This window comes from Anas acuta, chromosome 24 (assembly GCF_963932015.1).
Source record: "Anas acuta chromosome 24, bAnaAcu1.1, whole genome shotgun sequence".
Lineage (NCBI taxonomy): Eukaryota > Metazoa > Chordata > Aves > Anseriformes > Anatidae > Anas > Anas acuta.
This window is the reverse complement of record NC_089002.1, coordinates 1955178-2024122: the sequence shown is the minus strand read 5'-3', so window position 1 is coordinate 2024122 and position 68945 is coordinate 1955178. Positions and strand designations below refer to the sequence as shown.

Genomic DNA, 68945 nt, shown 5'->3' with positions numbered 1-68945 from the left:
CCTAGTTGTTTATCTTAGCCATGGACTTGACATCGCATGCGAAAGAAATGATGAATTGATAAATAGTTGCTCGGAGAGGTTAGTCATGAGGACAGGAGGATGTGAGTAGCTCCATGTCTTCATCTCCAAGACCACCTGCAAAATGAGTAGAAAAAAAAGTGACCTGTTTAAGCCCAGGTTCTCATAGTTTCTGTAGAGCAACTGAAACTTTTTGAATGTGCTTTTCTTTGCTCTGGTGCCCCTGCAGGTCCCACCTCCAGCACAAACAGACATTGAGTATTGGATTTCCCTGTTGAACTGCATCTCCCATCAATATGAGATTTCCATTAAAAAAAAAAAAGTCATCCTTCTTATGGCTGCACAAGGGAATAGCCCTGCTCTGGAAGTGCCTTATGGCTCCTTTTTTCCTGCTGGAAAAGGATGTTCCAAAAAATCACTTCTAAAAACATTTTTGGGCCAGAGCTGATGCCCACCCATCTCAGGCATCCCACCGAGCACGGGGCCCTGCCTCCCTTCGCAGTCCCAGAGATCAGCAAATATGGGACAGGTCTCAGCTTGGGCAGCAAAGTACCTGAGCAAGACCATGCAGTGGCCCCCAGCCCCTACTGGGGTGGCACCCCCTGAATTAAAGCAGGTTCCTTGACTCCAGTCCAGGATCTGGACCAGAAAATCTCCCTCATATATAGAGAAATTTCAATCCTAAAACCAATGGCGTTTGCCCAGTAGCTCTGTGTGGTGGCTGTTTGAGGATCTCGCTCCTCTTTTGGGTGGGAAGATATTTTCTGTAAAGAACAGAGCAAGGGGAGTTGCTTTGTGCTGAGCAGATGACTCTGGGGAAGGCAGTTTTTCATTCACCTGTCTGGAAGCTCTGATCTCGAGCGATGCAGGGTTATGCCAGCACGATGCATTTTTGAGCTGATCAGCCTTTGATCCTAGATGGCATTGCTGACGACAGGGGTGGGTTACACAAGGTGCTGCCTGGCCTGGTGGAAGCTGGCTTAATTCCTTTAATGCAGATGCTGCTTGTCCCACACCTGAATTGCAACTGCAACCCCTCAAAGCAAAAACCTCCAGGGACTGTTCTTGGTCCCTTGAGCTGTCTTCTCCCTTGGGATCCAGCCGATGTTTCCCAGTTGGATATCAGTCTCTGTGCGGACAGCTACTGTGGTTATTGCCCATCTCCTGAGCTCAAAAGGGACGCTGCCAGGTTGCATCTGTCACTATTGCAGCCTGTAGCGGGGCTGTTAAGTTGTAATGACATCCGAGGGGTGATTTTTTGGAGGCTGATAGTTTTTACCAGCTGCACCCCGGGAGAGAGGAACAGTGAGAAAGAAAGCAGAATCCAGGCAAGAGGCTGCTCTAGGAGCCGGTCTGGCCTGGGTGCTGGGGACCGAGCATGATGGGGTCACCACTCGGCGAAAGGCAAGCGGAGCAGAGTCCTCCCCTGCAGCATGGGGTCTGCCTGATGCCGAGCCCCCTGGTACTGCCCCAGGAGCCCAGAGATGCAGGAGGAGCTCCAGCCTGCTCTGCACTGCTGGTCCTGAGCATCCATGTGGCAAGTCCCGATCCAGAGCCTCGTTCTTCCAGTGGGGGACACCCAGAGGTGGTCCCAGTAGGTGCTGCAGGTCAGCATATGGGAGAAAAAGGGGCACATCCTCCTGTCCTCATGTTACTAAAAGTAGTGCCTGGGATAGTTAAAAGCAGGGATTTTTGGGTATGCTTATTTCCTCTTTTGTTCTTGCAGTTTGTTTACTCTGCCTCTCACTGAAACTGTGACTCAGTCAGTTTCGTTTTCTGCTTACTGCTCCATGCTTGGCTCCTAGTAAGGTTGGATTTGTTTACCGCCAAATAAACCTGCTCCAGCAAAACAAAAAACAGTCCCCTGAAAACACAGCCACCGGGGCTTGTCACTTCCCTTCCCCTTTATTTACACAGCCCAAACACCCTGTAACCCGAGTCTCCGCCCGACAGGTCCTCTGCTGTCCCTGCACCACCCTACCCAGGGCTGGGTCCATCTCCAAGGGGCTGCGCAGGGGCCGTGGAGATGTCACCATCCCGTAGCATTGCTGTGTTGGGAATGCAAGTGGCCAGAAAACCGTGCACACGGGCTGGTGGGTGGATGTGCTGGGATGCCGGGGCCGGGTTTTGGCTGGGTTTGCTGCAACGAGCTGCCCCGCTTGCTGGTGCAGGTTTGCCTGATGGTTGTGTGCTCCCAGTGCACCTTGAAAACCATCACCTAAAGCCGCAGGTCTGCGGGGTCCTGCTGTCCTGCTGCTGCTTTAACTGTGCACAGTGCTTTGTACCTCGTTTAATGTCTGTGAATCTGTGGTGTGCACATGGTATTTCTGTCCCTTACATTTTGTGGATGTGCTCGTGGTATTTCGGTCCCCTATAGGTTTTACAGATGTGCCATGGTATTTTGGTCCCCTACAGATTTTGTGGATGTGCCCGTGGTATTTCTGTCCCGTACATATTTTGTGACTTAGAAAAGAAATTGGGAAGAAGTGCATTAACTGGACTTCAGAGCTGATTCCCCCAAATCCTGGGCTGCTAAACTAGTGCTGTAAGCCTGAGTGTTCCTCCAGCCAGAATACATTCCCCGGGGTAGCTGAAACCAAGCTCTAATCAGAGACACCCTGTGACAGACCAGGTACTTTCCCCAGGAGCTATGCAGTGCGTGAGATAAGGTATCGGTCACCATGGTACCTTTGGACTGGGACGCCTACTGGGGGCTCCCTGCTCCAGGTCCCAGCTGCAATAAGACCCTTTCCCATCCCCGAGCAGCACAGGGTGCACAGAAGAGGTGCTGCCCTCTTCTCGAAGGATCTGTCCCCATGCCCCACGTGCAGTTCTTGAGCCCGAGCAGCATCCAGATGGCGCAGGTTTGCCGCTGCTACTTGCTCCTGACTCATTTCCTGCCTGAGCTCGGTTTTCGCGCGCACTGTCAGAGCCGGTGACGTGACTGCCTGGGTGCCTGCCCCCGCTGAACCCCAAATAGCTGGCGTGCCAAACCCTGCTTGTTTACGAGAGCAAGGGAAGGAAGCTGCGGCACCCAAACCCAGCACAAGCACCAGCTCACAGCCCAGAGCCTCTCCATGCCCAGGGCTCGTTTCCTCCACATGGGTTCGTTAACAAAGCGCAGGGCCTGGGGGTTCGCACATGGCTGTGTTCAGACCCCTCGCTGGGCTGTTTGTCTGCTTGCCAGTGCAAGATAAGGAGCCACCTTTTTGGTGTATGATTTCTGAGTTATTCGAAAAACTCATCTTTCTGTTCCTGCCGGCAGCCCGTGCACAAGGCACAAACCCTCCCCTGGCCTCGTCGCTGATGGGCGTAGGTGAGACTGGCAGTGAGCGATTGAATCAGCCAAATTATTATCAGTTATTCCAAAATGACCAGTTTAACCTTTGGTCACTGTGTCATTGCTGATGCCACGCAAGGGCACGATCATGGGTGGCATTTAAATAGAAACAACCCTGCATTGTTTGCTGAGAGGCTTTTCTGCACTGATTGAGCTTTGCCTCTTGGGGTCTGGGTCCAGGATTCCTGAATTTATCTCTGCTGAGCAGTTCCCTTACAGAGAGGTGCTGCCACGTGGGGAGAGCTTGAATGTCAGCAATGTGTGTGGTGATAGTCCTGTGTCTGGACAAAAAAAAGGATCCAAATGTGGCCCGTGCCCCTCCAAGAAACAAGTCTGGCATCGAAATGAGCTTTCTGAGAACTGATCCATGTTGGATTGCTTTTGCATTACTTTCTGCTGTTCACTTATAGCTGTGAACCCCAACCCTGCAACTGCAAGGGAAGAGGCAAACTTGGCTGCGTTTGTCATGTCCTGGGGACTCCTGAAATGCTGTGCAGACCCCTGGCAGAGGGCTTGGCTGGCTGCTGAGAGCAGCGACCGCCCGAAATGTGAGCACCATTTGGGTGTTCATCCAAGGGAGAGGGGCTGGGGATGAGACACAGGGCCACAGGGTGAGGGGAAGGATGCAGACTGCGATGGGAGGGCACCACCAAGGATGCACATGGAGAAAGGAGATGTTTGAGCAGGCCAGCACAAATTCAGGCTGGAAACGAAGGTGTGATCCCTTTCCAACTTGGGGAAAGCAAGCAGGTGAGCTGCCCCCTTGACTTTTCTTCCCCTTGTCTCTCTCAGAAGACCAGGTGGCTCAGGAAACCGAGGAGGTGTTTCGGAGCTATGCCTTCTACCGCTACCAACAGGAGAGAGAAGAGAGCGGGGAAGAAGTGCCCTTGGACCCGGAGATTGCGGAGATCCAGCAAGACCTGGGCAGGTAAAACTCAGGCACCAAGTGCACGCACATCCCTCTACCCTGCCCCAGGCCAGGCCCCATTACAGACCTGCTTCTGGTCTTATTGGGAAGCCTGGCCTGTCTGTTGTAATGCCATTTTTCCCCTGGGCAGTACCGGGAGCCTGGTGGGGAGGCGCCTGGCCATCATCGGCGATGACATTAACAAGCGGTACGACGCTGAGTTTCGCTACATGCTGAAATCCTTGCAGCTCACCAAGGAGAATGCCTACGATTACTTCATCAAGATTGCCTCCAGGTAAGGCGCCAGCGCCCTTGGTGCAGGCAGTAAACCTTCTCCTGGAGGAGGACAGGGATGGAAAGGTCCCGCTGGGTGCAGTGCAGCCCATTGAGACCTTGTCCCCAAGCCCAGAGCAGCCACCCCTGCTGCAGCACACAGACTCTGTTGGTTCAAACTCCATCCACATCCCTGCCTTGAGCTTTGTCCAAGCTCACCATGAAGGTTCCTGCGTTTTCTGCCTCTGCTCTTGCTCCTGCTGGCACAGTCTTCACACATTATCCCCTCGGCCATGCAGCGGTGGTCCTTGTTCAAGCTGTCTGGGGGCAGAAAGTCTGGGGAAAGTGGCTGGGAAGCGGGGCCAAGCAAACGTCCCAGCTCCCATTCAGGTGTACAACCAGCCCCAGACCAAGGCATAGCTGCTGCTGGTCCCAGCACTGCCTGGCTGGTGGCTGGAAGTCCTGGAGGGCCAAGCTTTTGAAGGACACAAAGAAAACACAGCCCTGGGGAAGGGCAGGCGCTTGCTGCCCATGGTGGTGTCCGGTTGGAGCAGGATGGGGCTGGCTCCAGATGTTGGGATGCCCCAAAAGCCTGCAGCTGTCTGGTGCAGGCAACGTGTGCCCAGCTTTCCCACTTCAAACACAGCAACGGGATGAGGACTGAGATGCAAACACCTGGATAACTTTTTGCCCTGAATGCACCAGATGCAAACTCATGTCTGTGTCCTGAGGCACCTTACTCTGCAGCATTACGCCGGCTCCACTGAGGTGGCTGCAGATGCTCCAACTGTGCCTTGAGGGGCTCAGTCCTCACCCCTCTCCCTGCATTTTGTCCATAGGAAAACCAAGACCCCGTGCACATTTAAGGGTTTGCCCAGGGTCCTGCAGAAGACCCCTGGCAGGGCTTTTCTGGGTTCTGGCCCCGGGCTCTGGCAGCTCCTGTGGTGCAGACCCGTCCCCGCGCACCCTCTGCTCGGTGTGTGTTGTCTAACTGCCTCTCTTCTGTCCTCTTCCTGCTCCCCTCTCCTTGGGAAGCCAAGCTGCGCTGTTTTCACCGCTTTGCCACCCTGAGGCGGTTAACGCACCGCAAACAGGTAAATTAACCTCTGTCCCTCTCTCTGTGCTACCTGTGTCCTCGTGGTTCCTTCCCTCGCCCTCTGCGACCGGCTCTGCAGAGAGGAGAGCTTCCTTCAGCTGTGCAGGGACAGCTGGGGCAGCACCAGGTTAAAACGCAGCACTTACTTTTCTTTTTCCCCTTCTTATTTTTTTATTTATTTTTGATTTTATTTTTCTTTTCCTACTTGCTTACCTTGCTGGAAAACAAGAAAAAAAAAAAGTCTAGGTAAATCAGTGCCAAACCTGCACATGGCAGATTTGTGCCCACAGCAGCTGAAACTGGGATCAGGAACATTAGGACACAACTTAGATGTATTTTGGAGCCCCCCAGCCCTTGGGAGCATCAGCTGAAGGCGAGATCAGCTGTAGGTCTGGGAGGGGTGTGTGCAGGAAAAGGGAAAATCCTGTTCCTTCTGCCTGGGATGCTGTGGTGTACTTGGGCTGCTGTTCCTGCTCCCAGCTGCATGTGCAGCAGCTTCGGAGCTTGCTGCAGCCTACAGCCAACTTAAAGTGGCACCTGCTCCAGCTTGCCGGGGTTAACACCCTGGCTTGTGAAAACCCAAGTAGCTCAGGAGCTTCTTCACAGGAGCCAGCATGCCCCTGTATTTGGGTGCAGACCTGAGGGAACGATGGAATGGGCAGGAGGGTGGCAGGACAGCCACAGCCATCCCAAGGTGGAATCAGTTCAGCAATTCAGAGCCTGTAGCTGTGTGTGCAAGGTTTGGAAGCTTCCTTTTTTTCCTACAACATCCCCAATCCACCTGGCTGGGATGTCTGTGTCAGCGTCTGTGGCCGAGGCTGTGGTTGCTCTGCTCTGAAAGCACATGAGGTTATTTATTGGTGGCCACGTGTTGCTTGGCCACAAAATCACGGCTTTGCCCAGGCGGCAGGGATGCGCCTCAAGGACTAGGGAGGCGAGCCAGCCTCAGCAGTTTTGGGGGGCGATTTAACCAAACCTACCGGCTTCGTTTCAGCCTGTTTGAAAGCGGCATTAACTGGGGCCGGGTGATCGCGCTGCTGGGCTTCGGCTACTGCATGGCCATCCACGTCTACCAGCACGGCATAACAGGCTTCCTCCGCCGCATCGCCCGCTACGTGACGGAGTTCATGCTGCGCAACCGCATCGCCCAGTGGATCGCCCAGCAGGGAGGATGGGTGAGCCAGGGGGGTCACGGCTTGTGCCCTGGGGGACCTGGGGGACAAGGGGAGGCTGATGGGCTCCGAGGTGCAGCTGAGGTTGGTGGGGCCGGCAGCGTGGGCAGAGCAGGAGGCTGGCCCAGGCAGGGTGCAGGCAGATCTAATGCCCCCTGCTAACTCTCTGTTTCCCGTCAGGTGGCTGCACTCGATCTGGACAATGTTTACATGAAGTACATGCTGGCGGTGGTGGCCCTGGTGATGGTGGGGCATTTAGTGGTACGACGCTTCTTCAGGCCCTGACCGACGTGGGGGCAGAGACTGGGGGGTCCGGCCAAGCTCTCTCTCAAACCTCTGTACTGCATTGACATCTCCCAGGAGAGGGGGGCGATTTGAGGAACTTCTGGGGGAGAGAGAGCGCAGCTTGGACCTGTGACCCTCCTGCTGCAAGATGCAGGGTCTCTGCCACCTGCAGCGATGCCACCAGGAGCTACAGAGAGAGGCAGTGGGGGGGGGGAAGGTTTGACTTTGTTGGCTGTTTTAAGCCTCACTGTGCTGAGGACAGAGCATCACCGTGACCCCAGTAGCCCGCAACAGGGAGGCAGGAAAACAGGCTCCTCTGGAGGAACAAAAGCATTGTTGCGATAATGCCAGCGTGGGCGTATCTGTGCATGTGTCTTATGTCTCTTCCACTCTGTGCTGTTCCTAAGACACTCCATGGGGTAGGCACAGAGCTCCCCCATTGCTGCTGGCTCTAGCCCAGACTTGCATTCAAAGAGGGATTCCAGCCTTGGTTGCTCCGAGCATTGGTTGTAAGTCCCTGGAGGGGTGAGCCAGAGTTAGAAAGCTATGTGGTGCTTGCTTTCACCTTCCCCATGCTCCTAACCCCAAATACTTGAGCTTTCCCTTTCCTTTTAGCAAGCAACCCCTTCCCATTTTTAAAGGAACATGGTGACAGGAGCACAACCTATTATCTGACAATCGATGGCAGCAGCCAGCAGTGCTGGCACAGGCAGACTTACCCTGCCCCAGCCCAGAGCCCAAACCTGCAGCATCCCATGGCCGATGCTGGTCTCAGGGCCGCAGTCATGCCTCGCTGCCTGCACCCCAGCTATTGCAGGAGTTCAGAGGCTGCATGCCAGCAGGCCTTGGGAAGCAGCAGGTTTCCAAACACTAAAAAGCTGTGGGGTGGTGACTTGGGGGTGTGCAGGCAGCCTGCCCTCCCTCCAGTCTGCTGGCTGCTTCCATCCAGCACACTGCACGCTGGCACGTGAGCAGCCCCAGTACAACCAGTTGGTTCCCTTGCTCTCACTGGGAGGCACTGGTTGCATCTCACCCCTGCACAGGCTCTTTGTTATGTCCTCTTTGAGCTAGGGCTGCCACGTTGGGGCTGTGGGGACAGCAGGGTACAGCACGCTGCCCTGGTAACCCATGGCTTTTTCAGCAAAGGATTTGACCTTGTTCTTGACTAATGCTTGAACATGAGTTTTGGGGGAGGCAAGGACCCACGCAGGTGCTGCTCAATCTCCAATCTTTCTGACTTTTGCAAATTAGGGAGAGCATCCCAGTGCAGATTGCATGGTTTAGTTCCATCTGTTCTTTTTACTCCAGGTGACTATAAGGCTTGAAACTGTGACTGGCCCTGTCTGAGCCATTCCAGCATCACTGAGCTCCTAGAGCAGCTCAGCCAGCTGGGGGAGGGAGCCAGGAGGACCTCGGAGGTAGGAAATGAGCCACGGACCCGTGCCTGAGCTCCTCTCCTGTCACAGAGGGACCCTGGGGCTGGAGCAGCACCACAGGCATAAGCAGCCTGAGCCCTCTACCCACTGGGGCTGCCCCATAATGGCAGGACCTTGCCTGGCTTTGCTACAGCAAAATGGGCTGGGGGACCACAACTGCCCTTGCTCTGGCTCATCCCCATGGCAGGGGGGTCACTGTGGCAGGGCTCACCCAGCTCACCCACAGCCCTGCCTAGGGTCACTGGGGTGGGCAAACTGGGGGCAGAGGGAGCAGCCCTTTTGCCCCACTGTACCAAAGGTGTTCCTGGCAGACACCTGGCTGTCATGTTTTTAAAACCTTCCTCTATCACCTCACCGTGTCATTACTTCCTACCTTTGTCTTCAGGTGGATTTTTTCCTCAATGTCTCTCCCTTGGGACTTTGTGTCCTGTCAAAGTACAGACAGAGGACACCTGGCAGCCTTCCTCCTTGCAGCTTAGCGCAGGACCAGCCATAATTTTGTATCACTTATGTCCCTCAAGTTCCTTTTCTTTTTTTTAACGAAAGAATAGCAAAGTCTTTGGCCTCTTTCCATATCAGTCTTTCTGTGCCCATCACTTTCTGCAGTATCCCAATCCCTGGTGGAGTGTCCTGGACTGTATTCCCTAAAAAGGCATTAAAATATTTACTATAATATTCTTCTGCTATATATCTGTTTGGGTTGCTTTCTTTGTAATACGTATGTGCTGAGCAGCACAAGCCTGCAGTGGTTTGTCTGTGCCCAGGTTTTGCAGCTATGCTCATGCTCTGTGAGCAGCTTGACCTCCCTGTAGTTTATCTGTCCCCTTGCAAGTGCACTTCTTCGCATTTATCCACACACAGCTTCATTTACCATCCTGCCACCTGTTCAATTGTCTTGAGCAGATCTCGAGATTTCCTGACTCTTCTCTGGCACGAACCACTCTGAACAACCTAGTGTTATCATCTGCAGTTTCCTCTCCCCCTAGCTTACCTTCTTTTTCTGGGTGAAAACACCACCAGATGGAGCTTTTTTGCCACAGCGAAAATGGACTGATAATTGTTATTTTCCTTTTCTCTTAATCAGTCATGTTATTGACCTGCCACGGTCCTCTAGTTGTCTGATTTGGTTATGTCTCCAGCAGGACTTTTTCCAGAGGGCCTTGGAAAGAAAACAGTACATCAACTTTTATTCACTACTTTACTGACACACTCCAAGAACTCTAACAGATTGGAGTACTTCTGCTAGTACAGAAAGTCATGCTGCTTGTAATTTATTCTCATCTTCCAGAGAAGGGGTTTCACCCTGCAAACCACATTCAGACGTAAGGCCATTTAAATAAAGGCAATTTTTCAGCTTTATGGTAGATGATCAATCCTTAGTAAAGTCTGTGATACCAGGACTGAGAAGGGAACTTCTGACGTAGGTGCTGTACAAAGGGAAGTTTCCGTTTTAGCTATTTCCTCAGGGGATTTGCAGGGAGGATTGCCTCAGGGTATCAGCACGTCATCTCACTCTGCTCTCACCTCTCCCAGCTTTCCTGGCACCATGGCTGAGCAGACAGGCTCAAAGTGGGAACGTGAATGGGTGGCTGCTCTGTAGTACTGCGTCCCGTCACTGGATGGCCACAGCACTGCAGCCACAGCCACCTGGGTGCTGAACTCCCACAGGGGGAAAATCCTGCTTCCAGGCCCCCTCTTTGGCCAGGTGACGGGTGGTTTGTGCCCCCAGAGCTGTGCCGTACACCAGGCCCTGGCACGCAGCAAGGGCAGACATGGCTGGGCCGGGGCCTGACCGCTGCTGGGAGCAGGATGGGCTGGGGCTGCTGGACCCAAGGCAGAATAAGGTGAGAAGGCTTTGTCCTCCCCAGCAGATGCTCTTTGCAGGGCCGGTGGGCCCTCTGAAGAGCTGCAGCAGGAATCTACCTCAAAGCCCCACAAGGCGGAGTTCAGGGAAGGGCCTGGCTGAGGCACCGCAGGGCACCTGGGCTACGTGCAGGCAGCTTTAGCTCAGGCTGGAAGCGTCAGGAGCCCTTTTTACCAAAATGTGCATCCCTACTACAGAAGTAAGAGCTCTAAGGAAGAAAAAAAAAATAATAATAAAAAAAATCTCAGAATAACCCCAAATGTTCCCTGAAAGGTTGAATCAATCAGTTCCTTCTGGAAGGATAAAGACCTGATCAATATTTTTAAGCAGTGTAAGCTGTGTTTAAACAGCAACCTGATACCCTGTATGAAAAGAAGCCCACGTAATGCACTGGTTGGCAGGCTCTCCCTGTTGTCACCTTCCTAGCCACTATGGTGCTATTGGGGTGTGGCTGCCCCCAAAGCTTTGGTTTCTTCCCCAGTGAGCAAGAGAAGCAGGGAGAGGAAACCCTCAGCTGGAAAAGAAAAGCAGGAGAGCAGAAGGCTCAGCTCTGGTTGCTCACAAGGAGGGGATTGTTCACTGGCTCAAACGGGTGAGAAGGAATGTTTCAGCCCCTGTCAAAGACAACTGAATCACTGCAGGGTTTGATGGTGACATAGCAGCTGGAGCAGATGTGGCATTTGTCTAGCAGTGACCCAAGCCAGGGCTGTGTTTCGGGAAGGTCTGGCTCTCTGTGATACCTGTACCGGCTGGCACCTGTGCCTGCCTGACTCTATACCGGGTAGGGAAAGGAACTGAAGGCTCCTGCTGCTTCCCTTCTCCACCCAGCCCTGTTACATGGGATGGTTTCAGCATCGTGGTGCCCGGTGAAGGCTTAGGTGCACCCTCGAAGCAGCAACGAGGGTTGCAGGCAGTGGTTCCAGCCCCCAGGGCTGGAGGTGTTGGAAATGGGTGCGAGCCAGGGCTGCTGATCGAGGTCAAGGCCACGTGCTCCATGATGCTGTTCCCAGTCCCTCTCTGCTGGGTCCCTGCACATGAAGGATTTCAGAGAGGAAATTGGGGCTTTTCTGGTGGGTATTTCTTTTGTGCCAGAGGCAGCCCAGAGGAGGTGCTAAGTGACACAGAGTTGCCCAGACAGAAAATTCTTCCTTCAATTTGAAGTGTGTGTTTGTGAGTGGGCAGGGAGATTTAATTCATATTGGTAATAATGGGTCTGTAAAAAGGGGGTGAGAAGCTGGAGGAAGAGCATCTCATTTAATGAGTTTAGTCTGAGGGCATGGTGTATTCCCCCTCCACCCCAGCTCTTTTCTCCTGAATGGAGGAAGCTGCCTGAGCTATCAGCTTGCTTGTCAGCACATCCTCTCACTTGTGGCTGTTCCTCATGCTGTGAGCCAACAGCCCAAACCCTCCCTGCCAAACGCAGGGAACAGCAGGGTTCAGGCTCCGAGGACCGCTGCCCCAGAGAGACCAGTGTCTTTGCAATCAGGACTGGTGGCAGCTTTCTGTGAAGCTCTGTGTGATAGGTTTATGCATATACTTGAAGCCACGCTGTCTCTATTCACTCTTCCTCACCTTTCTGGCAGCAGCATAGCGCACGATGCTCCACACAGCTCCCTCCCCAGCTCCTTTCTGTACCCCTCCAGGAAGCCCTGCTCAGGAAGAAGACGGGGTACATGATGGAGCAGAAAAGCATTCCTTGCACTGACTCTGGAGGGGTGGGAAGGGGCTGGTGAACACCTTTTCTTTCCAGTGGGAGGAGGAGGAGGAGGAGGAGGAGAGGGAGGAGGCAGGCCACCGGTTGTGCCAGGGGCAGCCAGAAGGAGCTGCCTGCAGACCAGACCAGCTTTAAAGGACAGACAAAGGGGCTGTGTGGAACATGGTGGCTTGCTTTTACCACAAATTTCTTCTGCATTTCTTTCACAAATATTCTGTTTTAAAGTGATGTAATATATATATATATATATTTGAAAATAAAAAAAAAGGTACATGCAGCGCTTTCCAGATGTGTTGATTTTTTTTTTCCTGGAAGATGTACTCCTTTCATTGTGCATTTTAGGTTCCTTTGCAAAAATTTGCAAGAGCTATTCAGTCACAGGCTCAGTTTCACCATTAGTTTAGGGAGATCAGGCCTTCTTGTATGTTTTCTAGCATAAAGAGCTAGGTGGGGACAGGAACGTGCTTCTGAACCTCACTTTGCCGTCCAAGACAGTGCCATCAGAGCAGGTGCTGCAGGGATGAAGGAGACAGCAGCAGTAATCGTCTGTCTGATCAGCCCCTTGGCCTGCCCAGAAGTTAAGGATCTTATCTCTGATGTGTCCACACCTCAACAAGCAATAAGGATAGGAAATTGCAAGAGAAAAATCCATTACAGAGGCGTACAGCAGGGTTCTCAGCTGCTGTAAAACACTCCGGGAAGTGAAAGGAAACTGATGTTCTTATCAGAAGTGTCCAACACCGCTGAGACTGGGAGGTGCTACCACCTTCACAGAGCAGTCACAGCGCTAAGCACACAGCAGAAGCTGGCACAAAGATGCCCCAAGGAAACTGGGGCATGAGCACTCCTGCAACAGCAACCATCCTGGGCAGCCCTTCTCAAACCCCATCCCAGATCCCCAGGCTCTGCCACATTCACCCGCTCTCTTTCCACACCCCAAGGCAGCACACAGGCTCATACTCAGCTGTCCTCAACCATTCTCTTCCCTACATTGCTCCCTTAGACCCTGAGATGGATCTTGCTAGCTTACCCACTTCCCACACCTCCCCGGGCCAGCCTGGATGCCAGCTTCCCGCAGTTATCCTTACTGGTACTGGGGGGCAATACCTTCATGGGGTAAAAGAAGCAGGCATTAGGAGATACACTGCTTTAACACCACCACCACCTGGGGTGGGACAGGTGGGACTGTGTGCAGTGTTAAAAAGCTCCAGCCTCATTAATGAGCACTAACACATCCCCCTAGTGCTTAATGCCACCTGGTTGCCACTTCTGCCCTTATCTTCCCACCCCCAGAGCAGGGCACACAGCATCATTATGGCCCTGGTGCTGGGGGCTCTGATTGTGATGGGACACACGGAGCCCAGGCAGGTGCTGGTGGCTGCAGAGGGGTAGGGGAGATGTCCCCGTCTCCATCAGTCCTTGCTGATGAACACAGAACATCCTTCCAGATCCCTGTCCCCAACCTTGACAAGCATCTGGTTTCTGGTTCAGAAAAGGCTGGAGGTAGGCGATAGCAGGATATATGGTCACTGTAGGACTCTGGGGTAGCAGAGGTGGCTTAAAACAGGAACAGTTCTGCTTTGTCAGCAGGCAGAACAGCACAGCTGTTGTCTTTCAGCCCACTTAGCAATGAATCTAAGTGACTCAACAGCTCCCATCCGCTTCTCTGCCCCATCCCACACCACTGCAAACAAGTCCGCCTATCCAACAGAGCAGTGACAGTTTCATGCCATTCCCCTTCATATGCCCTGGATTTGCAATTTCTGCTTCTGAATGCCAGCCAGTGAAAATGAGGCAAGATGCCTGCCAGGATGAGCTGGGACCAGAAGGTGCTGCAGGGTCTGAACCCAGGCCATACTCATTTTCTGCAGAATTAATCCTGGGGAATGGATATGTGAACACCAGGAGCAGGAGAGGAGATGAGGGCTCTGGTTATAAATCGCAGCAGGAAAAAAATAAAATAAAAAAAATAGGGGCTCAGGCTTTCCAGACAATCACTCGGTAGTAGATTATGCATCAGACTGTAAATAAATATTTACCCTCTAGTTCCTGGTCTCTATAAATAGCCATATCACACAAGTGCCAGTTGGTACTTTGAGATTGCTGGGGTGAGATTCGAGCACGATCAGAGGATCCCCAGTCACGCAGCCCTGCACATACCTGGCTGCCCCTGCACAGCCTGCATGCAACGCCCTGCCCAGGCTCTGTGCCTCGCTGCCTCTGCCTCTCCATGCAAGGAAAGGTTAAACTTTAACAACAGATACATGGCCCTAATTAAAGAGAGCTGCTCCTGCAATCCTCTTTGTCTCCTGCCCCAAAACCAGATCAAGCTCCTAATTAAATTACCAGGAAAAAAATAAGGCCACAATATTATTGAAGTATTTGCCTTTGGCCATTCATACAGATTTGACCCTAAACCAGAATCCAAAATATGGTGGCAATCTAAATCTAGATCTGGTATTTGAGACAAGTGCCATACCTCTAAAAATGGGTCAAACTCCGAACAACCCTGAGTTTTGTGGAAATAAAGGTCCTTCTGGATCATTTGCAGGGCACAAAATGAGAGTGGGCAGAAGCTGGGAAATCACACTTGTTTTTTATCATCTTATTTTTTTAAGTACAAATCCTTAGCTTCCAGGCAGTTTTCCTTCATTTGGGATGCGTTTGAAGATTCTTAGCCTCTGGCTACAATTCAGCATGCTGTCACTGCAATGTCAGGGACATAATTCCTCCCAAGGGCTCACTCACATCCATTCATGCCAGGCATCATTTCTATCACCGATACCTGGGATTCCACACAGGACTGGCCTGCACTGGCACAAATGAATTGAAGAAAACTGGCTTTCATCTCCCTGCTGAAGTGAGGACACACAGCTGTAAAATTCCACGATTGACAAGAACTGGCACAAGCACCTCCAACAGCAGTCGTGCTTCGTGACAGTGCTGCAAGAACTCACAGCAAACTGTTTACTTATTTATTTATTTATTTTATTTATGTTTATTTTTTCCCCATGCTGTGAATTGGCAGCCAGAGATCTGGATTCTTCTCCAGTTCTCTCCTTGTTCGAAAATCTTCCCAACTTTCCCTGAATAATGGTGATGCAGGCTGGCCAAAAGGAAGCCAGCCCTGGAGGCATGGCCATGGGCAGAGGCGCACCGGTTCCAGCAGCTGTGACAGTTGTGACGTGTGTGCAGCCAGGCTCTGCTCTGCTTCCCTGGCAGTCCCACGGCATCAAAGCTGGAGCTCTGGCAGAGTAGTTTCACATCTGCATGCAATATACCACTGAGATGTACCCTTATCGTCATATAGCTGTGGGGAATACTGCAGTTAATTCAGTGCCCTTGGATGGATATCTGTTGCAAAAGGGGGAACCTCTTCTACTAAATCAGAAGGCCTGATTCAGCACAAAGCAAGAAATGAATTCAGCTTTTTACTTACACCAGTCACTGAAGGAGAGCAAACCACAACACTACATTTACACAGGTCACTTTTCTAATTCAGAGCTCCCTCTTTCCTAAAATGCCCTCACATTTGCTTGAACCACGTCTCTGCCAGTCAATTTGTCCACTGGAATAGTCAAGGGAAGTACCCTGGCATTTACCATGTGCTGATTGTGCTCATCCGGGGGGATTTACGCCTGTGATTTCGGTGGGCTCGCTTACTTGCAGAACCTGGACCAAAGGTCAGAAAGCTGAAAGGGGATGAAGTTTGGGTGGCTCAGATGACGCCTTCTTTGAGCAATGCAGCTACAGACAAGTACCACAAGTTGTTCCTAAGCCCTTTTTCCTTGCAGGAGTATCTCTACAGCTAAACAATGACAACACAAGTAATGGCCTGTGCTTCCTGAAAAGACAAAGTGATCCCACCATCATGGCACCAGGCAGCATGGTTTTGCCAAGGCAGCTGTCTGAGAAGCAAGGAGCCATTTCCAGCATCCAGCACAAGAGGGAAAGGCAGACCCACAAAAACAGCAACATTCTGGCAGTCTGCATCTTGCTCAGACAGGCTTTGAGCCTTGCCGTTAAGCAGTCTGTAGAGTCTCATTTTGTTATCTGCAAGCAGCATCACTCCTGCAGCATCCCCACCTTTGCTGCTCCCTGATGCAGATATTTCTAGGGGAAATACGACTGAACACCAGTCCTGGCTGAAACATCATGCTCCATCCCATCTAGGCTTCACAGCTGGCACCTTTGCTGCTGGGTGGAGAAGCCCACACTCCTGCAGAGGCTGATGCTGCTGTTCTGATGTGAGGGACATCACCCCAGGGGAAAGGCACCCCAGGAAGAACCCCCCCCAGCTGCCCAGGAACCCACCAGGGAAGGGTCTCAGGAAGCCTGCCTGCATTTCTCCCATCATTTTCTGGTGAATTTGCTCCATGAGGCAATATTCACTTCACTCACACATCCCTGCATCTGGGGAAAAACAGGAAGAGACAGGATTGCAAGGACTCGCTAACAGAAACCAAATGGAAGTTCAATATGACAATAGTACCAAAATTAGGGCTGTTTAACTCAAGAAAATGATGACAAAGTGAAAAAATAAGTCTTACCTTTCAAATGTTATGGTTTCTCTTCCTTTAGTAAAAACCTTTGTTTTCTGCAGAATCTTTCCCCATATTTTCCTTTTACTGTGAATTCCCTCCAGCTCCTGCATCCTTTCACCTTTTCACTTTCTATTTTTGCAAAGGCTGAAGAAACTCAGCAGAAAAAAATAGTTTTTCTCCTAAGAAAAACTTCTCAAAGCACTGTTTTGATGTATTTTGACAGTTTCATAATTCTCAGCAAAAATATTTTGGCTGAAAAGAAGCAATCACTGGAGTTTTCCCTGCTGGTGCAAATGGCATTTTTATTAAAAGAAAAGAAAAACTAAAATACTTTGATGTAAATTTCTCAGTCAATTGAATCTTGGCCTTAACTTAAAAAAAAAAAAAAAAAAAAAGTCAATAAATGCAGATTTAGAGATAATGCTACTTCCCAGGTCTTGTGGAAGCCTTGAACTAATAAATTAGGGTAGAAAATGGCTTCTACGGAAAATCCAAGACAGCTGTTGCCCTTCCTCCTCATCCATAATCACCAGCAATAAAAAACTTGGAAGCTGACTTATGCCCTCCCTCCCTAATGCACCCAATAAGTATTGCATGCAGGTTTTGTGTTTATGGAGCCCTGGGCGAGCTGAGGGTTTGCCGAGTCCTCAGACCTGGCAGAGCCCTGGCAAGGGACCCTGAGCTCCTCTCGCAGCCAGCTCAGCAGCGCTGCGTTAGCAGGAGCCAGAGGAATGTCACAAACCACAGCCAGGAGGCTTCATTGGCCAGGCTGAGTGCAGGAAGGGATATTTTCTCCTGCCCTAGGAATAAATAAAGGCACGCAGTCTCCTGGAGTTCATCATTCGATGCCTGCTGGTGGTGCTTGTCTTACTTTCCCCGAAATATCTGAGAGCTTTCCTTTCTAGTTGCAGAAAACACATCTCAGGGGCTGAAGGTTATCGGCTGCTTTTCCAAGAGCCCAGGAAGGTAAGAGCTGCCCTTCTATATGGCTTTCCTCTGGAAGTACCAACAGGAAAATCCTCTCCCCATGTTTTTCATAAATGGTGAATATTGTGCCCTTACTACAAAGCCTTGGCCAGCTTCAAGTGTGCCCCAGTGTAATTCAGGGCAGGCACAGGAACGTGAACTTGATTTAAGTGAGAGCATCACTTGAAACTGCAATAGCTTTTCTCAATCAACTCTGCATTTAGGAAAGACCTTGAAACGCATTTTAAAGTGCTATATTAAGGCATTATTACAAAACCCTCTGCGAACACCATTATTTTGGCTCACTTTAAACTCGATACCCTTGATCTGACATTAATCCAAGGGCTGAGATCATGACTTCACGAGACAGCAGTATGCGGCTGAGTTGTGATAACTCCTAACGCCCTGCCGTACACCTCCCTGCCAGTGACTCTGTACCATTCCTGCTTTTTTTTTTTCTGAGTTAAGGGCTGAGGCCCGGGATACAAGCAGCCCACGGGTAGCACCTGCGCAGCACCAGGAGCATCCTACCTAGCACCAGGGCAGTACCAGGGGGTGATCGTGGGGTCAGGGGGACCAGAGCTGTGTCTTCTTGCTCATTTGACTCCTGCAGGTCAAAATTAGTGCCACCAAGCACCCTGGTAAAGCAGGTATTACCGGTCATGGTAGGTGAAGGCAAAATATTTTATGTCACAGTAATGCCGGGCTAGGTCTGAGCACGTGGTTAATTAAAGAGGCTCAGCTCTTGAAAGTGATAATTTGTGAAGTGTATAGCTTAATTGCTTGCAATCATCGGCCTGTCCCCACACTAAGCTACTCCTGAAGAGAAAGAAGGGGCTGAGCTGTGTCCGTTACAATTTATTTGGCTCCTGCAGGGTAACTTCTGCATGCAGATAAGGCTGCACCATTCCCCTTAGGGTTATCACATGTGAGCAGCTCCATACACCAGTCTTCACCAGCACTGTTACTGACAAATAAACAACACTATGAGAGGTCCCAGCATTCAAAACTTACCTGGAAGCTTGGTCTGGCCTTTTGGTTATGGCTGGCCCCAAACAGAGCCCCACGGGATGCAGAGTCCCGTGCACGATGATGTGTTGGGCGAGCACCAGAGCTGCAGCCATGGCTGTGCCTGCTCCTCCCTGCAGGCAGGGAGCAAGCACAGGCTGAGCTCTAGGAAATAAAGGAGGTTTTTCTGCTGTTCATCTCCAAACAGAGCTATTCCTGTGATTAGCCATAATCAGCCAGGACAGAGAAAGGACTTTGTGTTTTACAGAGGGGCCAATGCCACTGTGCATCCAGATACAGCCCAGGCTGCACGCAGCAATGTCCCGCAAGAGATACAGAAAACTGTACTTTATCCCTAAAATCAGTTTTAAAATTCCCTCTAGTGGAGAAAAAGTGGAAATTCAAAATGCATGGCTCTGCTAGCCAGGCAATCCACACCTAAGTTCCCAGTGGCTTGCAGGTCTTGTGCTGCACAGCCCAAGTAGAAAAGGAACAACTGACCGGCTGAAAACTCGTAAATCATTCCATATTATCTCGGTTTGTTAACTTAACAGAACAATATTTTTAAGGACAATTTTGTTTTCTATTAAAAAAACTATTGTTATTTTAATTTTTGGAACAAAACAACATGTGAACCTGAAAAATGAAGTATTTTATTTTGCAGTGCCAAGGCTGGCAGGTTTGAGTTTTTCAGTTGCGTGGTGACTGTCACAAGTGTTCCTCCGTGGCCACCGCCGTGTCCTCTGCGGCAGCTCTGCGAGCGCACTGGCTGATCAGTGGCAGACAAAACAGGCCGACTTTATTGCCGATGTAAATCAGAGAAGCTCCGCTGGCTTCGTGGAGCACTGCAGATTTATGCCAGGAGCTGACCTGGCATCTCTATTTTCAAAACTAGGGCAGATTGAAATATGCTGTTTTTCAATAATATATTCAGGTTAACAGGGCTTTTATATTTGGGCAATTAATCTTGCATAGACTGAAAACCTCTTGGGACAACGTGCGAAGGTTGCTAAGAAGAAGAAAACAAACACAGTTGTGTAACTCAGCTCTCCCAGGTCTCTTCTTTCATGAAAACATATTGCAGTGATACAACAGTGACCTAAAATCCCCTAATAATATTACTTTAATATACAGATGCACATCAAGATACAATATAGAACTGATTTTACTAAGAGGTAATATTACCTCATCTTGTCTTACTGTAAAATGAATCAAAGCAGAAATATTGAGACATAAATCTATGGTAACAAAGGGAAAACAGTATTGTGCTAGAGAAAGTCCTTCTGGTTTATTGCAAGACTCTTCTGTTCTGTAGCATGTGCACAGACGTGTCGGTGTGCCTGCACGTGTGCCCGTGCTGTATCTGAAAGAGGTCTGGGGCTCACCAAAGGCTCTCCCTGACCTGATCCTTGTCTTTCACCACTCCCTCTCGCTGTCTGTTCTGTGCATCCACCAGCAGCCCTACGACCATCTGCCAGCATCTTCAACTCATAAACACCGTAACAGATGCTATTCAGAAGTCCAGACGAGTGAGGTATGCCCTAACTTTGTGTTTCGGAAACAGACACCTGCCCAGGCAATGCCACCTCATCTGCTACGATCCAGCCCACTGTGATCCACTTTGGGCAGATCTGTTACATATCCCATTTTTCCACGTACCTCCATGTCTTTTCCTACCCCTTTCTTTACTACAAAGACCAAGTAAGACTGATACATGAATTACAGGTTATTTTTTCCCCCTTTTTGCATTTCCTCTTCTCCTGGAGTATCACTCCCAACTTCACAGGGTTACCAAAATCCTTGTGATTTAACCCCCAGTTCTTAATTCTTGCAGCCTTTAAAATAACTTGGGAATTCAACCATTACATTTTGAGCAGCTAAGTAATCAACTTCTGTGCCCAAGCCCAGGAAAGGAAATGCTACCAGCTAAAACCTGTCGAATTGCTGGCTCTGTGGCAAGGCTGCCGAGGCGTCCCGAAGGCAGCACCCACCAGCACCCTGCAGGATGGCTGCTTCAGCACCCAGGCAGTGGCAAAGTGGCCACATGCAGTGCAAAATGCTCTGTTGCAGAACGCAGCCGCCTCGGTGCATGTCAGGAGTTTCCAGTCACAAATAGCAACAGACTCTGAAGGGATGTGCAGGTGGCTACTGCTTGATTAATGTGCGTGGCATCTGTTATTTCAAAGGGGCAATTACAGTATATAAACACGCTACCTCCATAGCACTGTATTGATTTGTGCTGGCTGAAAACCTTTGCGGTTATTTTTTCCTTTCTCCTCCCACAAAAAATAATTTTCTTCTGAGCCCAATAAAAGAGAAGATCTCATTGGTTCTGTGTCATAACAGTACTACTGCATTCTGCTAGGAACCAGCCATCCCGCATCCGGCCATGAAATTCAGGTAATGACCCATAACCGAAGTAAATTAGTGTTTAATTCCCCATCCCTCGCAGACAGCTTACTAATGGAAATTGATTTCTAGCTTTTTTCTTTTTCATTTAGCATGCTCATGTAATGTCTTTATTTTAAATTCAAGTGGTTCCCAGCGATTTTTAGCCCAAAGGCTGGTGGACAGGCAACCATGGGAAGCATTTCGTTCATGAGCAGTCTGTTGAACATTCCCCGGGGATGGCAGAGGCCCTTGCAGGCACAGTGGGCTCCTTCTGCCCTGCACTCACACCCCTGGATGTCTGCACACTCTGGGCCAGATCCTCAGGTGGAGTAAATCAGTATAGCTCATACCCCTGCACAGAATTCATACTGTTATGCACTCGATCCCTTACCCAAAGCTGTTGTACAATTAGCACGCTCTTGCATGACATGCTTTGTATGTTTGCATGGGCAATGCACTCCCAGCCAGACCAAAGGGTGCTGTTCTGTCCCATAAAGTCACCCTCTGTCCTACAGGCATGATGCTCATCCTCAAACCAAGCCCAGTGCCTCACTGGTGGCATTGCTGTGGTGTTTGCAGCCAAAAGCTAGGCTTGCCCCCTCCCCCCCCAGCTGCTCACCCACTGCTGAGGATCTTTGTAACTCTTGCTGAATTTGGGCTCTGTGGTGTAATCTGACACAGCCACCAGTGCGCACGCATACACACCCTTTTTTCTGCTGTTTAGGTAAAACTCAGCTGATGTTCCCTTCATTGTATAGAAGCACCAGCACTACAGACAGAAGCTGGCCTTGGATGTCCAACCCTTTTTCTTTGCGAGGGAGAGAAAGGTGGTAAGAGACGGTAAGTTTTTTTATAGCTCAAACTCCATAATTACACCAACTATGAGGCAAAACAAGATATAAAAACACTATGTTATTTGCTACCTTCAGTTACTTCTGCAACCTCCCAGCTTCAAAAGAATTGGGAAGGGGTAAAAATCTGCTTTACCCAGTTTGCTATGGAAGTACCATGGAAGAACTGAAACTCAGCTGCTGCTGTTTTACACTTTAAAAGCAGGACTAACAGCTATTATTTCTCTCAGTGTCTGGTTGATTTTCTGGTCCCACAGACACTTTAATAGTGCTATAAATTGTCTGGTAAGGGAATTGTTAGTTAGAGATAGTGTCTGGCGTATTTGTTCCTTATTGATGTATAAACTGGCTTGTGTGTGTTTCTGAAGACGAACGCTTTGTAGCAGGATGATAATAATAACAATTAGCATAGGCTATAGCAAAGTGTTAATTGTGGATTAGAATCCCAAACAGAGAAGCGTATGCAGATCAGTCCTCTCCTTGTGCTCCCTGCTCCTCCGACTGGTGTTCAGAATGCGAGGGATGTTTCTCAGGATGAGGGAATTTTCTGTGCCTCCTTCTCTCTTTTTGCACTGCAAAAACCAAATCTTTCCTGAGTGTATTTGTTCAGGTGCTTTATGTGCTGATGCACTAAACTTCTATGCTCCTGGAGAATCCTGTGTGTTATTCCTGATGAATGCTAATTCGGCTTAAATTCCTTCATGGATCAAAAGGGAAGGCAAATACGGAGACAGATGGAGGAGGGACACAAGACTGTCAGGTTCACAGCCTTATTGAGGATAATGACAGGGGAATGAAATGCTAGACTTTACCAGAGCTGTTTTGTGCGGAAGCATAATGTAATTATTAAAATAAATTTCTGTTCCTTCTTTTTCTGCAATGTGGCTGTGGTTAGACTGTGAGCAAATTAAGAAACTTATCCTGTGCCTCAGTTTACCTGTTTACAGAGGCAAGAATCCACCTCTTCCTGCTGGAACTGTAGGGAGGATTAAACAAGGTTCACTGAGCACTTAAAATCTTCTGTAAGGACATTGTCTTGTTATAGACCTCATTTAAAATAAAAAGCCATGGTGACAAATTAGATGAAGACAGAATGGACTGGGTTTTCTGGGCATGATCCGTGTCTGGGTTTTCATATTCAGAAGAGCATGCAGAGGAGAGATAACAGCTCTACTGAGATGCGTAGCCTCCGTGAACGTACATTGAAGTTTGTATGCTGTCTGACTTAGGCATTCAGAGGAGGAATGATAAAAGTAACCGCAGTCTTGTCTTCCAAGAATATAACCACCTTAGGTGAACCGTGCCACATATAGATTGTAAGAACCCGGGAAATAAATAACAGTGGGGTGAGGGGTCTTTGGTTAGTAGATCAAGGAGAGAATGTAACCATGACAGAAATAATTATCCCTACTTCCCAAATTGGGCAGAGAGAAGTCAGTAGCAGAGCTGAATGCAATATTAAATACTTATCTTAGCCACTAAAGTGGAACATAGGCAATTAGAGAAAAAGCTTGGAAGATCAAAGTAGGAAAAAATATCCCTTCAAAGTGATAATCAATTATTGTTTTTAACCTACAATAGGCAAAAGACTACTTCAAGCTACCAAGGAAGGATGTGGGCTTATACTGTTGGTTTTACTGTCCTACCTCATGTTGGAGGTTTCCTTGGCTGGTTCTTTAATCGGAAGGAAATACCTGTTTGGTACGAGAAGCTGAAAAAGCCTTCGTGGTGTCCATCCCGCAAAGTATTTCCTCTTGCTTGGACAGTCCTGTACACTGGCATGGGGTAAGTTCTGCCTACCACCACTCCCCATCTCGTCCTACTGTCATCAGTCATTTCAAACTCTCATTTGCTTTTGTGAGACACATTTTCTCTCAGTCAGCAGGGCACATCAGGTATGCTTACTCCCAGATGATGAAGTACAGCCTGAGCCACCTTCTGAGTTGAGTTCCTCAGGTTTGGGCTGCAGGCTGTGCTTTTGGCCGGGGACACAGCCTGCACTTAGCACTGTGACAGGTTACTAAGAACAGCCACTGCCCCAGGGAAATCATACGAGCCACACCAGTATGGCACAGATGATGGGTCTGGGAGCAGGGAGGGCATGGCAGCATTTGTCATGCAAATATAACAAATCCCTACTGCAGGACAATCTTCCCTGAGAAGAGTTCGTCTACATTGTGGGCTCACTCACTTCAGGACAGCAAAAAATTAATGTTTCCCTTTTCACAGCTATGCCTCCTACCTGATATGGAATGACCTGGGCGGCTGCAGCAGCAAAGCTGTCATCCCGCTCGGCCTCTACGGGGCTCAGCTGGCCCTGAACTGGGCTTGGCCGCCCTTCTTCTTCGGTGCACGCAACCTGAAGATGGTAAAGTATCTGGCCATCCATTCTGCTGCTGGAGGCGTGTTTGCTGGTGTCTCTGCCACGGTTTTGGAGCTTGTTTAGAGGATTTCTACCTAGCACTACACAGCTGTAAAGAGAGTGATAAGAAGAGCTTTTACTCTGATATAATTCATGCTGCACCTGGTTGTAGACAATGGTATCAGTCCCTTCCACTCCTTGCCCTGTCTTGTCATTCAGATAGCCAGCCCTACCAGAGCAGGGCGGGAGATCCAAAAGTCAATAGCCCAGCTGCTGCATCTTCTAGATGAGGACTTGGGGTGAGAGATAAGGCCCCCTCACAGTCACACCCTGTCCCAGCAAGCAGCTAAGTTAGCATCTCTGTGGAGGCAGACTAGCTGTGAGCAGCTTACTGAGCAATTATTTTAATAATTGAGCTTACTGATACAATGCAAGGTGCATAGCAGAGCCTGTTGGGGGAATATGCATGAAGCTTAGACATAGCATGGCAGAGCTGGACATGTGCTATATCCAAGAAGCATTTATCTCAGGTGCCAAGGCCTGGAGATCACAGAGTGGGATGCGTGTTTCCATCTGATCTTTGCCATTCTCTGTGTTAAAGATACATTTAGAAAGTTTACGTGATAGTAACCACTGGTACTGACATAAGCATGTTTCTGATCTGCCTGCATAGGCATTATCAGCAGAAGGGGCCAGTGATCACCACAAACAGCATAGTATATTCGTCTGAGGAACTTGATAGCAAAAAATTAACATTGGTCTTTGCTCCTGGTGTGATACATTCAGGTCTCACTCACTTAAGTCCAGGCTTTAGGATCAGCATAGGTGACTTCTCAGTGTTAAATCTTCCTGATTCCTATTCCTTTTCACCGCCTTTAGTAGGAGTGTTTATAATCTTGCTGTATGTTCCCACGAGTGAGCATCACACTAATTTTCTTCTTTCTGCTCTCCAGGCACTGATTGACATCCTGTGCTTAGACAGCCTGGCGATAGGCACGATGTGCTCCTGGTACCGCATCAACAAGGTAGCGACACTGCTGATGGTGCCTTACCTGGGCTGGCTGGCCATGGCCACTTGTCTCACCATTCGCATCTGGAAGGACAACCCCGAGCAAAAACCAGGAAAGAGCGAATAAGAGCAGGACAGAAATGAAGGCATTTTGTGAAACCAAACTATGCTGTTGTGAACAAAGATCTAATAATTTGGGGCATCCATTCTGGGACAGGCAGAACATGCCTTCTCCTCCTCCCACCTTCACCATGGCTGTGTAAAATGAAGGTTGGCATCAAACACCTGTGTGCTCCTGTAAAATAACCACACTTCTTTGAGAACTTTTTTCCCACCACTGTTGAGGTTTTGGGGCTACAGCTGTATGATGACCATAATGCTATCAGGTCAAATTCCATTAGCCAAATTAGCATCTCATGATACCAGGGAAATTCAAAGTAGCAGTCCCGGACATCCTTCTGCACCGCTACCATTCCCCCAGAAAGCAGAACTTGTTCACACGTGCGGGTAAATCCTATCTCCTCTTCTGGACCAAACAAAAATGCCCTTCACTGATGCACACCAATTTTAAAGGACTTGAGTTTTTGCTATTCTTGCTGTTGCTTCGTTTTCATGTATCACCTGGTTTGTGCTCTATACCATTAGCTTTTTATCAGTCAGACACTGAGAAAGCAGTAATCTGTCTTGCTCTGCTAGTGAAAGGGGACTTGGTACTTTGACTTCTATTTGTGGAGTATTGCACTTGTTGAGTTTCATGCTCCAAGATAAAGCAGCAATGATTAGAATGTAAATGCTTGTCCCAGAGAAAACCTCCTCCACCTTTGTGCACTATTCCTTACCAGAAAAGAAAGACTAATACAAGTGCCTTTGGGGGGGGGGGGGGGGGGAACACATTAAAATGTTTGTTTTCTTAAGTACAGAAACACAAGAGCTATTTTAAAATTCAAGAACTTGCTCACCCTGTCCTGAGAGTTGTAATTATATGACTGGCAAAAAGTCTCATGCCCAGGCTGTAGGAGGCAGTACAGGTACCTCATCCCAGTCTTTCCACTCCTGAATATTATTCATTGGGAAAGGTTAAAATACAAACATTTCTAGAGAAATAGGACCAAGCCATGAAACAGAATCAAATATGAAATGTGAATGGACTAGCCCTTGTCTATCCTTTATTCTGGCCCTTGCATTTGAGAGATCTGAATGTTAGATGTTGCCATCTAAGAAAATATTTACTTTTTTTTTTTTTAATCAATAGAAGAAATTTATGTGAAGAAAAGTAGTAAGTGAATCCTCTCTGGCAGCTGACTAGATTAAGGTGTGTGGGTTTACTTGCAAAGGTTTGGGGGTACAGAGGCTTAGCTGAGGATGTAAAAAAAATGTATTTGCTTTCAATAAAACCAAGCCACTTTTGTTTGGGAAAATAAATAAATCCAAGTTACTCTTGTTTTACTGCTTTGGCACTAGTTTTGCAAAAGGGACTCAAGAAATTCAAGGGAATCTGCCTGGAGTCTGTGGGCTGTGCTCGTGAACCAAAGAGAATGGGATAAGCAGCAGGGTTCTGCAGGGCTCCAGCAGCCAGACTCACTCCTCAGTGTGTTTTAGGAGCAAATGGGGTCGGTTTGGAGCCTAAAAGTCCCAAAGGTGCCTTCAGCTGGGGTCCTGCACAGCAGAGACACTCCCACGCTGCAGGGATGCAGGAGCTGCATCCCTGTAATGGGCTCTTCCATTATATCTCACCCACACATTCAAGGTAAGGAACCTAATTCTCGCTGGCCCCTTTAAACGGCAGCAGCTCTGGGTTTGGGGTCCTTCCCAAGTCATGTCAAGCCTGATTTTTGGAGATGCTAAATGTTCCCGTGTCCAACTCCTGTAAATGGAATAGCTAGGTGCTCAGCACGACTGAAAGCTAAGCCCAAGAGAAACAAATACCAGCAGCTGAGTGCAGATGAAATTTGTGGTGCTTTTTAAAATTTGGCCATATATCTTGTTCTGTCATTTTGATCCCATCCATTATTTTTCCCTTCTAGCTAAAGGACACCTTTATTCAGGACTGCTGCTGCAAGCATATTACTGTAATCTCCTGAGTAAAAGCTGCATAAGAACAGGCCATTGAATAGATGTGACTGTAAGCAGTAGGACTATAAAGCAGTGAGCACTGCAAGCAGCACCAGGAAAATCATAAGCCACTTTTTTAAACTTTAAAAAAATAAATAAATCTTACATATTTCGGGACTTTATATAACCGTGTGTTACCACTCATCTTATTTACAGTGATGCCATGTCTGTGTCTTCCAGAAAGCCACATGCCAAAGGACATGAAGACATAAATTATTGCTTTCTAAAAAGAAACTAATATCTGGCCTGGAGATTTAATTCAGTGGAGTTAAGAATGATTTAGGGCAGCTGAACACCATCATGCCTATCCTTTCCTAGTTAGCACGGGAAAGCCGTGGAGAACAGAGATGAGCAGAGCCATCTAGTGAATCCAGGAGGAATAAGGCAGGTCTTTGCAATGTTCTCCGTGTTTCAAAAGCGGAAGAGTATTATTTAAATCACATCTAAGTCGTTAACTGACTTTCGACCTGGTTCAAACTTGCAATGTTTTTATAACAGTCCCAAATTAAATATATGGATGGATATTTGAACAGCTTTCAGAATTACTCCACTTTTCCCCTCTTCCTATTTTTTTTCCTGCAGGTAAAGTAAAATCTTGAATTAAAAATAATAGATCTTTATTAACTTTTCATGTTTGTCTTTCCCTTTTTCCCAGTTGGTGTGACTAGCTGACTTCTTGTCTTTATTTCAGTTCTTCTTCCTTCCAGTCCACCTGAAAGCACACTAATAGTTTCTCTTTCCTGCTTGCATTTTCTTGCAGGCAGCAAAAATAGCAAGTGTTCCTATGTGTAATATACATAACAGCTAGCCATCAATTGCAAAGTTAAATTCAGCAAAGCAGCCTCTTGTATTAATATTTAAAGCACCATTTAATGTATCTGCAATTTAAGCAGCTATACTGAAACCCTTTGCATAAAAATAGTTAATGATGTTCCAAAGTCAGCCATCTAGAAGATTTCTTATTTATATTGTGCAGTGCAGAGCAGACCCAGACCCTGCCCTTGTGGGTTTCGTGTCAGTGCAGCCTAATGGGGCTCATCCTAATTTTTCCCCAGGAAAGCCCAGAGAGAGCATGGAGAAGTTTTGCTTATGCCACCATAAAGCAGGCGGCTGGCAGGCTGGATCCGTATCACCTTAGCAGGCACACAAGGTGTTTGTCCAGCCCCCCTAAATTAGCTTTGGGAATGGATACCATATCCTGCCCCAGTGTCAGGGAACATTCATAACCCACGGCAGGACATGTCGTGGTCTACATGATTCAAGCGGTGACTCAGACAAAGGCCGTGCATTCATGACAGTTTTCACAGGGTCGTGGCATTTATAGAAGAGCCACCTCTCAGATCACCATGTCTAATGATGATCCCTCTCTTCAGGCCTCAGACAGTCTTTCCAGAAATCTGTATTTGATATTAAACTGACTGTACACTTGATCTTAGCCCAAAAGGCACATCCCCTGCTTGCTGGATACATGGTATTTGTGCATAAAACAAAATCTTTCTGCCTTTCAGCCCAGCCTCTTTCCCTAACCCTTGTCTCATTCAATAATTTACCAGCTGTTCCAGAAAATACTCAGGCTTCGGTAGTAAGGAACTTTAATTGACGTGCTGGTGTCTGCAGCTATGTTAAAATATAGTCAAGTGCTGGAGAGGATGTGCTGCTGTGTGTGTGTAAACTTTAAAGAGCTGACTCGTTAGCACTGAGTGGTGCTGAGCATCAACTCCTGGGGCTCTGAGCACCTTCAGCATGGCTGGGGCTGACCTTCCTCTTGAACCGCTCCCTGGAAAACTGCAGCAGACTCCCAGCAGGAAGGAGGATGTGCCGCTTGGAGCTGCCATTACCTTCCAGTTGGACTTTGAATTAATCGGACAGCCAGCAGTGCCTGCCAACAAAGCAGACTCCTTCCCAGCTCCACGGTTGTGTAGTAACGGGTGTGCAAGTGTTGGGATCAAAGGCCAAGGACACCCAGGTTTCAAGTGTGAAGATAAGGAAGGCAAGGAGGCAAGAGCATCGCTTATCTCTGCATGCATCATGGCTCGTTTCAGCCCTGGTGTAGTTCTTTTCACAGGGAACTCATGTCCTGTACAGGGGGACGTGGGCCCTGGCTGGGCTGGGCTGAACCCTGTGGGATTCTGCAGCAGCTGCCACCAGTGTTTCCCTACCCCTTCCCCTAAACCTTGGCAGCATTGTCCTGCAGTGCAGTGAAAGGGACAGGTGAGGGCCTCCAGGGGCTGAGGGAAGGAAAGCTGCCTCTGCACATCACTGTCAGAGTGTTTATTTATTTATCACGTAACGGTAGTTACAGCCGGAAAAAGCAGGAGGGGGATTGCTGCCAGACAATGTATCTAGGGAGATGTTTTGTTACTGCCACCAGCTGTCCCTTTGGAATAGAGAGCACTTCTGAGCCATGACTCATACAGCCAGTGTCTTATTTCACTCTCCCATTTAGCCAAAAATGTTCCTTCAGCCCAAGAATGCAATAAAAGCTTCCTTTTCCTGGCAAGGACTTTCACAGTCAGGTGATCAGCAAAGGAGAAGAAGCATTTTAACTTCAGGAAAGGAACTTCTGCTGTAATTAGAGGACCAGCAGATAACCTGCCTGAGAGGTCAAGGGAATACTCCTTTAAGACAAGAAAAAGTCATCAGATTATTTCAAGATACTGTAAAGTCAGTGGAAAAACTCGTCTGGCCTTGGACAGATGCACAATCAGATCTTAACATGCAAGACAGCAGCAAAGCCAGAATCAAATCTCCCAGAAGAGGCTGACACCTCAGCCTTCCCTTGCTAGCAGTCCCCTCTGCTGGCAGCTTTCCCACTGCAGACAGCTCTTCAAGTCTTACTGCGGATTTGGTGACTTTGAGGTCTACTCCTTTCCATACTCCATCTAGCTCTGCTCAGGCATTCTGGCCTCAATGCCCCAAAAGGGTAAACGCAGAACCTTTAAAATACAGGGGGGGCAGACTGCCAGATGCTGCGGGACAGATCTGCCACAGGATGGAGAATGGGCTTGGGCAGGAAAACACAGCTTGGGTTTGTGCCCCTGAGAGGGAAGCAGCTGAATGGCCGATCTTGTGTCTGCAGTGCAGGGCTGTCGGAGGTTTCCCCAGACATGAAGTGCAGCTGCTGAAGGGGATTTGTTTAAGTGGGAAGAGTCCTCACCTCCCAGCTGCATCCAGCTGCTAGGCTGCAGGGCAGTGCTGGAGACGAGCAGGATTTACTCCCTTGCTGCAGAGGAGTGAATGAGGAGAGGCAGTGGGCTGATTCTTGTGTGAGACCTGACACGTGCAGATCTCGTGTACCTCTTCTGTAATCGAACAGCGATTCCACTGTGCAGGGCTCTCAGAGAAACACAGAATTCATAGGCAACTAAATAAAACATGATATCAATGAGGAGAGGGGCAGTGTGGAAGGAAGCCTGGGTAAAAATTCTGGTTGGAAGCACCATGATTTTAGCTACCCTAAGTGCCATGGGGAGATCCTTGCATGAGGGTAACTGCGTCCTTGCCCCAGCTCCTTCTCTGAAATAGCTACTGGGAAAAACATTTCCATCACTGACTTGTGTCATTAGGCCGATGCACGCACACTCTCGTACACACGCACACTTCGGGGGAACTAGGGTCATTTAAAAACAACTGAACAGAACTGATCAAAGCTTTCATTCCTAAGGCTCTAATGCAAAATGTCAGATTGACAGCAACTCGGTGGTGTCGCCTTATATTTTTGGCACAGGCAGACGCTGTAGGGGGGGGGGATCATGCACTGCCCTAGATGGAGCTGCGAAGCAGCTGGGAAAGGGCTGGACAGAGGTAGAGTCTCCGTGCCACATTCCGGAGATTAGATAGGAGCTCAGGCCTGAACTCCACAGAAGGGCCAGGCCAGTGAAAGCTAAAGGCTGTAGGAAAAAATGGGACCCTAACAGTCGTGAGCTTCCAAAAATAAAGAAAAGTGGGTCAGAGGGACTGGAGAGGGGCTGGAGTGCGTTTTCAAAATACAGGGGGGAGAAGGAGACAAGCTGTCACTCATTAAGAGAGGATCCCCTTCCCCAAAAACACTGCCTGAAATGTCAAAGGTGAGAGTAATTGGACAAGGGAGTTGGAATTTGAACATAGTTACCAGGCAAGAGGAAAAACACTACACCTGCTCTCCAGGAAAGTATTTTAAGCTTAAAAATAAATAAAACCTTGCACCATGAAAATGAAAGATGCATGTTCTGCAGATAGGATGTCTTGGAACTTGTCAAATCCTTCATAGCGCCGTTGTCACAATACTCTCTGTGCCAGCTATGCCAGTCATCAAATAAACAACTTTCTCATCACTAGCAAACAGAGTGGGAGTAAAAGGGTGGGTGGTGTGCCCTGTCCCCAGAGTGCATTTCAACGATGCTACTAATGATGAACTACAAAGGGTATTGTGATTCTCACAGAAGTGCGGAAAGGCAGGCTGCTGTTAGCAAGGGGCTTGAAAAAGTAGTCAGAAGGCAAATTATCTGCCTAATGGCATAAATTCATTTCACTTTAGTGAGAGTGCAGAACCCTTAGGAGTTGCCTCCAATGGTATTGTAAAGACTGCATTTTGGCTGAAAGCAGGTACTCATGCTTGATTTCTGCAAAGAGCAATCCATCTTTAAATCAAACAGCAGGTTTCCCACTAAGTACAGACTGAACACTCAAATATAGCTTAATATTGCATATTTATCCAAGTCTTGATGGTGGGTTCTGAGCTAAATCCAGAACCCAGGATCCTGGAGGTTTGATTTCAAATAAGCTTTGGCTAAATCTTGAGTTCTGCACAACTACGCACTTTCTATTTACTTCCAGTCTCGTGTCATGGCAGGATTAGTCTCTGAGAAAAATCATACTGAGGTTTTCATCAGGCTTGGCTCATATGGGATTTATACAACCCTTAAGTGAATTAAATTGTGAGAAATTGGAAGAATTTCATATAATTCTGAATTTAAAAGAGACAATCCTCCCAAACCAAACATATAAAACCCTTTTCAGAGCTCATGTGAATCTTAGATTAACCCTAAGTATCCTTCTGAGCTACTGCAGCCTCTTCAAAAAAAAAATCTGCTTGATATAGTGCCAAGCAGACCAAACATCCCCAACTTTTGATAGTATATAGTCCTTATAGTCCTTCTCATTTCTTTGTATGAAAGACAGATTCCACCCCCACACTAGGTCAGACAAATCACCTTACCCGAATGTCTCCAGTACTCTGTTCTTAACACACCGTTCACACCAGGCCCAAATATTACTGCACGACCTCCAGGTCCTCACACAGACACAATTCACTTCTCATCACACCTCCGCAGCCTCCTGTCCTTCTGATTCTTTGGCTCCTGTGCAATCACTCATCAAACACCTGCAACCACTGCAGCAGCAAAGAAGAAAGAAACAAAAGAATACTGCAGGAATCACTAAGCCCATCAATTTTTCAAGTCCTTACTCTTAGCTATGTTATCACACCCAGCGCAGTGGGCATTTCTCAAACATTCAGGCAGGGATGAGAAAAAATAACAGAACAATGTGCAGATGTTCAGCTCCTGCAAAAGAAATACGGTCCCGCTGTGAATTATAAGCCTGACTTCAGGATATTTAGGATAAAGTCTGGTTAGCATTTATGCTGATGCGATCCGTAACACCAATTTCCACAAGCCCAAGGATTTCATCCTGTTCAGCTCCTGTTTTCTGTGTCCTTCCGTGGAAGAGAAGGGTGGAAGGAAAGAACTCCTGCTCCTCTAGGCACCCCTGCTGTGACTCTCCAGGTGGCTCATGAGGCTGAATCCACAACAATGGGGATTTTTCAGCAAATAAAATGTGGGCCACCCCTTTCCCCTCTTGCCTGAGCCAAAACAGTGGTTCTTCAAGGTTAGTAAAATAATAAGCTGGCAAATGAAGGCAGACGGAGACCCTGCCAGCTCTGCACCTTGCCAGCTATCTGTCATGCTAATGGATAAACAGACACTGATGCTTCCATGATTTTCCATCCATTGCTTAGCCCGCCCACAACGAAGTCGTCACTTAATTTTAAATTAAAAAGGAAGCACGAGGGATTGATAAAAAGGCCTAGTGAAAGCTAGGGAAGGAGACGACATCTGAGAGCCCTGGGTCACCCTACCCCATCCAGCCTCTGTCGTTGCTGCTTTGTTCCATATTTAGCCCCTGACAACTGTGTGTAGTGCAGGAACTCCCAGCTCTTTTTTTTTCCCTCCCCCCTCTGCTGTCCCTGCTCCCTGAGAGCTTTCAGAAATTGCTTTATTTTTCCCCGTGGCCTTAACTTACTGTCCCTATACCCAAGAAGATGGCAGAAAAGCAGGAGGAGCCCAGCAACGCTCAGAACGGTGAACCTGACGATGCAGAAGAGGGCGAGGGAAAAAAGAAGAAGAAGGTGAAGCGGGAAGACCTGCCACCCTTCGAAATTGTGACGGGGTAAGAGGTTTAGCTATAAAGAGGGTGCAAAAGACTGAAACTTTTTGGCAGGGATCTTCAAAGGTCCCTGCCTCAGCTGTGGTGCTGGGTAATTAAAGGTGGTACCTTAAGCCAGTGCACTTCTGAGTAGTCTTAAATGGTTTAAGTACGGCTTTCGTTGTGGGATTTTGTTAAAAGTTTCAGTGCATTTTACAGGGGATGAATTCACCCCAAGCAGGCAGGCAGCCAAATCCATTTGTTTTCATACAAGCAGGTCTGTTTCCACAGTACTCACCAATTCCCTCATAGTGCACGGCAATGGGGTGACTTGCCTGACAATGAAGGGATGGAAGGTATGGGTCCTTGATGAACGCTGAATATTGATTTCTTGGTGTGATCAGTGGCTCTTGTCTGAAAGTTTCTCTGTCTGTGGATTAGGAAAAATACTCCTGCTATGGCTGATTTACTTTATGGACCTAAGGGACAGTTTTTTCAAGAGAGTCAAAAGTCCACATTTTCAAGGGCTCCACACCCACAGCTGGAACCTGACTTTCAAAAAGCCGAACTCACAGAAGGGCACCAAAACAATAGGCAGTTTTCAAGACTGCAAAGCAGCAAGCAGCTCCTTTTGTTCCAGGGAGCCTGGCCTTTGAAAGAGGCAGATATACCGGAGATCTGCTAGGAAGCTGAACTCTGTCAGATGTAATTGACAGCTGCAAGTAGAAAAAACTGTGTAATCTGCTATCTCTAAGCATTTCAAAATGCTCGTTGTAGTAATATCAAGATGCCCTGTGTAGCTCTTCCCTCTAGACTCCCTCAGAAGTCACCAAGGCAGTGCTCCCAGCATATAACCCAAAACCATGATTTCTTCCAGCTGCTGGTATGCAAACTTCAGGCAAGACTCTAAAATCCCACTTGGAATCTTTCTGTTTGTGACAGGGCTACTGGTAAGAAAGGCTCCACAAATAAAATTTGGTTGGCATTTCTGAAAAGCATGCATGAGGTTTCATCTCACACAATTGGGTTATGTTCCTGTATGGGGGTGAAAAAACAATTTTCTTCTTAAAAAAGCGTATGTTCTGAAAATCACTTCTTGTGGTGGGGCTGTTCACAGCCTTTAGTCTCTGTCGTGCACAATCATGCAAATAATACATCTGCTAGAACATGGACAGAAAAGCACTTTCCTCTGCTATGAACTAAGCCCGGACTAATGACAAACGTGGTGACGACTCCTAAATGCATAGAACACATACTAAATGAATCTCCTCAGGAAATTATGTTTTTTCAGCCACAGAGCACTCAACTTGCAATTAGGACTGCCAAGGAATTGGGCAGTATCTTCAAACTTCCTTGCTAACCCCAACAACCTGGGTAGGACCCAGTGTGCTAATTGTGGCTGTAAAAATAATAATAAAAGAACCTTTCATAGTGCTATGTTGCAATGAAAAGATTTGTTGGAATTACAATGTTGTTACACATTTTGGCAGGACTTTCTACACTTAAAAGGCAAAAGCAGGAATGTGAGGGGTGATGTGTCTGCAGAAAGAAAGGGTTAACAATAGGAAAGCAAATTCCTGAGGTTTAGGAGGCAGCCACACTGCTGGAACCTTACCAGGGCACAAGGACTAGGGCAAGATCCCCAGGTGACACAAGGCAGTCTCAGGTAAGGCTTTTCTAGGAATGAGTTAAAGTCTGTGCTGTGGCATCTACGTATGTTAAGCTGTGAAAATCAGCTAGTACCATTTCATACACTGATACCAAGCAAGGCAAGAATTTAAGTTTCCAAAATGAAAGTACTCACACGTTTGGTGAGGGACCCTAGAGCTGTCAGTATATGATTATTTGTTCTGTGATCATTGTAACACTATTTGGAAAGTGTTTAGAAAAATCTGGTGAATTCCTGCAGGACTCATGACCAAGTATCCCCTGATAATTAGCTTATTATCGGTATGCTGGCTATTAAAGGTGAGAATGAGGAAGTAAAGCAGAAATCCCAAAAGGCCCTGAAAGAGATACAGAAAAAGCCAGCAATTTCTACTTTCATTTTAAGGACCCCGTCAGTACAGGCTGTGCCTCAACCTGGTTTGATCACTGTTTGGATTTTCTAATTATTTAGGAATTTTCAGCCAATAAAGACAGTTATGTGAATTATGAGAAAACACATAACTGCAACTGTGCAAGCACTTAAATTCAATTACACTGTCTACTACTCAAGCATTTCAGTTTTAGCCCTTGGATTAGGGGCATCTTGTGACACACAGCCAAGTTTTCAAGCTGAGGCTTACAGCCGAGGCTGGCTTACATGAAAAAAGCTGGGAACCTAATCACTCTGTTTAAGAACATTAAGCCCCCCCGTGCTTTTTGTCAACACAGCCCTGGATAAATATAAGCCCCTGCTGTGTACGTTTCATGACATTTAAGGAGACACATTTATTTACACTTTACCCAGGGTGTAAATGAGGTTCCTCCTAGCAGTGATAAACCCTTGGTTTCTCCTAGAGCTGATCATTAGACTTTCTATAATCAATGAGCCCAGCATGAGTATGTTTATTTGTGAACAGTTGTTGAAGAGCAAGCAAAAGGACACTGTTTTATAGGCTCCAGTATCTTAAGATCAAGTATAAATACTCACCAAAAAACATGTAAATGTAAAGAATATGTCCTACTAGTTTACTGCGGTTTTTAGACAATCCCACATTTTTATTCTCTCATTCTCTTTTCCTACCTGCCATGCAGTGGCACAGGGCATTGTGACCATGCTGGGCAGCTGCTGCATTCCTCCAGTCTACCTTATTTCAAGGTACTTAAATACACATTACAGATTGAGGTTCTTGCCTCAAAGTTTCAATATTTTCATATTAATGTGATCTAACAGATCACAAAACAGCCTTGCTACTACCCAGGACAAGCACTTGGATAAATTAGGCTTGAGATGGTTAGAAAACCCCTAAAGAGCACCATTTAATGACCTCCACAGAAGCAGGAAAAATATTTCAGCTTTTACCTTCCCATATACCACAAGTGAGCTGTGACCACCTGCATCTTATCATTAGAACAGATGATTTTTAGGAGCACTCCGACAGTTCGGTGCCTGTAAATAATTTAAAGGAACCTTCCATATACATAAACCTCATGTGCAAGTCCTAAAACAAATATGATGCCAGTAAGGAGAGCGAAATGGCAACAAAACATCTTCTCTAACTGCAAAATAAATAAATAAATAAATAAAAAGCAGAAAAGCAATTAGCCTAGTTACTGAAATCGGTGGTATTCGTGCATTTTAATAAGATTATACAGTTACATGCAAGACAACACAATTTTTATGTTTGGCGTCTATAGCAGTGCAGCTTCCAGCATAAGAAATACAAGAACTGACTTGCATCTCCTTGTTATATTTTGTTGGCATTCCCTTTCTCTAAGGTTAGGGAAAAAAAAAAAAAAAAAAAAAAAAAAAAAAAAAAAAGGAAAGTAAAAAAGGGTAAAATAAGGATAATATTAACATTCATAAGCCACCTGCCATTCAATCATGGGAAAACAGGCTTGCCAAGAACTAGTGATTTACTCAGGAATAGAAAGAAAGCAATTCAAAACTAGATCTCAGTTTCCAAAGAAGCAGGCTTTGTTTTTCATAGCAGATGACACAGCTATTTCAGGGATGTATTTTGATTTGCAATTGCTTGTAAAGTGTCTTAAGCTACCCAAGCAAACACCACGATACTTCATTTTGCAGTCAGTTATTAGGGTCATCTGCCAGGCACTCTGTAGCTCCAAGGAGAGATTATGCAGCACACAGCATCCAAACACATCTCCAATCTTACAGCACACATGGTTCCTTCTTTCCCATTCTTTCACTGCTGCATCACTTGCTGTGGGGCTTTCCTGTTACGCAGAGACACCAGCCTCGAGTCCCCACTGCTAGGAAGAGTCACGTAGCAAGGACGCAGCTAAGCCCAGCCAGGGCTCATGTTTACCATTCACACTTGTGCCAAAATGTCCTCCCTTGTCTGGTTTAGATGGGATTAAGGAGATTCTTGCTAACTAGCAAACAGTTTATTGGTTGATTCTGTATCCATGATCAACAAGTTTTCCAAGCTGTCAGCCAATTACTTAGACTTGAAAAATGTCCTTGGCTTTGTTTGAGTTCTTTATCAGAAACTTACTAATTAAATTGATGCATATTCCATGCTGCTAGGAGAACAGATTGAGGTGAACATTGCAGATAATCTTAGACACCTAGCCGATAAGCAAAAAGTTTGTCTAGAAAGCCCAGCTAAAGCCAGCAGTGAGTGAATACATCCTGGAGTCCACTGTTGTTAAAGCTGTTCATCAAAACATACTGACTTAATTTCATCACTGACGTCACCACTTTGTGGTCAAGAGACTTAAATCAGGAATGAACTCCCGTGTGACTCTGATGCGATACATTTAGATATATGATGTTATTTTAAAACAACTTACTGCAGCCTCACAAACTTATCTTTGAAACAAGGCAATGGGTAGCTTGTTGGTCACACTCAATTGGACTTTCAAAAATATCTTTAAAAAATAATTAAATAATTAACTGAAGAATCATTAATTATCTAGGATATAAAGCAGGAAAAGTGCTACTCTCCAAAGGATGTACTTTTTTTTAATAGCCTCAAAGAACAAGACAAAAGGAGTTCAGGGAATAAGAGGCGCTATGCTGAATTAGAGTCTGGTAACGCTGTTAATGAAATCAATGGAAGCCTTGCAATTCATCCTAAAGAAAATGCGACTAGCTCTAGTAGGTAAGTCATATGAAGTAAGGGAACAGATGGAAAACACTAAGAAATTGAAGTTAAAGCAGTCTTTCTGGGTAGTTTAGAAGCTCTGCATACCAGTGCAAACTTCCCTTACGTAGGCCTGTGGAAACTCTCAATGCAAGCCAGAGAACCACAAACCAAATCACACCAGAACAGAATGATTATTTGCTTATTAATAAAAATAAAAGCCTAAAATAGTAACAGCATGGAAAGGTCCCAAACAGGCTTTTCTATTGTTTAAGTCCCGTCTTGTATAGAACTGATTGAAGCAGAACTGAACAGTGTAAGCACTTAATACAGTTAAAAAAGCAGCTGAAAACCTGCTTCTAGTAATATTCTTTCAAGTCAGACTTGTACTCTGAACTTGCAATGTTATGAATCAACTAAATGCAAAAGGAATTGTGGTGTTCCTTGACTGACAGCAACAGTAGATATTCCCAGCATAGCTGCAACGCTCGGAACTAAATCATTTTGACTCATACATCTTGTTACATTTTGAAGACTAATGATCTTCTTCTCTCCGTACAGAGCACAACTGCCAACCTAACCACAGCAACTCTCGCGCTATCTGGCTGCTATAGCACACTGATATTCCAAGTGAAGTTGTTCATCTGTAAAATCGTGCTGTTGGGAAATCCAAACCAGAAGTGTGAACTGTAACTCCAGGCCTTTTACTGCGAATCTGCGTAGCAGGCCCAAATGCACCCTAGATACTACTGTGGTATCATAAAAAATTAAATAGGGAGGCTGTTCTTTTATGGTTTAACTTTCTCAAAAGCCAAAAAAGCCAGAGGACTTTGGCAGCAAGAATCTCTGGCTGCGACAAGTATGGATATATACATACCAGTGAAGTTTTGAAACTCTGTTAAGTGGAATTAAACATTTATGGAAAAATGCATTTAGGTGTTTAGAGCAGCACAGCTAAAGCAGCTTGATGATAGCTATAATTTACTCAAAGTTATGTTTTTAGATACCACACTATTTCTAATCCTTTTCTATGCAAAAATCCATTTGCTTTCAGTATGTACTGCAGCATTTGCAGCCAGGTATTACATGAACTCCTCAATGCCTGGTCCCCACACTGGTCTTTCTGTTGAGCCATTTCCATTCCAATCACCCTGATTTGGGGAACACCATGCTGTTTTGGGTGTTTCATACAGTCCTATCCTTACACCCTGTAGAAGTGTAGCCTTATCCATTACACTCTACAGGAAGACATCCACTGATTTTATAGGGCATCAGATTCAGCCCTTCACGGGCAGTCCTGATTCCTGACCTGCAACCACCCCCCATTTTCACTGTGGTGCAAAGCAGGGTTTACACCAGCAAGCTGACAGTGCAGTCCCTCTGATCCCACAGGACTAGGGGAGCACAGCATACTGATCTCGAGTCTATTCACTCTTTCCCATACCATTTGTTTCCATCATCTCTAGAGAAACCTTGTATGATGCTGCATCACAAATTCTTTCCCCTCAGCAGAACGACACTTTGCCACCTACTCCTGCAGCCTCGTTGCTCTCCCCAGTTAAAATTTCCAGGAGTCTCAGAATGTCTCCTGACCTTCATCTGCTGTACATCCTGGAGAGGTTTGACATTATAATCTAACTGGAGATGAGATGGGGAAGATTAACACTATCACTATTTTACAAAGATTCATTAGAGCTTCAGTGGGAATATCAAGGTTATAGGCCCACCTAAAGCTCAGATGAGAAGATTACAACACTCTGCAAGATTATTAGCATGCAATAAATGAAATGTTGTGTTACTACTTCTCATTATTTCGCTTTGGTTACTTTGCAGTCTTCACTTCCATCCTTTGTAGCATTTAGCAGGTTGCAAGGCACGTTGTCAGCGTCTTTTCAGCTCACATCCTTCGAGCACTGGTTCTTGTACTGATGTACTCCAGTTTGATGCTCCAGGGGACAATCACGAAAAGCTGGTACTCCATTAGAAATAAACAGGTACTTGGAGATGATGCAGCTTTCTTTTTTCACCTCTTCAATCAGTAGTACATAAAAGCATACACAGTATTTTAAGGAGCTACTTTCAACTTCCCTACATACACGTAACAGCAGACTACCCTGCTTGGGTGAAGGAACCGGAAACACATCTCGCTGTGATAGTTCACTTTGAATTATGACAGTTTAGAAACCCAAAAGGAAAAAGGCGCACAACAAATCAAAAAGAAGTGACTGAAGTTTATCAGTAGCTGCCTCATGGATACTATCAAACTTCAGTGGGAAAAACACTCCTTCAGAGCAAAATCATGCTTGATCTTAGAAACTCACATTTAGCTAAAGCCACAAAATAATCCTACTGAATATTAGCACTCAACTGGTTCTGGAGAATAAAACCAGAACACGTACAAACTGCAGCTAGTCAGTCACACATGCCTCTACTCAAAGGAAATTCAGACTGCAGAAGCACTGAGGGTAAAACATTAATTAGTAATGCCAGAGCTACCTGAACAATTAGGGCAACAGATCTCGCAGATTAACATTGCAGAAACATACTGACAGAAGAGTACAAATGGCCCAGAGTACAGTAAATTTTGTAGTCTCAATAAATGTATTTAAGCAGCAACTAGTTCTTCAAGTACCTCTATGCAGACAGCAGCAAAGCACAGCCCAAGTTTGTCAAAATTCAGAGAAAAAGACTGGGTGTTCGGAATGGGTCTGAAAGCCTTACCAGTAAAAGGAGCTGACCAACCAGTTGGTTTTAATGTGTTTTTGTCCTTTCCAAGGAAACATCTCCTTTCAACACATGGCAAAAGACAGCCATGGTAGATTGAACTGGACCAAGACCACACAGGAACTAAGCCAATGCTATAACCCTTTATTATCTGCCTCTGAGATGCTTCTCTCCTCTCCACTTTCTACAGGGAGCGCCTCCCAGCCATATTTTTCAAATTCCAGTTCAGGAACGTGGAATACAGCTCAGGCAGGAACAAAACCTTCCTGTGTTACGTTATCGAGACCCAAGGCAAAGAGTCAGTGACTTCTCGGGGCTACCTGGAAGATGAGCACGCAGCTGCCCATGCAGAAATTGCTTTCTTTAACACAATTTTGCCCAAGTGTGAATCAAGTCTCCGCTACAACGTCACCTGGTACGTCTCCTCCAGTCCCTGCGTGACCTGTGCTGATCGGATAACCGAGACCCTAAAGAAGAACAAGAACCTGCGCCTGACGATCATGGTAGGGCGCCTCTTCATGTGGGAAGAGCCAGAAATGCAGGCTGCTCTGAAAAAAATGAAGTCAGCTGGCTGCAAGCTGAGGATTATGAAGCCTCAAGACTTTGAGTATGTCTGGCAGAACTTTGTGGAACAGGAGGAAGGAGAGGAAGCAAAGGCTTTCGTGCCATGGGAGGACATTCAAGAGAACTTCCAGTATTATGAGGAAAAGCTGGCTGAGATTCTGCACTGAAGCTCACGTGAGTGAGGATTTCCATTTGCTCACCTAGCTCCTTACGTTAATATTAAATTCCTCTTTTTCTTCAGGTTGTTCAAGGCATAACAGAGTCATTTCCAATTACTATTACTCCCATATGTACCCAGCTATGCTTGTCAGTACCAGAATACTGAGAATTCTCCTAGGCAGTACCTTCCCCCCTTCAAAGGTATTAATGATACAATTTGCTTCTTCACAGCAGAAGCTTCAGGGATTGAAAGCTCTTTTCTCCCCTCAGAGTAAACACCTCCAGAAAAAAAAAAAAGATTTAAAAGGTAGGGTCACTAGACAATAAAAATACCCGTTTCCTGCATTTGAGTATCATGCCTGCATGTGAAAGCACAACAGAAACATACAAAAAAAATAGAATTTCCTCCGCCCCCAAACTCTAGCGCTCTGGAACAAAAACCGAAACAAAAATTATACACAAGGAAGTCAGTTATCATTACAATTCCTTTCTTAAGGGATAGTATCATCTTGGAATCACCTATTTAAGTAGTGAAACACAAAAGCATGTGAAGCTTCTAACACGCCTCTCTCTTCTTCACAGGACCAATTCAGAAAAGATCTGCGAAAAGAGATGTGGCAGACATGACATCTAGCACACTCCTGCTTTCCGAAGCTTTGACTCCAGCAGATGCAGTACTAACTCCTGCAAGATTAGGCTCTGATGGACTACCAATACATATACAACACCTCTGGTGTCTGGGATTTTCTGGTTTATTTTTTGTTCTTCTGCACTCAACCTTCCCTCTCCCCCCTCCTGAAACAAACCTGTGCTGCCTCTGCTGTAAGAAAAGGCAACGAACTGCACGGTTAAAGCCTTGAACAAAATGGATCGCAGTGGATCAACAGGACAAGGGTGTAGGCCTCGCATACCAGGACTACTTTAGGAGAAGAGATCATAGAACAAAGCTGCTGATTAGATAAATGTATCTAGAAAGAATATACTTCATAAATATTAAGAAAGAAAGGGAGTTAGGATGAATAAAAAAATTATTCTTTGTCCTTTTCAATAATAGTAACTGTGATTTAAATTAGGGTTAACTCATCAATTGTACAATTATGATGAAGCCAACAGTACTTGATTTCAAATGCATCAAATACCTTTTTCCCCTTGTTCCATGATGTCTGTGATATAAAACTGGGAAAAAGAAAGTGAAATAAAATTGGAAGCCATTGAAAAGAAGTAAAGCATTGTTATTCCTTCTCTATTTCAAAGAGGCCCTAAAATTAATCTGGCAAGTGAGACATCCTGGGACAGCCCCATGTGAAATATTTCCTTCCAAAGTGCAGCACGATGAAAAGGGAGCGTTACTAGGTGCCAAAAAGTTTCATGAGTACGTGCAAACATGGAGACACAGAGGGAAATGGAAAGCACAGTCCTCCTATGTAAAACAAAGCTCAGACCAAAGGTCACGGGGAAGCTCATCAGCTAGAAAACCGAGCCAGACAGGGGTTGTTCTTCCAATTACTTTTTGATGTTGGTTGCTGCAGTCACAGGCTGGAATGGTGCTACACCCACACACACCCTGACTGCAGAAGTCTCTTCACTAAACTGCACTCAATTCTGGCACAAACTTTCCAGGCAACAAAAACAAACAGCAGTGAGAACACCTTTGTGCAGCCACTGTGGATTTCATGTCTTTGCCACTGGCTCTAAGAAACAAACATAAATAAGCACAGGAACTAAATCAATGAACAGTCCTGATGTTCACTCATGATCAGCTCAATACTCCCAGTTCCTATTTGCTTTACTCAGTTTATTTCTCTGAGTTGTGGATTTAGCTATAGCAAAAAAACAAGTTCCCAAAAAAAAAAAAAAAAAAAAAAAGGATAGTCAACAGAGAGGAACAGTATGAAGCTCTTACAGACAAACAGAATTTGCAGGTCTGCATAAATAACGAAAACATACAATAGATTCATCCATAACACACAAAACAGAAAAGGCTCCGTACGTTTAATAGGTCATAAAAAGTAACTAGGAACCCTATTTTACAACAACAAAATCTTGACTGTCTCATCTATTAGTTTTATTCAACATATCTTGCATTTTCACAAGCATTCAGTATGACAGAAGTCAAAACATTTGGTATTACAGGACAGTGGGGAAAAAAAGAAACAAAGGAAATGCTGAGAGTGGGTTAGTTCTTCAGCACTGGAAGCAAATTTTCCGAACTCCAGTGTACAGCAGCAGTCTAATACACTGATTTGTGATTATCTGGTGACAACAAACACCAAACCATACACAACAGCTCAACCACAAAAGCAGTTAAAAAAAAAAAAGGCAAAAAGCAAACCTTGCCTTCCATACCATTTTTTTTTTTTTTTTTACAGCCTATCAGTCGTTCATATGCGAAGACTCAAAAAACTGAGTTCTTCATGCCATATGAGTCATATCACACAAAATACACCAACTAGGTGTCTTTACAAGTCTCCAGGATCCCCTTTCAAAACCTTTTTCCTCCAGTTGTGTACAGCCAAAACGTATACATAGGGATGTTCTTTGCAAGGACTGTGCTCTGATCTGACAGCAGAGCACTGCGGAAACATTTGCTTCACGTTGACAGCACAATTCTCCTTGGCACAGTCTCATAACAAAAATACTTGCTTCCAAAAGATAAAAATTTTTAATCTTGTATAGAGTAATTATACTTTATGTGAACACAGCAAAACTTTAAAAAAATAGAAATGGCAGGGCTCCACAGCTCATCCTGATGAACCAGAACAAATCAACTAATAAGCAGCAGCAGGCAGCTCCAATTTCACTCTGCACAGGAACTGTCTGCTTTCAACAGAAGCTCCAGTGCACAGCCAGGTGCTCTGCGGAGGACCAGTGACATCTGGTGGCTTCATGGGACATGCCACAAACTCCCTGAGGGTTCAACACAGCCTCCCTAAACACAGCATCCTAAATTAGCTGCTCTGGGACTTCTGCTCTTTTTGTTTTCCTATTAAGCCACTGCCAACACAGGAGTGAGCTATACTCAGAAGAATGTGCTCAGCATGCAGTTTCCCCCTCTCATCAAGTTAAGAAGTTGCCATTCTTGAAAGCAAGGGAAACGAGGCCATCTTTGAACTCTTCTGCTCACAGAGTGTAAACGGTAATCTTTATATCTGTGTCTTCAAACACTTCCCCAAGTATTGCTGAAACTTTATCCCAATCCAAGCGGTCAAGTCCACACCCGATCCTGGAAAATAAGACACCAAAACAACTGTAATGAGCTCTTTTGGAGCATGCTATGAACAACTAGCCCTTCAGGCAGCTACAATTTTATGTGACACTAACTCACCACAAATCAACATAATGCAGATAAAATACAGAAATAACCAAGCCCGAATGCTTTGCTATCATTTAAACCCACTGGGAAACGCACGCTTCATTTACGCAATTGAATAAAAGGGTTATATTGAAGGGGATACTTGAACTCTTATCTCATAGTAGGGAATCATCTCTCAAAAATCGTTCTACCTGAGCAACGCTGAATTACTTATAGCGGATTTATATTGATATTACTTATAGCACACTAACTGGCATTCTTACTTGGGCATGGAAATGTCCGTAACTCCGTTGTTTAGACAGTGAGTTTTCATGGCTTCTAAACTCTTCCGCATATCCTCGTAAGTGGGTTTATGAGAAACTTTCTTCTTTGTAATCTAAGTATAAATATAAAAGGTCAGTTGTGCCTTTGGTGCAATCATTGCAACCTTTTTTTTTTTTTCAAAGCATGCTACACCACACTCAAGAGTCTCTACTTTCAGATTTGCTACTATAAAAGAAAAAAGAACTACACTTCATAGCTTGAAGCAGTATAAATTAGCAGCTGATTCTCTGAACTTCAAAGTATGAACATGCACACACAAGGAAGCTTGGCTTCTCCTCAAGGAGGAAGACTTGAGTAATGCATCTCACTTTTTTTAGAAGAACATACTCAAAAAATCCCTCAAAACTCTTAAAGCCCTAGTAACAACATCTAATACAACTTAGTTACAGGGAAGCGCTGGAGTCCTGTCCTCCTCTTACCAGGTAGTAAATATACCGGTCATCTCTTTGGAGAACTGCCACCTCTCCAGTTTTCTTTTCTAAAGAGAAAAGGAAAACGTTATTTTTAAAACAGTTAAAGTCCACTACATAATGACCCCAGCAACCCCCCTACCTTGGAACACCCTTACTGCTGGGAACCATTTAACCCTTAAACCCCCACATGCCTACCCCACACATATCACTCACGTTGATCCAACAGCTCCTGGACGCCTCCAAACTTTTTCTTAAAAAGAACAGCTATGCCTGCGCCCATGCGACAGTCCTCACTGATGCAATGGGCCAAGGCGTCCGTCTGGGGGCATGAGAAAAGGTCTCCCTTAACACACTTGATCTGAAGAACAACACAAACACAAGGGGGAAAGCTTAGAGGACAGACTGTGATAACAACACACCTGCAGCTAGGCAAGCCCATATGATAACACCTGTGAGGCACTGAGCTTTAGATGCCATTTACAAGTAAACTGATTTATTACGAGCTGTGAACATGACAAGAAGATAACTTATCTTTTCTACAGGATCAGCTATGATAATCAAGTGCCAGCTCAGCAGTTCATTTTACACAACTGATAAAGGAAAATTATGTAATACAGAGTACAAGTGCCTTAGTGCACATCCTCAACACGCTGTCAGTATGGCAGTGCTCCGTACACCTAGATATTCAAACACTTAAGCTCTGTGCTGATCTGAAATATGTACTTCACCGACTGAAGTACAAAAGCAAAAGAAAATTAATAATAACTTGAATAGCAGTCACTCTCCTCCCCAAAGCTACGTGGTACAACCACCTCTCATGTTAGTAGGGAACAAGAACGTCTCTTCACAGAGACGCATCACAGCGATAGCCCACACAACCCATTTTCTACGCACTCTCTCCCCTTGCTCCTTGAAGACCTGGGTGGCCATGGTAACGTGGGCTATGGTGAAGACTCCCGTGGCTAGAAAGATGACAGAGAGAAAAAGTTGTTAGAACCCCACACTAGGCAATAAACTCGTGTGACAGAAGGCACAGGGCTGAAACTGCCTTCATAGGCCACAGTAGGCAGACAAAACACCCCCTTGGCAAAGGAGGAGGAGAAAAAAGAGGAGAAAAGCAGCAGCTGCGGGGTGGGGGAGGGGGGAATGAAGCACCCGCAGCACCCCACAGCTCGGCCCGTGAGGCGCCAGCAGGCCCCAGCCCGAGGCTAACGCAGAAGCAGCACCCACGGGCCTCGGCTCCTGCTCCGGGCCGGAAGGAGACGCGGCAGGGGGAAACCCCGGCGGGCAGGGCGCGAGGAAGGAGCCGGAGGAGCGGGGCTGGCGCCGCCCCGAACCTGCCCAGCGCTGCCCACATCGCCCGGCCCGGCCCCGCTTCACCGCTAGGCCGCGCTCGGCCTCCCGCACAAAATGGCCGCCGCCCGCCCCCCCCTCAGCCGCCTCTCTAGGCAGCCCGGAGGACCTCCCTCTCTATGGTACCCGCCCAGAACATTCCGCCGGCCGCCCCACGGCGCACGCGCGAGGCGCCGAGAGGCGGGGCCGAGACGGCGGCGGGAGGGAGGGGGCGGAGCCGGGGCGGCGCGTGCGCACTGCGGGCCGCCACCGCCCCGCCGGCCGCCCTCCCTCCCTACGGCGCATGCGCGGGGGCGGCGGGCGGGCGGGGCCTTCCTCCGAGGGGGGCCACGTGCGGGGGGCGGGGCCGGCGGGAGGCGGCCTTTGTCCGGGGTTGGCCGCCATCTTGCGCGGAGGCGCTGATTGGGCTGCGGCGGGCGGCGGCGGAGCCAATCAGTGGCGGGGCCCAACCGGGGGAGCGCGGCCCGGGTGAGCGCGAGCAGCCAAGATGGCGCCCCCAGCGCCCCGGGCGGGGCCGGGCGGGGGCAGGGGGCCGGGGGCGGCGGAGGGGGACGGCCCCGGGGCAGGAGGGGGCCCGAGGGGGACGGGGAGGTCCCGGGGGGACGGAGGAGTACCGCGAGGTACCCGGGGGGGCGAGAGGGCAGCGCGGAGGAGGCTGCGGAGGGCACCGGGAGGTGCTGGGAGGGTGGAGGGGAAGGAGCGGGGCAGGCCCCGGGCACGGCCCGGTTCCGGCAGTGCCTCCCTCCTGCCCGGCCCTCCTTCCCCCGTAGGGCCCGGTCCTGCCTGTACGGGGCGGCTGGGGGGCGGTAGGGCCCCGCCCTCGGGAGGGGGAGCCTTGTAGTTTGGCAGATGTCCCCCGGTGGGAGCCGAGGGAACGGCCTGGAGCTGTGCCAGAGGAGGTTGAGGTGGGCAATGAGGAGCCATTTCTGCTCAGCCAGAGCGGGCAGGCGTTGGGACGGGTTGCCCAGGGAGGTGGGGGAGTCCCCGTCCCTGGGGGGGCTCCAGGAGAGGTTGGGGCTGGTGCCTGGGGATGCCGTTCAGTAGGTTGGACCAGATGATCTTGGAGGTCTTTTCCAACCTTAGTGATTCCTGCTGCCAGATGGGCACCTTCTCTTCATTCTCCTCCTCATCCCCTCCTCTCCCTCCCCATCCCATTACCAAGGTGGGCAGCCCCCCCACCCCCTCCAGGAGTCCCAGTGCCAGGCACCAAATGGCAGCTGTGAGCCCCCATCTGAAGGGAGCTGCCCCCAGGGAGCTGCGGCCCCACTGAGGAAAGCCCCAGGGCTCAGGCTGTTCTGCCACACAGTAAAAACGCCTCTGTCTGAATCTCCCTGCCCTGCAAGTTGGGTATGGAGACCACAAACAACACACGGGTGCCACACATTGGATCCCGTTCAGCAGCGGGAGATGAGGCAGGGGCGTCTCTGTGCTGGTGTTCAGTGGAAGCCTGTCCCCGGCTTTGTGGGGGCGGCTGTCCTCTGCTGGTGTCCTTTGAGGACTGTGATCAGCCCTGGAGAGCTGTGCCAATTCCTTGGGTTTTCTCCAGGAAATGTGGGGTGTGTTTCTCAACGGTACTTTCGTGCTGACTAATTCCTGGCATAGGGAACTGCTCCTGTAGGTTCAGTCGCACGCAAACACGTGAACATGTGAATAAAACGAGCTCTGAAGTCATCTTCAGTGCAGACAAGGGCCCAGTGAGGAGGAGCTGACAAGTGAGCTCAGTGGGAGGAGCTCGCCCATTGAAGCAGAACATGATCGTTGCGATTTAACTCTGATAGAGTAACGCTGCTGCTCTTCTGCTCTCGTGAAGGAAATGAAGTAATCCCTCGGAGGATAATCCAGCACGTGTAAAACCTTCTGTCTATAATGCTGGCTAGCCACAGCTTGTGCAAAGAATTAGGACTACGATGCTGCTGTTTTTTTATGCTAACAAGATAGGGGCTTGACACGGGGGTCTGAGAAGAAGAGTTCCCAAATATACATATCCCTGTGCTTAATTTGGTGTGAAGAAAGCCAGAGAACTTTTGGCAAATACGGTTTAGTGGCATCCCATGCTTGTCACTGAAAAACTTCCCTGCAGAATGAGATGTGGGAGCTGTTTCCTGATAGCCCCACAAGCATTTAGGGCAGAAATTAAGTATATTTGGGCAATCTCTGGAAAAACTGTTACTAAATGGGCCAAGGATGGAGTCAACATTGCATCCAAATGAGCCTTTCTGCGCTGGGACTCAGAGTATCCGTGTGATTTCCAGGGTTAGTGTTGCTGCATCCAAATTGTGAACAACAGATCTGATCCTTGCTCTACTACAGCTGAGCATTATGGCCCCCGTAGTATACGTGCTTCTGATCTGTTTTGTTACATACTGCTTTTTGCCTGTTTCTTCATAGTTACGCAGTGTTTGGTGTTAACACTGAAGAAATCCGTGGTGAATAAAATCATTGTGTTTTTTTATAAGGTTACAGGAGTAAGGTAGCGTTGCTAAGATAACAAGGCACTGAAGTACAAAGGATGTTGTAAAGCTAAGGAGCAGGGAATGTGAGCGGTGTCGTTAGGTAGTTACTGCAGTGTCTATTACAGCTAGAGGAAGTTGGGACTGCATTTCATATATTTCTTTGAAAACTGAAGGGGCCTGTTGCTTTTTTTTGTTGTGGTTGAAAAAAAAAAATGAAAGTCATACGCTGCTTTTTCACTGGAGCAGTAGGTACATGCTCAGCCATAGCTTAAATCAAGTACATCATTAAAAGTAGCCATAAGAATCCTTCCTTTGTTGATCAGCTGAGAAGAAATGTCAGGGAGAAGCAGGTTATGGAACCAAGTATTTTATTTCAGCTCTGTGTTCGTTGTGTGGCTAGGCAAGAGTCCAAGAAATGAGAAGTCTGCTGTCTGTTTTGAAAATACAAGAAAGGAGGAGAAGAAGGAAGAGATAAAAGGAGGCAGTGCCGTGTAGTTGGGGAAGGAGAGCCTGTTTCACTTATCTTTGTTGAAGTCTCAAAATCTCATTCAGTTTTGCACCTAACCGTTGCGTTTTGTGATTTTAAGAGCAAACGCCGCTCTCCCCCGCCAGTAAGCACTGTAGGCAGCTGTCCACAGGCCAGAATATGCAGAGTGAAACAAGCAGGTTTACAGCTATTACTTGAAGATAATTACAGAATTGAGTTTGAGATAATAATGTGGTTTTTTTAAATAAAAATGCCAGCTTTGTTAATAAATGAAAGTACAGTGCCATGAAGGAGATAAGTCCTTGGTGAAGCAGCAGCTCTGACTGTGTGACTGTGACCAAGGCGTCACTTCACTGGTAGCAGGTGGTTTGCTTTCCAGCTACCGTAGGATGATGCGAATTTTTCAGCCTTGGGACAGTTATCACATGCTTTTTTTCTTGCTTTGCCAGCTACACGGACTGAGGTGTGCCTTGTTCAGCGTTGGAACTGAAGCGCTATGGAGCAGTACACAGCCAACAGTAACAGTTCCACCGAGCAGATCGTTGTGCAAGCTGGGCAGATTCAGCAGCAGGTACGGGAAGTTAAAGTGGGTGATTTGGCACTGCCAGTGCTGAATTGCAAACCTGCTTCTTCTCAGAGTTCCGCACAATCAGCGAGATGTCTCATGATACTGTCTGGATGTGTGTTTACCTGACTTGGGTCAGCTGAGCAGTTTAACATTGAGTTGTTTTATCATTGAAGTCAGAGTAAATAGGCTTTTTTTAAAAAAACAAAACAAAGAAAAAAAAAAAACAAACTTGTAATTTTATGGTATATATTATCGAATTTCAGTGGAGTGGGGAATTTGCAGACTGGAAGTGATGTGAAGAAAATAGCAAATCCTCTGAAAATGGAGGAAACAAAATACTAATCCAAAGAGTCAGTTGTCTTCAAGGAACAATGCAGATTTCCCCCCAAAATGAAGTAAATTTTTGTTCAAGCCAATAGAGCCTTTCTCCAGCTATCTCAAATTGAAATCCTTCAGTTTAGTACTACAGATAGATGAAAATGAACACACAGTACAAGAATTGGGGGGAAAACAAAACAACTAAAAGAAAACCACCTTGTATCTTTGGATAAATTCATCTGTTCCAGAATGAACTTCCTAGTTTACATGTTAGTGTGAAGGCTATTTGGTTGGTTTTTGTTCTATTTTGTCTTGTTTTTAAGGCTTGTAGGTTTTTAGTGTTATTAAGCTATTCACATAGGATAATACATTCTCAGATGAGCCGTGCTGTTGCTGAATTTTTGTTGCATCTTAGGTTCATTCAAGGCAAGAGGCGCTTCTTAGTTTGTCTTGCATGTGGATGAACCACTGGGTTATGTTCCCAACGAGACGTACTCTGCTTTGGTATCAGCCTATTTGAGGGTTTGATAGCTGGGACCAGCTTCTTCCACTGAATTTAGTAGGAGAACAAGATTATAGTTAAGGATGGAAAATGACAAATTAAGAATTATCAAAAATACCTGCTTCCAGCAGGTAACCAAAGATACAAAGGCATCAATGAAACCAAAGGTAGGTAAAGGGCATTAAACATACATGAACTTCTCTCATTTTAGCTCATACTCTCAAAGCCAGTGTTGTACTGTACATGAAACATTTTTCTAAGATTTTTTAATAGGCCAGCTGTAGTACAGCTTTTAATAGAGAGATGTCGTACATCTCCCCAAAAGCTAAGGCAGTTAACATTGATTATTTTGGGACTCTTACTAAAGAGGCTAAAGATAGATGAGGCTTTTAGACTTAACTGCTTTTGCAACCTCTCAAGATCATCCTTGAAGGTCAGTGGTGGGAAGAGGCGATGATGCAGAGGTGACACAGATGAAGCCTGTAGTCTTTGCTGCTCTTCTGTGCAGGAAGAAATGTATGGCCTTTATTGTAACTAACAAGTCTGGACAAAAATCTGGACCATTTTGCAGTAAAAAGTCAAGCAGTGAAAGGAGACATTATGCAGAAAGGTAGGAGCCTAAAACAATGAAGCAGAGACTTTTGAGTTCTGGAAAATGACCTCCTGTGTTCTTTGTAACTGATTTTTGTTTGGGATGTTGAAGGCTGTCAGTATCATACACAGGTTTGCCAGCATTCTGTTCTTAGATCTGCTAAGTATAATCACGTTCCATATGTTCTGAGAGCAGCATATATGAATTCTAAGATTCGTCCTCTTCCAGCAAAGTGTGGTTGTCTCTTGTCTGAGCTGTGCATTTCCATGTTTCAAGCTATTCCTGTTCCTATTCCCAGCAGCAGGGTGGTGTCACTGCTGTCCAGCTGCAGACTGAGGCTCAGGTGGCATCCGCCTCAGGCCAGCAAGTCCAGACCCTCCAGGTAGTGGTGATCTCTCTAATTGTGTTTGTGAGCACTGCATGACCCTCCCCATCACCACATATCTAATGCTGTGTTTCTTACAGGGTTTGAAATAGGGGCAGGAAAATTGGTGGCCATTACTACATGTTTGATGTGAGCTTTCCATAAAGAGCAGGGGTTACAGCTTTTCATTGGATCTCAGATGCATTCGTGAATTCCAGCCATTATAATTCTGAAAGCAAATAGTGGTTGAAATGGGACTCAAAAGGAAATTTAAAAAATATATATGTATAAGATAATGAACTCAAAAGTCAGAACTGAAGTGATGCAACCCAAAGATTTTCCGTGCTTTCAAGGATTGGATTTCTGGTACCCACTGTGAGTAGTTCTGTGTCTTCCCTACATGAAAGGGACAGAGGTGGCAGATGACCCACCAGCTTGAAGAGTGAAACTTCATCTGTGATTGGAAAAGGTACCGGGGGATGGTATTAGCTCCTGCAGGACTGAGATGGCTGATTTTTTATTTATACGTGAACAACACAGAAACCCAGGAGTATGTGTTCTAACAAATGCATCAGAAATTGGAGAGAAAAGCAAGGTCATTTCTTGATTTATTTCACACTTGATTTTATTCACACTGATTTATTTCAGCGTGAAGTGTTTTGCATCTTGCAAGCATTCACAAATGTTACTTTGTTAGCTCACAGAGGAGATTTTTAAAGGAGTTGATAAACCCTGGACAGTTATAGCAATTTATTAGCGAGTTGTTCACTCAGTATTTTGGTTTTGTTTGAGGCTTGAATGGACTTGCCAGGTGTAAAGTTGAACACAGCATTTTTTATGTTTGGAATTGAAACACGGAAAGCTGGCTGACTTGAATTGCTTGGGTCACTGTGCCCTTCCAGTTCCACCCACCTGTTTTTGTTGTTGTTTTTGCTTGCTCTAATGCATTAACAAGACTCCTGGAATGTACATTTATCTTTCTGCTTATTGGGTGTAGTCCTGCTGACTGCTTCTCTGGCTGACACGAGCATGCTTTTATCTCTTGTAATTCAATAAAGTACTACCAGTTTTGCTAGTGACTCCTATGTGATAGTAACAAGGTTGAGGAACGGAACGATGTAGCAGGGGTGTGGGGTGACCTGTAAAGCCCCAATATTCTATTTCGCCTGCTGGTTCTTGAGGTCCCACAATGGTGGTGGCTGGATGTGTGTTCACATGTAATTTAAGGTATTTCAGCTATGTGAAGTGAAGATTATTTTTTTTAGGCATTCAGAATGTGATGAAAATCTGTGCTGATATTCAGTCTGGTGCTCTACAGTGAGAGTGGTTGAAGAGCAAACATTCAGTATTGCATGTTCTTGAAACCTACAGCTCAAAAACCCAAGAACTCAATGACTTTGTTCAACAACAAAAACAACACAACTTGGGGCATGGCTAAGGGTGATTACCTGTTACCTATTTCACAAGCCTCGTCTCACATTTCAGCTTACTGTAGTCTTTTCGAAGATTTATTTTGGGGAGTTTGGGGAATTAGCAGGTTAAGATGTTTAAAGAGAGAAGTTTCCCCTTGCCTTTCTTTTCATTAGCCTTTTTCCTAGTGGCCAGCTGCAGTGACTTTTAATGCAGAATTTAGAGAGGCTGCAAGCCTTGTTGGTCCAAGAAGTGGCTGCTGCATGTGTTGTGTTGCTCTTCCTTACTGAACTACATTTTGTGTTGCTACATGAATAATTTCATTTAGTAACCATGAAGAGATTCTCTAAGAATATCACCTGCTGTAGATACTGGTTAGGAAACAGAAATTGTTTAAGCACTTAATTGGAGAGAGTGGAAGCTACTGCAGAGTCTCTCTGCCAGAATGGCTTATTTAGAGCTCTTCTCATTAGGAGCCCCAGCCAAAGATTAGTAGTAGTGATGTGGTTAATGAAGCTTCTTTTACAACACTTTGCTCTTGGGCTGTGCATGAACGTAGTTAGTGTATCTGAAAACATACCTCATGCCTTTCATGCTTTATTGCAATTAGATGGGAGATACTGGTTAGACTGTAGCAGAAAAAGTTAATTTGAAAACTCCAGCAGCATAGCACGGAAAAAGCTTTAGAAATTAAAGGTGTTGATGCTGATTATCAGCCCAGTTCAGTGATTGTCACTGCATTCCAATAGGTAAGCACTCATTCTCACGTGGTAGTTGCTTTAGGTTCTGGTTTCATACCACCAGACGTTTTCATTGTTTTGTTTGTGTTTGTTTTTTCTTTCTTTCCTGTTTCCTAGGTCCAGGGTCAACCGTTAATGGTGCAAGTAAGCGGAGGCCAGCTGATCACATCAACTGGCCAGCCCATCATGGTGCAGGCAGTGCCTGGGGGTCAGGGCCAGACAATAATGCAAGTCCCAGTTTCCGGAACGCAGGGACTGCAGCAGGTGAGATAACTCTAATTTTATTGAAGATTAATTGCAGAGAATGAACTGTGATGTTCTTACCCTGTCAGATAGTGTGTTTGCCTCAGCACTGTTAAAATAAACTGGGCAGCTCTGGTTGTTTTCCAGCTGTGGATCTGCCACAGTGAGCTGCCTATTTAAAAATGCAACTAAAATGTGCTTTGTGCTTGGTTTTCATATTGTAAGGGATGGTGCAAACCTTTTAAGTGCAGTCCATCAAAATATAGCTAGACCTTGGTGTTTTCTTTTTTTAACTGACCATTACAGTATAGTTGGTGGTCTGGTGCCTACTCAAGTTATGGCTAGAGAGAGGATTTTAAAAATTATTTTTAAGAAAATTAAAGCTTCTTGAAGTAAATCCTTGTGCTTGAGTTCATCTATTATGTGATGGCTGAAGGTGCATTTAAATGTTTCCATTGCAAAGAAAGTAATAGTGTAGAAGGAAATCTGATGATTTTATTAGAAACAATTATTTTTAAATACTTAAGAAAGTTTTAAAATTTCAGCGGGTGCTCAACGTGTGTTCCTCTAAAGTAAGGGAAGAACTGTAATGGCAGCTTAATGAAAGAATGAAAGTGTTCTAGTGATTAGAGAATGAGGTTTAGGAATAAAGTTCTACACAGTTCAGGTTGCACACGTTGTGTTGGTGTCTTGAGAGGTTTATTTAGTTACTGAATTCAGTTTCCTTGATTGAAAGACAATATTTTTCAGGTTAGGTTCTTTACAGTCTGGTTGTTGAGGAAAGTCTGTAACTTGGTTTTAAAGCAGAAGTGGCAAACTATATTCCAGTTTCTCTTTGTATCACACAAATATTTACATTGATGGATAGACTTCTCCGCAAAGCTGAAAATATTTTTATATATCTCCAGGAATATTTCTGTATGCTGGATAATTAACGCTTTACAGATACTTTAAATCTTACTCTACTTTTTTTTCTTTGACCTGAGTGTTGTTGTTGCTAGTTTCACGTGAATAATTTATTTCTTCAACCGTTTTACTCTGTAAGCAGCGGAGAGTTGCTAGGGCATGATGACACTGGCATGTTACATTTCCTCTGTTCTGTACGGTCCTGACAGCTGTTGCATCAGTGACCGCTGTGTTGTAGAGAGGAATAAATTAAAACTCTTTGTTTTAAAATGGAAAAATGAGAAGAATCAGTGCTTTCTTTGTAACAGTAAATCATCCTCAGAGATGATGTGGTAATGCTGAGGCCAAGGAGGGAGAAATAAGAGGTATAGTTAATGTTCCTTTCTGACTCTTTCTTCCACAGATTCAGTTGGTCCAGCCAGGTCAGATTCAGATTCAAGGTGGGCAGGCTGTGCAGGTACAGGGGCAGCAGGGCCAGACCCAGCAGATCATTATACAGCAGCCACAGACTGCAGTTACTGCTGGCCAGACACAGGTAACTGCACCAGCATGAAAGGGTTTTCTTGAGAGGCGTAGGAAGAGAAACTTGACAAATGACTTAAGATGTGGTTAAGTAAAAAGGAAAAAATATTTATTAATGTTGAGGAGAACTTGAGAATAAAGTTAATATTTTTGTAGTGTTTTCATGCATAACTCTGGGACAGAATGAATAGACTGCATGTTTTTATCCATCGTGTTTCTGTATATTTGTTCATGGCTGTTTTCATCTCTTTGTTGAAATTTGACAAAATATTGCTAATTTCATACTTTCGCCATTTTGTGAAATAGTCTAGTCGTACCTGGGTTTTCTGCTGTTTTTGTTGTTTAGGACCAAAATTAAATTTCTGAGCAGACTAGTTCTTCCTTTAATATATTGCTAGTGAGACAGAAAATCTAGAACTTGTTTCTTTGAATGTTAAGTACTGCAGTGTTAGAAAAAGTTTATTAAACGTGCTTCAGGTACTTTCTCTTCAATTCAGTGGGTTTGTGCTCCATCCTATTTCTTTATGCTGGTAATAAAGCAAAAGAAATACATGCCTGAAACATCATAAGCACTTTGTGTTAATTCAGGAAATGTGAAATGTGGGAAAGAAGCAGTTTATAAAAGTTACTGTGTTCTTTGTTTTTAGACTCAGCAACAAATAGCAGTTCAAGGACAACAGGTAGCACAAACGGCTGAAGGCCAGACCATAGTCTATCAGCCAGTTAATGCTGATGGAACCATTCTCCAACAAGGTAGGAGCTTTGGTGCAAAAATTCAGGACTTCTCCAAATCTGTCTTACGGATTTTACTGCCTTGTAATTATTGTCAAAGAAAACAGCGAGTTACAATGTTGGTTGGTAATGCTGTGATTGTTTTGATATGAATTGTCATAGCGAATGGAAGAAGAAATGTTTGTTTTATACAGGAATTTAGCAGGTATTGTTTTCCCCAGAAAAATCAAAAATTGCTTTTTTCTTTGGCAAGGTCTATTAGGATAGAAACACTTGAGTTTGCTTTTACACTTCAGACCTGAGGCTGAGATTACTGTGCAGATACAAAACATACCAAGCATGAGGACCAGGTGATGGAATTTAGTTAAGAACTCACAATGCATTTCTAAATCCTTTTGCATCTTACAGAAGGGTGAATGAGTGAAAAACAGAAGTGGGACTAATGATGTTCCCTTCTTTCTGTGTGCGTGTTTTTGTTTTTCTTTTCTTCTTTTGTGTTTTATTTTCTTAAAGTTACAGTCCCTGTTACAGGCATGATCACCATTCCAGCAGCCAGTTTGGCTGGAGCACAAATTGTCCAAGCGGGAGCCAACACCAATACCACCAGTAGTGGACAAGGGACTGTTACAGTGACACTGCCAGTTGCTGGAAATGTTGTCAACTCAGGGGGAATGGTTATGGTATGTATTTAACTTTCCATTGATCTTTTTAAAGGTTGAGCTTTGAGGTATCTGTGCACAAGACACTATCAGAGATTCTTGTCAACTTAATATGGTCAGTCTTCTCGTAGCTACCAGGAGTTTAAATTATACAAGTTTTCAGTTTTAGTGGCCTATGTCCTATTGACTTATGTACTCCTGTACTTTTGTTCCACTACAGCAATTGAGTTCAAAAATCTAGAAGCTGAAATTCAAAATAAGCTGTTAACTAATAAGCAGACATTTAGAAAGATTTAATTGACTATTCCATTTCTTGAGGATGCCTTATTAATGTTTTTTTCTGATTCATACGAACACATTTTCTGCCAGTTCTTACTTCTTTGTAGTGTGATACCTTTTAACTTGAATTTTATTGTTCATCTCCACTAGATGTCAGCATCTCTACAAGTAATAAATGCTTAAGAAATGTTAACGAAATTATCATATAAATTAAATAAGTGATAACCAGAAAGAAAGGAAAGTGATGACATGTCATGGATGCAAGTTGTACAAGAAGCAGTAACGTGGTCATAGAATTGTACATTGTATTGAACTTTTAGTATTATCAGGAAAAAAGCAAGCACAGATGATGATGTGTGATTTATTTGTTTAAATTTGTTCTGCAGTTTGAGAACAACTGTATTACTTCTTTCAACTTACATAGGTACATTACCTGAAGAAAAAACAAACCCTTTCCATTCTAAACATTATATTTTATTTTAATTATTCTTGCATTCTATTTTTTTTTTCCAACTACAAGTACTAAAATCATTCTTCTCTGTATAGATGGTACCTGGAGCTGGATCAGTACCAGCTATCCAGCGAATACCTTTGCCTGGAGCAGAGATGCTTGAAGAAGAGCCCCTGTATGTAAATGCCAAACAGTATCACCGGATCCTTAAGAGGAGGCAGGCACGTGCGAAGCTTGAAGCAGAGGGAAAAATTCCCAAAGAAAGAAGGGTGAGAACATAACTCGAATCTGATACAGGGCTGCTCTATGAGAAAGGCACAGAAAAGCATCTCTACCAGAGAAATAAGGATTGGAAACATAGTATTTTTCAATGTTTCTTGTTCATAAGCTACATCAGAGTAATTTCTTAGTGTCCCTTGGTGGCAGTAATACTTCTTTTCCATATGTTTAATTGTTGAATAGGTATGTAACTGTGTTGCAAAGAGGCATTTACTGTAAGTGTTTTATCTCAGGGGTGGGTGGGGAAGGATGGGGTCCAGGTAGGCTGTTTTAGTGAGTTGGGAATTTCCCCAGTGTTCTCATTTACTTGGAATTACTGAACTAGAAAGTGCAGACTGCTCTCATTACTCTCCTCTTCTGTACTGTGACAGAAATACTTGCATGAATCTCGGCATCGTCATGCCATGGCCAGGAAACGAGGAGAAGGTGGACGGTTCTTCTCACCAAAGGAAAAAGACAGCCCTCATATGCAGGTAAGCAGAGTTTTGTCTGTCCTTTGGACAGATGACACTTTTGTTAATTCAGAATGCACGTTAGGGATGTATTTCCACTGTTTTCTTTGTTCTTTTTTTGGAGCTAGGCTGCTGACTTTTGTCCCTCTCTGCCCTTGGTTTTATGTTTCAAGCATTGTAAAGAAACATTCTCTTCTTGCAGAGAACAAGCACCTATTTGCCTTGAGTAATTCATTCATAGTAATGTTGATAGAAATGTATTCACTTTGTTACAGAGAGAGAGAGAATGCTTGTATTTGTTGTCCTAAGAAATACAGTCTGTGCAGCTGTTCTGACAGCATACCAGCAGTCTCCTTTTTAGGACTTGTGTTAAGGGTAGAGGTGCTTTATCTTGCTGATGATGGAAAATTCAGAAATGTTAATGTCTGATTCTTAGTAGAGTGCTGATTAATGTAAAAAGCACAAGAAAGGTTTTTTCAAAGGAAAGAATATAATAGGGTAGAAATAACGATTGTTGCTAACTAGTGCTTTAAAGCAGTCCTGTGGCTTCAGTGGAAGAGTGTTTCTCATTCAAAAATGAAATCCTTCCCAAGTACCAGAATCAGACCTAGACCTACCAGCAGTAGGTTTTCCCAAATACCAGAAACAACACATTATTAGGAATTAAAACGGCTTATATATCCCAGTTCTGTTACAGTGGCTTATAAAACCCAGTAAAAACGTGACCTGTTTAGAGAACAGAAGCAGAGGTGTTATAGGAGTATGTTTTATTGAAATAGGTTTGTGATTATCTGCTGTTACAGAAAAGTGTATGACATGTATAAAATACATGACTTGTATTTTGTATCTGTAGGATCCATCTCAGGCCAATGAAGAAGCAATGACACAGATGATCAGAGTCTCCTAATCACTGCTTAAAGAAAAATATAACTGAATTCCTGTCCCTTCTGCAAATCTGTTCTACCTTACAAGTGTATCAAGCAAGTCTTTCAATGGGACAATCGCCATATCGCAGCCTATCCTTTTCTACAGAGCAAACACCACGTTTTCAGTGTGTGGTCAAGATTTTAACTGCAGTTGACTCAACAAATAGAAACTTAATGACTTCCTTGGTATACTCTTCTGATGCAGCACAGGGATTTCCAAGTCTGACTGCTCACGCCTTTTTTTCTTTATAACATCTCTTGCATTAAGATTGGCCATGGTGAGAGTGTGCCACTGACTGACCAGCAATAACTGGCATGCTGAAGCAGGGCCAGCAAAGACCTCTTGGAGTTACGGCCCTTCTGTACAGAGACATAATCCAATTTATAGCAACCAGCACTGATATGACTACACCACAGTACTTTCCCAGTAGAGACTTGTTATTTACATCCACTTCTTACACCTTTGGACCTAACTGTCAACTGAACTGTTCACTGCTGTTGCATTTGCACTTGTGAGACTGACAGAAACTGAAGGGGGTTCTCTTAAGCTCTACTCTGTAAAATATGTAAACAGCAAGCTCTGCTCTGGGAAAAGTTCAGCCGTCAAGTCAAAATAATAGAAGTAGGTTGAGATTATTACAGGACTTGATCTATTGTGTATTTGGTCCAAGAAGTAAGGGGAGAGGTTTGTTGTGAGGATAAGGATTTAATTAGTAAAAGCAATTTATTGGTGTTTTTTGGTATGTTTATTGCTAGCAGTTGGTGCTTTGAAAGAAGAGTGGATGGTAGTATAAAAGGATTAAAACTTCCAAGTGAAAATCTTCCAAAGGATTATTTTTTAATCTTTCTTCTAACCTGCCAGTCCAGTGCATGGTTTCTCCAAAAGAATTAAAATCTGCCATCTCAGAGTGATAGCACTTGACCATCTTTCTGACAGTGTTTCTTGATGTCTGTTCTAAATCAGTTCTAAAAATTCTCTCCTATGCAGAGTGAGGGTTTGTTTCATGACAGCAGAAGCTCAGGACAACTCAGCTCATCCTGATGTAATTAAAGGACTGTTAAATGAAGGCAGATATTGATGAACCTTTCAGGCTTTTTACAGACTATCCTCTTAAATAAAAAATTAAAAAGTGGCACTTAAGGAAGGAGGAGTACTTGCGTTTGTTTGTTTTTTTTTAAGGGATTTTTCATGACCTATAGCTGGTTTCTGGCTGCATATTTTGACAAAGCATAGTTTTCTCTTTCATTCAGTTGCCCATTACAGATTTTTAAGCTTGCTCCATTCTTACTGATTTGAAATGCGTTGATGGAAGCTGTAGTTCGTAAGCCTTTTAACAGATGACACATCTTTCCATGCCCATCTTCTCCCATCTTGACTGAGTTCTGCAGACTCGCTGTGTGTCACCTGCATAGTCTCCTCTCTTCCATTTTTTGTGTTTTGTAGTTAAAACTGAGTCACAGCAGTTAAGCATGGGCTTGGAAATACAGCCAGATGTGACTGGGCGTCTGGAGGGTGTTGATTAAGAACATGAAAAGGGAAGGTGTCAGAGGGGAGAGGTTTTATTGTGGGGAAAATAGCCAAGGAAATGAGAGACTCGTTTAAATTTGGTGAACTTTATTTCCATGTGAAAAAAGAAGTAAATGCAACTTAGAAAATTCTAACTATATTATCTCGCTGTTACATTTTTTCCCATTTACTAAGAGCTTATGGCTAGAAGCAAAATGGAGAAATCAGCAAGTGCTAAAAGGCTGGGAGGATACAAAAAGACAAAGCTTTGACCATTCTATTAAGAAAAGAGAAATACACTAAACCTACAAGTAAGAAAAGATGGGAAGAAATATAAGAGGAAGGAACAGAAATGTAGAGAAACATTAGATGCTACGCTGCCAGCAGGCAATCTGGGAGGCAGAGTATGCCTGCTTAGTTATTAAGGAAGACAGTGCTTTGATCAGTCACCTGTAAAGTATCTGGTGAAAGTACAGAGAAGAAAAGCAGACTTGGTATTTACAGTTAGCTGGATTTTTTAAATGAAGTTCATTCTCTTCTGAACTTGTAGCTCGGTGTTCTTATCCTTACTACATCTGACACAGTGAACTGAAACTGAGAAACTCTTCTGTGCAGGGTCATCTGCAGCTACAGGAGGAGGTGGAAGCCTAGTTCCAAATCTTTAGTTTTGAATTTTGTCTTAAATTATATTAGTAATCAACACTCTTCTCACAAATTTTACATGAGGGCTTTTTCTAACTTCAGAAAGCATTGATGGCATCTTTGGTGCCTTTGGTTGCTTCCGCCTTAAAATACTTGGCCAGTTGGTGCTTGTTTTCTTCAGTTGGCAACTACAAAATCTGCACCTGGCATTTCTTGTGAGGTCACCCATTTCAGGTCTTTCAGTGAAGGAATGACAACTTCTGCTTTAGTTGAATTTGCAGCATTATTGTAAATACTTTTTTAGAGCATCTGTACATTTTGTCAGTAGAATATTCATGTGCTGAAGTAAGACAGCCTCTCCATAACATTTCTGCTCTTCAACTGAGAGCTGATCTCTGTCCTGGAGAGCCCCCTCAGACAGTTGGGAGTTAGAGAAGCAGAGATTATTGCTTTGACATTAATTCTTTCTCTCCCTCCCTTTTTTTTCTTTTTTTTTTCTCTGTTGTGAGTAATTATGTCTTTTCTTAAAGAAGTTGTAAACTTCTAAAGAACAGCTAGAACTTTTTTTCCCAGTAAGCCCTTCATATATAGGTTCTCTGATCTGTTGTTGTAGGAAATGTATTAAGGCTTACGGATTTGTGTTATTTAGGAAGTCTTACTGTTAATACTTTAAATAGCGATGTGAAAGCCTGAATGCTACTGTCAGGTTTTTCATTTGCTTTAGGTTATGTGTGTTCACTTCTAAAAGTAGTGTTTGCTTGGTCAGATTGGAGGTATCAGTCAATGTGATTGACCCGTGTTACCAGAAGAGTCTGCTTTCTTTTCCTGGGTAAACTTGTTAAATTGGAGACATCACCAAGTTCAAACCTCTCTAGTAATTAAATGAGAATTCTTTGTGGATTGGCTATACTTGAGCAAAATCTCCACTTTGGGAGTGCATAGAAGTGTGGATGAGGATAAAAGAATAGGCTTGGGGAGAATATGAAATGTGGTTGATCAAGGAACACTGGAGCAGTGAACCTATCAAAAAAAGAAAAAAACACTTGTACACAAGTTGAAAGAATGAGATGTAGAAAATGGTCCTCAAGTGATGCTAAGCTAAACGGCTTCAAGGCTTTGCATGTTAAAAAGAGGGGAGGGTGGAAAAAATGTTCATGTGAATGGGTGGGGGGTGTACTGAGATTTGCGTAATGTAAGGCAAAGTTTGTATATAGTTAAAAGTTTATAATTTTTTTTATATAATGCATTTTTTCAAGTGTATTTTGGTCTTTAATAGATGCAATTGTAAGTACTGTGTACACTATCCAGCTAATAAAAATTTATAAACCAAGAACCAGCTTTGGCTCCGCTACTGCATCCTTCTGCTCCTTGCAGTCCAGTGGCAGAAGTGGCGGTGTGAGGGCAGGCAGCGGTTCTGGCACCATCGAGGCATCCTGAGGCAGCTTGGTCTTTGCCCCTGAGCCTGGCTGCTGCCCTCCTGCCCTGACGGGACTGACCCAGGCAGCTCGGCACCTTGTTTTGCTCCATCCCCATCCCACCATTGCCCGAGTGGCTGCAGGTGGAGGCCTGGAGCCCTACAGGTGGTAGAAGCCGACTGACTGAGGGAATCGGGCCTCCCACCATGGGTTCTCCTTGGGTGGGTGTTGCTCTGTGACACTTCAGCTTGGGTGGTGGAGAAAGCCTCCATCTTGTCCCGCTGCTTTCCCTCACGGGCTGAGGCAGCCTCAAGATGGCGGCTGTGGGGTGGCTGGTGTGCAGGCGCTGGGTTGTGTGAGGGAAGGCTGCAGGTGGCATGGAGGGCAGGCCCAGCCCTCAGCCATGGGGCTGGGGAAGCTGCTGAGACCCTCCTGAAGTGGCCTTGCTGGTCTGGAGGAGGGAAGGAAGGCTTTGACCTGGCACCAGTGTGCCTTTTGTGCGTGCGTCGAGTGTTAGGTGAATCTCTGGGCTGTGAGCAAAGCTGCACGCTCATTAGAATGGTCATTTTTGATTGAAACAAAATAAAGGGAAATACCATCCTGCTTCTTTAGCTAGCCAGTTCCTGGGTGCCCATTGGCATAATGCTCAGGGTGACATTCCAGTCTCTTTCATGTTTGTCGCAGGAGTCATTGTACACCTTGAATAATTATCCCAGAAAAGTAGCACAGAAGAATCCAGAGGTAATACAGAAGGGATTGTCCTGCAGGTGCAGTGGTGGAATTTGTTCAGGGTTGCAGAAGTGTAAGTGATGACCGTCTAACTTTATGTTACCCAAATGCTGTTCTTTCCAAGACATTCATTCCTTTATATTCTTGCTTATCTTCCAGAAAGGCGGTTTATTCTTGTCCCCAAGCTCCCTAGTATTGATATTATCTTTTTTTTTTTTTTTTTTTTCCAAATATGACAGAATGGAGACCATTAAAAAGAGCTCTGTTTTGGTGCAAAAGGAAATTTTCCTCTTAAGAGGATTGAGCAGGCTTTCAAAGCTTTAAGAAATACTCAGCTTCCATGTCTGCCTACTACTACCTCTCAGACATACCTGCTGTTCCTTCCATATGTGCTGCTCAGGCTCTCAACAGCATTGGAACTTAAATGTAAGCAGTGAAAACATAAATACTTTTATCAAGCCTGAGGTCCTGCACTGTTAGGCAGTCTTTTTGCGTGGTATCATCAAGTAGTTGTATGTTATCATAGTGTTGTTGAAACAGTTCTTGTGTGTGTTTAGAGTTTACAAAGCTCTATGGGATAACAGCCTTATAATAAATAAATAATATTATCTTCAGCCTATTCCATTTCCTGTGTTTTGGGGATGTACTTTGTTTTAGAAGAGATACACCAAACTTTGTAGGTATTCATAGCTATATGCTGTGTTCTTGGAAGAACTGTAAGCACTCCCGTGGTTCCCGGAGCCTGGTTCTACTCATGCTGGTGCAGAAGCAGCTCACTGCTAGCAGAGGTTGAGAGCAACACATGAGCATCGCCAGCTGGCAACAAGCAGAACAAAAAGGGCAAGTTTTGCCCCAAGCACTATTGTGTTTCTTTCTCCTGTGCTGGATGCCTTAACAATATTTTCCACGTGAACCAACTGTGGGTGACATTTTTATGCTGTGAAACAATGTGGGGATAGTGAATGAGTTTGTATTTAGGTATGCTGAAATGGTCCCAGAGCTCCAGCTGAAAATTGGTGTAATTCAAATGCTGGTTATAATGGGGTGTAGCCATACTGCCTGTATTAAGTGTCTAAACTGGGGGGATGGTGTCCACAGAGGTGAGGTAGGAGAGAATTACCTCCAACAGGCAGTTCAGAGCATCCTGAACAGCAGTCCTGCTGTTTGGGTTTTCTTCTGAAAAATTCCTTTTTTCTCTCTCCTAAGCAAACATGATCTGGCCTCTTAGCTTGGACAGTGTTGTGTGCTGCAAAGCCCCCACGGGCAGGCACAGTGTGGGTCCTGAAGAAAGCTGGCCGGATTTCTGATACTGCATTGTTGGCAGCTCTGCAATCACGATGAAATGCAGAAATACTAGAAGTGTGATTGTTGGTAAATCGAGCAGAATCATGAATGCAGAAGAACATGAAGGGCAGTAGCCCAAGGGACTAAGCAGACATCATGGGCCTGGAGGAATGCCCGTAGCATGCAATAGGTTATCTGATTACAAAGCCACTCATATACTGATTTTTACAGTTTTTTGCTTTATTCTTAATTTGAAATTCTTTTCAGTTCCTTTAAAAGAACAGGAGCAGACTAATTTAAAGCAGTCTCTCACATTGGAGAGAAGTTCCTATATCTGCTAATCTTGGGCTAATCATGGTTGCCAGGATCCTGTTTTATGTTGCTTAGCTTTCCTTTCTGGCATTCTATATTTTGCAGTTGCTGGGGATGGGAGAGAAGTAAGGCATGAAGCAGAAAACAATCTAACAGGTATTCTAGAGTGAATAGAATGAACAAAACTTTGTACAACTAATGTGAAGTGGATATGGTTGATGTTTCTCTATTCTTTACGTTCCTCATGCAAGAACACGTTTCTGATTCTTTGTATTTTGAGGCGCTAGAGACAAACATGTTCCAGAAGTGTTCTTGTGTTTCCATGATTTCCAGAGGAAAAGGAAAGGTATGAAGGAGCCAATTTAATTTTGTCAGCAGGATACTCCTTGATCTCTGTAGTATTGCTCCCAAGCAATATAATCCAAAAATCAGTTTGCTTTCCCATTTTTGTTTGTTTCTTTGTTTTTTTTTTTGTTGTTTTTTTTTTTTTGTGGGTCTTTCAGGACATGGAGCAGAACTGGATGGTTTTTATAGTAGCTAATAAAACATTATGTTTTTCATCTGTCTTTTGCTCAAATCTCTGTGGCCTCTCATCCATATGGCAAATGTTACCCAATTTGTAAAACTGCTGCTGGAAGGCATCTCACTATAGTGACTGTAGCAGTATCTCTAGAGTATAATTTATTATATGATTGTTCTGTTCTTAATGTCCTCTTAGGGCAAGAGCCCTTTGCAGTGAGCAAATGAAGCTGCCCAGCTATTAGTCATATGGATATACCTTTACTGCCTATTAGAGACCAAAACACTCCTCTTACTGTTTACTGCTGTTGAAGTGGATAAAGAAGAAACAAATATTTCAGCATAGGCTGCAGAGTCTGTTTCATCTGCTGATGTGAATATTAAATTTCATTAGTCAATGAAGCCAAACCAGACTGCCTCCCTCCCAAGAATTAGCTGCAGTTTCTACCATTAGTAAGTATCAAAAAATCCTAGAAAGGAAATTTGGGAATTATCTGTATCTCAGGAAATTTCAAGGCTCAGAAGAGAGCTCTTTAACGTTGCCCTGGGGTCTTTTTTGTCAAGTACTAAGAAACTGCTGACTTTTAGAGGATTGTCATTAATTATTTGATTACCCAAAACTTTCAGCATGATCCTCTTCAGTAGTTTGTTTCTCCCCTGGAAATGGCTCTCAAGATGGTATTCACCTGAGTCATTAAGTTGATTTTTTCAGCCACACTCTAATCATTTTCCATGAGAAGTCATTCATCATTTCAGTCCTTCCTACTTTAATGATAATTTGATCAGTGTTAGCTCTAAGAGGTTGACATCTAACTTGGGACACCGCTTTGCACTACTTGAAATGTTGAAGCTTCCCAATGTTGACTGTCACAAAATAGGAGCAATGAAGGAGCAGGGATTTCCCTTTCTTTGCAAATGTCATTACAGGTTCTAAAGACAACAGAGTGGTGATTCATTAGAGGGGCAAAAGACAGGAAAATGCAATCCCCACAACACATCTCACCCAACAAAGGAGCACAGCAAATGTTAGCACAAAGAGAACTGGCAGAAGACGTGGAAGTTATTGACCCTGGTTCCAGGGCTGTCGTTGATGTCAAATCCCCCAGGTGCTGTGACGTGGAGCTACCTCTGCAGTGTGTTCAAATTTAGGAGGGTGTTGCTCCACCTCACAAGTCTTTTAACACCTTTAATAAGTCAGCTACTTGGGTTATCAAAGCCTTTCTGTGTGAAAGGTCTCTGTGACTGGGAAATGCTTTTAACAAAGTAGATTTTGTACAAAAAAATAAGTATTTTTTTTTTTTTTTTAGTTTTCACCACCTTGTCTGAAATGTTTCTGTCCTAAACCTAAACACATTTGGTTTTGATGAGTATAAAAAAATTGTATTCATGGTTTTTGATAGTAGTTTTTTAAACAATGATTTCTTTCCGTTTGATGCTTTTAGATTTCATACAGGAAAAAAAGTAATTTCTTGGCCATTTCCACCTCTAGATACATGTACATGCAGACACGTACTGTGGTTTCATATTGCCCTTGATAATCTCCAGTGGACTCTCTGTGACCAGGACGATGCCATGCACAGTTACGATTAATCCCTTTGTCTTAAGGGAAACTCAAGTGTAAGACAATATTTTTCTGATAGCGCCTTGCACCAGAATTTCTCCTCATGTAAACGCTTGTGTACATCCTATGAATAGTGAGCTCTGAAGGAGTCTCCATCTACTTGCAGAAACACTTGTGTGTGGCATGCCACCTGGCATGCATGAGCCTTTCAAAAAAGGAAAATTCATGCTAGAACTAATCTCATCTTAGTAGGTCACTTTTTCTTATGTTATACCACGAATATCACTGGGACTATGAGAAGAGCTATTTAACGCTGCAGATTTGCATAAACAAACATCCATGCCTAGCCTTGAAAAAAGGGTGCCACTACCCTTTTGCCATTGTTACTCAGATTGTTTCTCTCTGTGGACTTTTATTGGCAGTAAGAAAGCAAACAGCAGCTAGCCTGTCTGACATTGCTCACAGTACCTCATCCATCACGTATCTGGAGAAAGCAACAGATTTCCCTCCCCATGGGAGCACGGACACATCCAGCTGGGCCCAGGTCACATTGCAGCGTATCAGCAAAACTCACAGCGTATTTTTAAAACCTTCTTCCTGCTCAGGATCTGCCTAACGCTTGATCTAAGTCTGCAACAGTAAATACAACAGTGCCAGGAAATGTTTCCCTGAACTGGAAAGTGCTCGTTTATTCTGCTAACCTGTTAACATAGCCCCCAGCATGGTATTCGCCAAC

General features: G+C 45.2%; 4 protein-coding genes across 27 annotated transcripts in view; 3 read left to right on the top strand and 1 right to left on the bottom strand.

Annotated features, from left to right (window-relative positions):
* The window catches only part of BAK1 (BCL2 antagonist/killer 1), an 18700-nt gene extending 6310 nt beyond the window's left edge, over positions 1-12390 (top strand). For 2 of the 3 annotated variants that reach the window (XM_068660025.1, XM_068660027.1), the window contains exons 3-6: positions 4151-4286; positions 4417-4560; positions 6629-6809; positions 6987-12390. In XM_068660025.1, coding sequence (XP_068516126.1) covers positions 4151-4286; positions 4417-4560; positions 6629-6809; positions 6987-7091 — 566 coding nt within the window. In that variant the 3' untranslated portion in view covers positions 7092-12390. Of the gene's footprint in view, positions 1-4150; positions 4287-4416; positions 4561-5573; positions 6413-6628; positions 6810-6986 lie in introns of those variants that run through there. The other variant, XM_068660026.1, reaches the window with a different exon arrangement.
* An 8438-nt stretch (positions 12391-20828) lies between these two features.
* LOC137844068 (C->U-editing enzyme APOBEC-2-like) lies at positions 20829-43180 on the top strand. Of its 3 annotated transcripts, XM_068660028.1 has the most exons (8): positions 20829-21023; positions 21159-21338; positions 21773-21854; positions 23447-23650; positions 24095-24233; positions 25181-33777; positions 38394-38525; positions 39069-39293. In XM_068660028.1, exons 2-6 carry the CDS (start codon positions 21251-21253, stop codon positions 25361-25363), a joined length of 696 nt encoding a protein of 231 aa, XP_068516129.1. In that variant the 5' UTR covers positions 20829-21023; positions 21159-21250; the 3' UTR covers positions 25364-33777; positions 38394-38525; positions 39069-39293. The 3 variants fall into 3 exon arrangements, with proteins under 3 accessions (XP_068516129.1, XP_068516131.1, XP_068516130.1); XM_068660030.1 differs by lacking the exon at positions 20829-21023 and having other exon boundaries at positions 21205-21338; positions 21739-21854; XM_068660029.1 differs by lacking the exons at positions 20829-21023; positions 21159-21338; positions 21773-21854; ... (2 more) ...; positions 38394-38525; positions 39069-39293 and adding exons at positions 41422-41969; positions 42537-43180 and having other exon boundaries at positions 33405-33777.
* Positions 43181-43929: 749 nt separating this feature from the next.
* OARD1 (O-acyl-ADP-ribose deacylase 1) lies at positions 43930-47482 on the bottom strand. Of its 3 annotated transcripts, none has more exons than XM_068660031.1 (6): positions 47235-47482; positions 46899-46966; positions 46218-46362; positions 46011-46069; positions 45531-45643; positions 43930-45177 (listed from the first exon to the last, which is right to left on the bottom strand). In XM_068660031.1, exons 1-6 carry the CDS (start codon positions 47359-47361, stop codon positions 45075-45077), a joined length of 615 nt encoding a protein of 204 aa, XP_068516132.1. In that variant the 5' UTR covers positions 47362-47482; the 3' UTR covers positions 43930-45074. The 3 variants fall into 3 exon arrangements, with proteins under 3 accessions (XP_068516132.1, XP_068516134.1, XP_068516133.1); XM_068660033.1 differs by having other exon boundaries at positions 47231-47467; XM_068660032.1 differs by having other exon boundaries at positions 47385-47463.
* A 189-nt stretch (positions 47483-47671) lies between these two features.
* On the top strand, positions 47672-63722 carry NFYA (nuclear transcription factor Y subunit alpha). Of its 18 annotated transcripts, none has more exons than XM_068660015.1 (10): positions 47672-47825; positions 50747-50868; positions 52579-52659; positions 54909-55055; positions 56344-56475; positions 57110-57215; positions 57708-57874; positions 58679-58852; positions 59234-59335; positions 60168-63722. In XM_068660015.1, exons 2-10 carry the CDS (start codon positions 50794-50796, stop codon positions 60219-60221), a joined length of 1038 nt encoding a protein of 345 aa, XP_068516116.1. In that variant the 5' UTR covers positions 47672-47825; positions 50747-50793; the 3' UTR covers positions 60222-63722. The 18 variants fall into 18 exon arrangements, with proteins under 18 accessions (XP_068516116.1, XP_068516111.1, XP_068516112.1 ...); XM_068660010.1 differs by having other exon boundaries at positions 52579-52662; XM_068660011.1 differs by having other exon boundaries at positions 52576-52659.
* Positions 63723-68945: the final 5223 nt, after the last annotated feature.

What these genes read in the sequence shown, in the direction of transcription:
- OARD1 (XM_068660031.1), bottom strand. Translation starts at nt 47,361, where the DNA reads ATGTGGGCAGCGCTGGGCAGGTTCGGGGCGGCGCCAGCCCCGCTCCTC. An exon ending in CCAGGAGCTGTTGGATCAAC is followed by an intron (nt 46,070 to 46,217) that starts GTGAGTGATATG and finishes TTTTCTCTTTAG; the next exon opens with AAAAGAAAACTGGAGAGGTG. An exon ending in ACCGGTATATTTACTACCTG is followed by an intron (nt 45,644 to 46,010) that starts GTAAGAGGAGGA and finishes ATTTATACTTAG; the next exon opens with ATTACAAAGAAGAAAGTTTC.
- NFYA (XM_068660007.1), top strand. Translation starts at nt 50,794, where the DNA reads ATGGAGCAGTACACAGCCAACAGTAACAGTTCCACCGAGCAGATCGTT. An exon ending in AAGTCCAGACCCTCCAGGTA is followed by an intron (nt 52,663 to 54,908) that starts GTGGTGATCTCT and finishes CCTGTTTCCTAG; the next exon opens with GTCCAGGGTCAACCGTTAAT. An exon ending in ACTCAGGGGGAATGGTTATG is followed by an intron (nt 57,875 to 58,678) that starts GTATGTATTTAA and finishes TTCTCTGTATAG; the next exon opens with ATGGTACCTGGAGCTGGATC.
- LOC137844068 (XM_068660028.1), top strand. Translation starts at nt 21,251, where the DNA reads ATGGCAGAGGCCCTTGCAGGCACAGTGGGCTCCTTCTGCCCTGCACTC. An exon ending in GAGAAAGGTGGTAAGAGACG is followed by an intron (nt 21,855 to 23,446) that starts GTAAGTTTTTTT and finishes AACCTACAATAG; the next exon opens with GCAAAAGACTACTTCAAGCT. An exon ending in GTCCTGTACACTGGCATGGG is followed by an intron (nt 23,651 to 24,094) that starts GTAAGTTCTGCC and finishes CCCTTTTCACAG; the next exon opens with CTATGCCTCCTACCTGATAT.